This window comes from Colobus angolensis, unplaced genomic scaffold, assembly GCF_000951035.1.
Source record: "Colobus angolensis palliatus isolate OR3802 unplaced genomic scaffold, Cang.pa_1.0 Scaffold74, whole genome shotgun sequence".
In the NCBI taxonomy this organism is placed as follows: domain Eukaryota; kingdom Metazoa; phylum Chordata; class Mammalia; order Primates; family Cercopithecidae; genus Colobus; species Colobus angolensis.
Genome location: NW_012121154.1, coordinates 7,193,645 through 7,262,472, shown reverse-complemented (window position 1 = coordinate 7,262,472; position 68,828 = coordinate 7,193,645). Strand labels below are relative to the sequence as shown.

Sequence of the window (68,828 nt, the reverse complement as noted above, 5' to 3'; positions counted from 1 at the left end):
CACCTCGCCCAGCTAGCTTTTTGTATTTTTTAGTAGAGATGGGGTTTCACCGTGTTAGCCAGGATGGCCTCGAACTCCTGACCTCATGATCCGCCGGTCTCGGCCTCCCAAAGTGCTGGGATTAGAGGCTTGAGCCACCGCGCCCGGCCATTGAGCCACCGCGCCCGGCCAATGATGTGTATTCTCTCTCTTGAAGTTTCTGCCTAGAAACTGTTGCCCAGCTTACCATTGGTGAGGCTAAGAACCTATGTGTAAGCTATTATGTGAATTTTATTTCAACCCTCCAAACTAAGCTACTCATCAAAGATTTCTACTTGATCTTTCTTTCCAGATCTACTTGAGATATGTGACTTTTTTTAGAGACATAGCACAATGTATCCCAACAGTAAATACAGAAAGGCTTTAGTTCATCAAACTACCAAATTATGCTGTATAACAGTTCAGATATTCTTGCCATTGGGACATGCCATCTTTAGTATTGATTTTATTTTAAAACTGACTTCAAAGGACCATTTCAACACTAGTGCTTCTTTATAGATTTAACATTCTGTTTTATGATCTTCAATACAAATGTTGGGATAAGACATTGATGGAAAATATTGCTTAAATTTGAATATAACCTATGGGTTTCATTTCCTTACAGGAGAAAAAAAATCAAAAAATATATCATTTCAGGCCACAGTTTAGTAACAAAATGTTTATCTTACATATTTTTAAACAGAAAGGAAATGTAAGTTGATAAAATTTAAGCAGCCCATATGTAAGCTGCTTGGTAGATTTTCCATATCTCAGGACAAGTTACAACAACAACTTTACTTCTTTCTAAATAAACAGGTTTGAGAAGTCAAAGCTTTTCAAGAAATTATTTAAAATGAAAAACAGACTCAGTGTCCCATATGCCAAATACATATTTGGTGAGCCTAGGTAAAAATCTTCCATGAATATGCACTCCAATAAAACCTCAGGTCAACATACCAAAATAAAAAAGATAACAATTATGCCCGAAGGTCCTTTGTATAAATGTATCTTGTAATATATAAAAGTTAACAGCATCTACTTCACAGGGAACTTTTTGGTGTTGTCTGTAAATTGATTTGATTTAAATTTCCAGGGCCACAGATCACTAAAAACTAAACTGAATGCATGTGCTTTTCCTGAAGCAAACTCCTCTGTGGAAGTGATGGAAAATATAGTTGGATGTTAAATCTAAATGTGCTATCAGGGACTATGACACAAATTATGACCCTATTCGAGACGAAACCCATTATCTTATATCATGACAGTTGCAAATACAGTAAACAATGAATTCATTATCATTACTGGATTTTAAGCCAGAGTAAATCTCTAACGTTCTATAGGAAAACCAAGCAAAAGTAATCAGCCATGCTAGCTCTGGTAATACCTCTTTGATGAAATACCTGAAATTGCATACCAATCATACTATAAACCACACTTAAAAGGTTGGTGATTATGGCTCCTCTGGGGACAACAGTGAAGTATTACCACGATTTTCCATTTCAAAAGGAAACATAAATTGAAGGTCATGAACCAAATTTCCTTCCATTTTTTAGCAAAATGGGTATGGAGTTTAATATATGACAAAAGTACAGTAATTGTTTCATTTTCACTCTAAAGTGGGACACTTTCTCCTCTGTATTCCATGTTCTAGCAAATATAAACTCCTGGAGGTAAAAGGTTAGTAATCTTGGAGCTCAGCCTGGCTGCTCTCAAGCAGTGAATATGTACACAATCTGTACTGGTTATGTGTCTATTCTCTCCTTCGTGGTCTTTAAGTAAGAGAATTCTGGAGGTTAAGGGTCAACTCTTAAACTTCTCTAGCCATCTATTGCTGTGTAACAAAGTACCTCAAAATTTATTAGCTTATGTGAAGCCATTCCAGATTAAAAGTCATTGAAGAACGATTACAACTGAAAAAAAAAAAAATAGCAGCTTAAAACAACAATCATTTTACTTATTTGCTCACAATTCTTCAACTTGAGCAGGGCTTATTGGGGACAGTTCGTTTCTCCTTCATCAGCTAGCATAAGCTGACCTGACTTGACCAAAGCCAGTCTCAACTCTTAGATGGCCTTGCTTGCATGGTGGCCAAGTGGATACTAATCGGTGGGTGAAAGCACAGCTAGAAGTGCTGAATAAGCCCTCAATTCTCTTTCATGAGACCTCTCCATGTGGCTAGGCTGGGTTTCTTACAGCATCCTATTCTCAGAGTAGTTGAACTTGCATGATGGCACACTACCCTCAAAGTGTAAAAACAGATGTTGCCAACCTTTGGCCTAGGCCAAAACCCAAAACCCCCACAACTAGTAAAGTGTAACTTCTACCGCTTTTTCTAATTAACCCTGCTTAGTTAACAGGTTCAGATTTAAGAAGAGGTAAACACAGGTAAATTATACAAGGATGTAAATACAGTCATGCTCTGCATTACAATGTTTCAGTCAATGATAGACCGCATATACAACAGTGGTCACTTAAGATTATAATACTGCATTTTTACTTTGCATTTTTTATGTTTAGATACACAAGTATTTACCATTGTGTTACAATTGCCTACGGTATTCAGCACAGTAACATCCTGTACAGATTCGTAGCCCTAGGAGCAATGGGCTGTACAATATAGTCTAGGTGTGTAGTAGTCTGTATCATCTATGTTTGTGTAACTACACACTATAATGTGCTCACAATGACAAAATCACTTAATGACACATTTTTCAGAATGTATCCCTATTGATGAGCAATGCATAACTGTAAAGCAACATAACAGATTACCATGTACCTCAGCACTATACACACAGATGGTACCATCGGAATAGTTCTTGTATGAATGAACTATAGAGCATTTAAGTCATCTAATTTCAATGTTTTATTACCTTGATTTTTAAGTTTTTCCTGGTGGTTAACTAAAATTTTCCCTTATTCAATTTGAGCTTATTTTTCTAAATTGAAATTGCTATAGCTTATAGCTAATAAATGGCCAACATCATCTTAATAAGGCATGCTTTTGCTTAAAGACAAGTGTTAAATTAGAGAATCATTTTCTTCGTGTCTGAAAAACAAACTCATTTTACTGCCATGTGGAAAATAAGAAAGACAGTTAAATACTTGGCAGAGAGATATAATAGCTTGTCCCTAGAAAGTAGGAGAATGTTGTGTTGATTTTTTTGAAATCAAACACAGGATGCTGAGAATGTTTTCAGGATGCTGCTTAAGAAAGAGCCATGCACAGGAACAATTTCATTTCCTGATATGATGGAAATGATGAAATAGTTCTGGTCTGCCCTAGGTATTCAAGATTTATTTCTCCAGAAAGGGGAAAAAAGGTACTTATATCTTATAAATGTGCTTTCTTACAGATTGACTGTTATCACTGTTGTTGTCATTAAAATTGTTCATAATAGGTGAATAGAGTTTTTAAGGTAGAAAACAAATGTATAGAATTATAAATGCATATTATGGTTTTGCAAAATCAGAATATCCTCTGATTCCCTCCTTTCTGTGTTCATCTCATCATAGATCTGGTAAAAGATTCCCAAGCTTTATGTTTTAACTGACAATTAGTCTTGGATGAAACAAAAAGCAAGATGGTAAATGAGCAAAATTCTTAACAGATTGTCCAGTGCTGTGCTGGAGTTAGCTTGCTCCACTCTGTGAAAGCTGTTTGTGTCCATCTCTTCCCAATCTGCCATAAAAAGTCATGTCGATAAGCACAATTAACCATCATGAGAATATTTACAACATGGCTTTTTTCTCTTGTATTTATTTATTTGAAGAACCAGTTGTTAAATATTTACATCTACATCACTGATTCTAAGTCATCTACACTAAAAGAACAAAAAGCAGGAAGTCATGAACAGGCATTGGACAATGATTGACAGTCAGAGCCAGCATTTCAGCTGAGACCTGAATGACAATTTGGAGAAGGTCATATACTCTAGTAGAAGAGTATTTCTGACAGCAGGTTAAATGTGGAAAATCCATAAGCCAGGAACAGTTCTGGTATATTTGAAGAACAGAAGCAGATAGGAGGAATGGAATATGTTTATCAAGAGGACTGCACTACAAGAAGAGATTGGAAATGTAGACTGAAGCAAAATTATGTATAGATTTACAAGAGAGTAAGGATTGGATTTTAAGAATATGTGCAATGGAGAGGACTTGGTATACTTTAAGCTAAGGACTGATATGAATATATTTATAAAGAACAACCTGGCTTCTCTGTGTCAAATGAGTTGAGGCTAGGCATGGGAAGAATATAGTGAAAGAAAGTACACCAGTTATGAAAATATTATATTACCTTAGGTGAGAAATAATAGTTTAGGCCAGTTGGTGGTATGGATATGGAGAAAACTAAGATTTGGTTGTAGTCTGGAGGTTGTTTCTCTAGAATTTGATGATGGATTTGGTATGAGGAATAAAGAAAAACTCCCAAGCATGCAGCCTAAGTTTTTCATTGAATTGTGATACCGTTTACACAAGTGTAAAGTAGTGTTTTTATAATGGCAAACACTAAGAGAAAAAAATATTAAAGATGTAGAAAAATGTCCTATTTTGAATATTCTATACTTGAGTTAAATATTGCATACATAGAGATGTCAAGTATTAGTTGAATATGTGAGTACTGTGTCTCAAGGGAGAGTTCAAGGCTATTGACATAATTTGGGAACTTATCAGCACATACATATTTAAAATCCCACGACTATTGGAATTACATCATGTTAAGGGAAGAAAAAGAAGAGCATCCAGAACAGATGCTTAGAACACTCCAATATCTATAAGTGAGGTACAGAAGCCCATAAGGGAAAGTGGGATGTGGAACTGGAGATAAAAGAAAAAAATAGGAGTATTCATTGTCACTGAAGCCAAGCAGAGAAAAGATTTATACACACACAAAAAAACTTCAATATCACTTGATGCTACTGAGAATTCATAGATATGAGACCTGAGAAGTGGAGTGTGGCCTGCAGACAGGTGGCTGACTGGCAAAGGGAATTAGGGAATTGGACACAGGCTGAGAAGTCAACTCATTGTAGATATTTTTCTATGAAGAAGAGCAGAGAAATGGAACATATGGAATCAAGGGAAGAATTATCTTCAAAATAAGAGCTGCTGGCTCAAACTTATATATTAATGGGAATGAAATGACAGAGGGAGATTCTCTTGATGATAAAAGGGAATACTTTGTTTTAGTATTCCCTGTGAGTTCAGCCTCAACTACATTTCTGTTCAGTATATACTCTTCATGCATTATTCAATTTCATTCATTACAAAGTAGCCTCAGCCTACGGGTTTTACTAGCCCAGTTTTATAAATGCAAAAATTAAATCTGAGAATTATTGAAGAATTCATTTAATACACACATAGTCATTCTTAAAATATTACTGAATTTATGTTATATCCTAAGTAAGATGTTTAGTAATTAGTGATCTAAGAATGAATATTGTACAAAAAGAAATGAAATCTAGCAATTTAACACTAGGTCCATCTGTTGCCAAATTTTATGATTTTTTTTCTTGATACCATACTCTAAAGTATTCATCCCAGTTTGGCTGAGACAATTTGAATTATAGCCTACTGGTCCAACATAATTATTAATAGCACTTAATTTTACCATTAAGTGTTTTGGATTAGCCATGAATCTTATAGTCATTATATTAAAAAATCTAAATTGAGTGTACCCATTGACCGTCTCTTGTTCACATATTACTGTATCTCACTGATGTTATTTCTAACACATTAACATTAGAAATTCATTTATTAAAAACATGTTATTTTCCAAATTTGTAATATTCACCAGTAGCAAAACATTTATTAAATAGATTCTATAATATAATCACTGAACTATTTTTCACAGAATTCCAAAAACAATCCTAAAATTTGTGTGGAAAAACAAAAGACCCTGAATAGACAAAACAATCTTGAGCAAAAATAACAAAGCTGGGTAGGTATCACATTACCTGACTTCAAAATATACTCTAAAACTACAATAGTCAAAACAGCATGATATTGCCATTTAAAAACAAAACATATAGACCAATGAAACAGAATAGAGAACTCAGAAATAAATTCATGAATTTACAGCTGATTTATTTTTGATAAAGGTGCCAAGAACACATAATGAGGAAAAAAGAGTCTCTTCAATATTGAGTATATACCCAAAGGATTATAAATCATGCTGCTATAAAGACACATGCACACATATATTTATTGCGGCACTATTCACAATAGCAAAGACTTGGAACCAACCCAAATGTCCATCAATGACAGACTCGATTAAGAAAATGTGGCACATATACACCATGGAATATTATGCAGCCGTAAAAAAGGATGAGTTCATGTCCTTTGTAGGGACATGGATGCAGCTGGAAACCATCATTATCAGCAAACTACCACAAGAACAGAAAACCAAACACTGCATGTTCTCACTCATAGGTGGGAACTGAACAATGAGAACACTTGGACACACGATGGGGAACATCATACACTGGGGCCTGTCGTGGGGTGGGGGGAGTGGGGAGGGATAGCATAAGGAGATATACCTAATGTAAATGACGAGTTAATGGGTGCAGCACATCAATATGGCACATACATACATATGTAACAAAGCTGCAAGTTGTGCACATGTACCCTAGAACATAAAGTATAATTTAAAAAAAAAGCTCTGATGAAGATGCATAAGGAAATTAATGTTATGCTCATGCCTGCTAAAGCATTCATTCAGCAGCCCATGGATTAAAGAGTAATTTGAATTTTAAGGCCTTATTATGTAAGAAATACATTTTGTAAGGCTATAGCTTCCAAAGATAGAGATTCCTCTTATAGATCTGAGCAAAGTAAATTGCAAACCTACTGGAGGCCGGGCGCAGTGGCTCATGCCTGTAATCCCAGCACTTTGGGAGGCCGAGGCGGGTGGTTCATGAGGTCAGGAGATTAAGGCCATCCTGGCTAACATGGTGAAACCCCATCTCTACTAAAAATACAAAAATATTAGCCAGGCGTGGTGGCGGGCGCCTGAGTCCCAGCTACTCAGGAGGCTGAGGCAGGAGAATGGCGAATCCAGGAGGCAGAGCTGATCGCATCACTGCACTCCAGCCTGGGCGACAGAGCGAGACTCCGTCTCAAAAAAAAAAAAAAACACCTTCTGGAAAGGCTTTTATATTCTAGATACCATTAAGGACATTTGCGATTCATGGGAGAAAGTCAAAATATGAAAAAAACGGACTTTGGAAGAAGTTAATTGCAATCCTCATGGATGACTTGGAGGGTCTCAAGACTTCAGTGGTGGAAGTCACTGCAGATGTGGGAGAAATAGCAAGAGAACTAGAATTATGATTTGAACCTGAAGTTATGGCTGAATTGGTGCAATCTCATGAAAAAACTTTAACAAATGAGTAATTGTTTCTTACTGTTGAGCAAAGAAAGTGGTTCCTAGAGGTGGAATCTACCCCTGGTGAGGACACAGTAAATGTTATTGACATGACAACCAATGATTTAGAATATTACATAAACATAGTTGATAGAGCAGCAGCAAGGTTTGAGAGAATGGACTCCAACTGTAAAGGAAGTTGTACTGTGGATAAAAATGCCATCAAACAGCATCTCATGCTACAGAGAAATCTTAAGCAAAAGGAAGAATCAATCAATGCAGCAGACTTTCTTGTCTTAAGACATTATGACAGCCACCCCAACTTTCAGCACACACCACCCTCATTAGTTAGCCATCAACATCAAAGCAAGACCCTCCACCCCCTCCACCAGCAAAAAAGATTATAACTTGCTGAAGACATAGATGATTGCTAGCTCTTTTTAGCAATAATGTATTTTTAAATGAAGGTGTGTGTATTGTGTCTTTAGAAATAATGTTATTGCACACTTTATATACTACAGTATAATGTACACATAGCTTTTATGTGCACTGGGAAAAAATATTTGCTTAACTCACTTTATTGCAATATTTACTTTATTGCAATTGTTTGGAACAAGCCCACAATATCTCTGTACCTAATGCCTGTACAGCCATTATGAAAAACAGTGTGTTCGTTCCTCAAAATATTAAAAATGGAACCACTATATGATCCAGCAATCCCACTACTGGGTCTGTATCCAACAGAAATGCAATTGGTAACCCAAAGAGATATCTGTACTGCTACGTTCATTGCAGCATTATTCACAAAAGTCAACATATGGAAGTGTCCATTAAAAAGCCAATGGACAAAATAATGTGATACATGTACACAGTGGAACACCATACAGCCTTTAAAAGGATGGAAATTCTGTCATTTGTGACAACAAGGACAAACTTACGGGATATTGTATTAAATGAAATAAGCTAGACATGGAAAAACAAATACAATATGAGCTCACTTATAAGTGTAATCTAAAACCATTGAACTCCTAGAGGTGAAGAACAGAACTGTGGCACTTAGGGATGGGAGGAGTGGTGGGAACAGGGAGATGGGTAGATGGCCAAAAGATACAAAATTTTCATTAAATAGGAGGAATAAGTTCAAGAAATATATTATAGAACATGGTGACTACAGTTAATAACAATGTACTGTATTTTTGAAAATTGCTGAGAGTAGATTTTAATTGTTCTCCCCATAAAATTAAGTATTTTAGGTAATGCATATGTTTATTAGCTCGATTTAGCCATTCCACAATGTACAGGAACTTCAAAAAATGTTGTACATGAAAAATATATAGTTTTATTTGTCACTCAAAACATATACAAATAATTTTCTTAAAATGTCATTGAATTGTTACCAGGAACCTTATTAGCTAGATTAGTCATCTAATGTCATTAGCCATTAGAATTTAATCTTGTATGACTGATTATTAGTATTGAACAGTTTGCATTATTGGCTATTAGTTGTCTGTTGATTTCATTTGCCATTTTCTACTGGGCTGTTGTTTTTTACTTGTTATAGGCACTCATGATATATTATGAAAATTAATTTTATATTTGTTATATATGTTATATGTATTACACATATGCTAAAATATTTTATCTCAGTCCTTTTATGTCAAAAATATTTTTGTTTTATTCTTATGAAGATATTTAATAGTTATATCTGTCAAAGCTCTCTTGGTAACATATTTGGAAAACATTCTTCTACATTTTCTTGGAAGGCCTGTAGATAAATAATCTATCTAGAATTTATTATATGGAATGAAGTAGGAATGTAGCATAATATTTTCCTCATATATAATTGATTGCTTAATAATTTTTATTTAAATACTCCCATTTGTAGCATTTGTTTCTGGATATTTTGTTTCATTTTGTTTGTTCATTTCTCTATGAGCTCTAAATTATTCAAAATACTGTTGTTTTGTGATATATTTTGGTTCCTCTCAGGTCAAGGTATTATAATTCTGTCTTTCAAAGTGTTCATTTTTTATATCATGTAAACTATAAAACATCTATTCAAATTATATTTAAATATTATCTTGGTATATTGATAAGAATTACATAAAATGTATAGATTAGTTTGAGTCCTTAGTCCAGAAACATGGGACATGTCTGCATTTATCCAGATACTATTTTATTTTTCACTAAATTGTGATTTTTAGCATAGTCCCATCAGTGTTTGAATGATTTCTTATTTTCTAGAACACGATCTTCCAACTCACTTTCCCGTTTTCCTGCCTCAGATCTACAATCAGACATTTCACTAAGGATCTTAATCTTTTTTTAAGGGGTAATGCCATTTAGAAACCAATATCTGAGCACTAGTGGCTCTCAGTGAATGTACTGTGGCTCTCCTGGTAGAGGGGAGAAAAGCTACATGGTAGAGGCATATACTATCCAGACTATAGGTTCTTGATTAAGCCCACTTCTCTCTAAGATTAAACCAGTACTTATTAATTTAATCTTTTTAAAATGTATTTTTTCTATCATTTTAATTTTTTAATTAGCTCAATTTTGCATTTTTCAGTTTTTTTACACATTTCAGCCAGAACTTTTTCCAACATTTCTAGAAGACTCCATTTTTGTCATATATTTGGGATAATTACATACTAGACATATATTTATATCAATGCTAGTTAATATTTGCTGAATGCTAACAATTTGAAAGTGGAATATCAATTTTTTAAGCAAAGATTTTATTTCCTTTTAGATCTAAGAACATTTATCAATAAGAGCACTCAGTTATCCTTTACCTTTGATGTACTCGCACATCACAGATTTTAGGGTTTCTTTTGATGTCCTTAAATTCTTGTTTTGTCTAATTTCAAATATGTAACTGACTTGCCACACTTTTAAGGTTTCTTGGACATTCACTCCTCATAACCTTCCATATAATATGGTTGCTTTGATGTAATATTTTCACCTGATTATTTTAAGATTCACAAAATTTTAAAAGTGTTGTTACTAGTTCAAGGATGTAATAACTTCTGCTCTTTGAACTTAGTGTTTGGAAAACCCTGTAAAAGCATTTATGGAAGCCACATTTTGGGATTGTAACTAGATTAAAATACTCAACTTTTTGGCAAAAATGGTAGTGAAGGTTTTTTCAATATTCAGGTTTTATGACTAAACTAAAAAGCTTTAAAAAGGAGCAAAGGAAGGAAAGAGAAAAGGAAGGAAAACCAGAGAATGCATAAGTGTTCAGTGGTTTCATTACGTATACACTTAGAGTTGAACATCATTTTATGGTCCCATCCCCTGCTCCAAAATATAAACCAGTACTGAACTATAGATGTAAGAAAGGAAAATTCAAAGGAAAAAGCCTATGGATTAAAATATACTTTAGAAACATACCACCCAATTACAATTATGACCCCTGTTTGGATCCCATTTCAAACAACCAAACTGTAAACCAAAACAAACACAAATATATTAGACAATTGGGAAACTATATCACTGATTAAATGGTTGATGGTATTAAGGGATTGTTGGTAATTTTTGAAGTGTAATAATGGTATTATGAATAATTTTTTGAGTTTAAAATATTTATAAATATTTTCTGAAATATTTATGGGTGGAATTATTTAATGTCTGGGACTGACTTTAACATGATGGAAGATAGAGATAAACATTAGTCATTAATGATAACTGTTGAAACTGACAGATTGATGACTAGGGACTTCACTACACCATTCTCTATAATTTTGTATATGTTTGAAATGTGCTATAAGTTTGAAATTTAATTAGGGCCTGTATATTGAGGTGGTGGTGGGAATAGAAAGAAGTAAAAAACACTGAGTGGGATCTGAAGTTTTAATGGACAGGTCTCAGTGATCATTTGTGGTTAAATGTGTCAGGAGTGAGGGGAGACAACTTCTGCATGATCTAAATGTATCACTCACCTTGGATCTCAGCACCAGTTCCAAGAAAAATGCAATGAATGTATTCAGGGTATTGACTGCTTGGAAGTTGGCATAGGAAAAATAATGATAAATGACTTAAGGGAACTGTAAAGAAACTGGATGAAATGGTCAGGCACTGCGGCTCATGCCAGTAATGCTAGAACTTTGGGAGGCCCAGGCTGGTGGATCAATTGAGCTCAGGAATTCAAGACGAGCTTGGGCAACATGGCGAAACCCCGTCTCTACAAAAAATACAAAACAAATCAACCAAGTGTGGCCGGGTGCGGTGGCTCAAACCTGTAATCCTAGCACTTTGGGAGGCCGAGACGGGCAGATCACGAGGTCAGGAGATAGAGACCATCCTAGCTAACACAGTGAAACCCCGTCTCTACTAAAAAAATACAAAAAACTAGCCGGGCAAGGTGGCGGGCGCCTGTAGTCCCAGCTACCTGGGAGGCTGAGGCATGAGAATGGCGTAAACCCAGGAGGCGGAGCTTGCAGTGAGCTGAGATCCAGCCACTGGACTCCGGCCTGGGCGACAGAGCGAGACTCCGTCTCAACAAAAAAAAAATCAACCAAGTGTGGTGGTGCATGCTTGTAGTACCAGCTACTCCAAAGGCTGAGGTGGAAGGATTACTTGAGCCTCAGAGGTTGAGGCTGCAATGAGCAGTGATTGCACCCTGCACCCCAGACTCTATAAAAAATAAAAAAGGAAAACAAAAGAAAAAGGAAAGAAATTCAATGAAATGATGGATCATGACTGAAACAGAAGGAAGAGCCATGAGTGGGCTGAGACATAAGGCAGAAAAATAGAGTGCTCTAGGCTATTGTGTTGACATTAACAGGCTGTCTAAGATTGAGCATATTACTTTGTGTATACTTTATTTACTTTCCATAACCAAAAATTAAGAGTGGACTTAATATATGGTCATTTGTAGGTCAAAAATGATGTTTTCCTTCACCTGCATGTCTTCTTTTTTGCCAGTTAAAATTCCCTAAAGAAAATAAAAGCTGTTTGAAATCATATACAGATTTAAGTTATAGCAACACACTACATTCTCTTAACTATCCATTTCCTAATATAGCCTTGATTGTGAAAAAGCATGAGAAAAATCATGTTTGTTTTGCACTGTTTCGTTGTTGTTGTTGTTAAGGGGTTTTCTGTCAAAGTTAAAATTCCAGCTAATAACCTTTGAAGCTCTAGCATTAACCATAGTAAAATATACCATAGTAACCCTAATCTGGGGCTTTGTGCAAAGTTGTTTATAACCTGTCTTAAGTGATCCTTTATAAAAATAGAAAACAGTGCTATAATGCTGTTATCAAAAATTTTGCTTAATCAGATTTGTATTACTCTTCTTTGGCTGAAATGTAGAGGTCAAATATCAGAGTATTCATTATTTTATTGCCTTAATTCTCAATGATGCTTCAAACCCCAAACAACTGCATGTGACGGGCCTATGTGAAAATTTAATTATGTTCCTGACTGGAGGGGACATATTTATTCTTTGATTCTTTATCTTCCAGAGAGGGCTGAGGACATATGCTCCATTACCTATAAAGGAATAGAAGTATCCCCTGCTTGTATACTTTACCCCACTCACTAATTTTTCTTATGAGAAAAGAAACTAACCTGTTTTGTGAGATGATAACAGGCTGAGAGTCATCAGGTTATTTTTAAAGGTCATTCTTCATATATAGCCCAGGCATTATTAAGCCAAATTCAATCACAATACAAAGGTATTCTTTTTTTTTTTTTTGAGATGGAGTCTCACTCTGTCGCCCAGGCTCGAGTGCAGTGGCCAGATCTCAGCTCACTGCAAGCTCCGCCTCCCGGGTTTACGCCATTCTCCTGCCTCAGCCTCCCGAGTAGCTGGGACTACAGGCGCCCGCCACCTCGCCCAGCTAGTTTTTTGTATTTTTTAGTAGAGACGGGGTTTCCCCGTGTTAGCCAGGATGGTCTCGATCTCCTGACCTCATGATCCGCCCATCTCGGTTTATTCAATGAAAATTAACAATTTATTAGGGGACACGTTGATTTTCATTTCAGAGAGACAACGAATGACCATTGACCTCCCAATTTAGTTATTCATAGAGCATCTAATACATGCCAATCACTGTTCCAGGTGCTTGAGAAATGGCAGTGACAAAAATCCCTTACAATCTTGTGGTTTAGGAAGCCTTCAATGTGAACCCAAAAATTAGGGATCAAAACTACATCTGGGGACACCAAGCCTTCTGTGCAGCCACGTCAGACGGTTTCACCAGAAGTGAATGTCAAAAGACTAGTAGCCTCAAAGACAAATCTGAGCAGGCACAGTCTACCACATTTCCAGAATTAAGCAAGGCTTTGGTGGCATCCTCAGGTAAGATACTGAAATGCATTTGAAGTTCAAACAAAGATTAATTTTAATAATAAAGACCGACTTACACTTTCTGAGACTCCCAGTCTTTCATTGATCCTAAGGTTCGGAGGTACTCTCTAAGGTACTTTAGAAGAAATAATTTCATTTCTCAAGGTATTATAGTAAAAAGTTAAGACTCATGGCAAAGCAAGGAACAAGTCAACCAAATAAATAGCATTTCATTACAAGGCTCCTTCACTTGGTGAGTCAAAGGCACATTGCCCTCATTACTGTATTTCCTGGCCAGGACACAGGCTGGGGAATTAATGGAGTAATAGGATTTCTACACTGTCTTTCTTTCTTTTTTTTTTTTTTTCAGCCCAGTGGTCTTTTATTTATTTATTTTTTTAACACCTATTATGCCATGAATTCATAGGGAATAGGTTCCAGCAGCTCAGGCTCCTTCCCATTGGTTCTCACAAAGTGTGCTTCTCTGGGTGGAGCAGGCTGGCGCTTCAGTTGAACCCAGGTACCTTTCTCTTTGGCTTCTTTCTTTTTCTGATCAATTTCCTTCACGCGTTTCAGGAAGCTATCTCGGCTCTTAGAGTGCTTAATGTGCTCACTACGCACGTTAATTCTCTTGGCAAGAATCTTGCCCTTAACTTGTTTGTTTACAACAATGCCAACAGCATGCTGGATAACGCTGTAGACTCTCCCAGTTTTGCCATGGTAACACTTGTGGGGCATTCCTTTTTGAACAGTACCCATTCCCTTGATGTCTACAATATCACCTTTCCTATAGATTCGCATATACGTGGCCAAAGGAACAACTCCATATTTTCTAAAAGGCCTAGAGAACATATATCGGGTACCTCTCCTCTTTCCCTTTGTGTTCGTCATTTTGGCGAATTACTGGAAGATGGCGGTTCCGGCCGAAAGGCTGTCTTTCATTTTTATTTTTTATTTTTTATTTTTTTTTTTTTGAGACGGAGTCTCGCTCTGTCACCCAGGCTGGAGTGCAGTGGCCGGATCTCAGCTCACTGCAAGCTCCGCCTCCCGGGTTCACGCCATTCTCCTGCCTCAGCCTGCCAGGTAGCTGGGACTACAGGCGCCGCCACCTCGCCCGGCTAGTTTTTTGTAGTTTTTAGTAGAGACGGGGTTTCACCGTGTTAGCCAGGATGGTCTCGATCTCCTGACCTCGTGATCCGCCCGTCTCGGCCTCCCAAAGTGCTGGGATTACAGGCTTGAGCCACCGCGCCCGGCCTGTCTTTCATTTTTAAGAGCTCCATATGAGCATGTGGCACCAAACTTATTTCTCTTTATCTTGATTTAAACTGTATCCAAGTCCAAGGGGTGAATGTGACTTGCTTTACTTCTTAAATTATGAAATTTGTCCTAAAATTCCTATAGTTATTCCTCCACATTCCTCATTATCTCAAACTGACTTCACATAAATTTTGATCATTGTGAATTTCATACAGACTACAGGTTCAACCACAAGACAGATAAAATTTTAATCAGTGAACAGCTAAAGAGGCCTTTTGGTCCTCATTATATATTGGATAAGTAAACTTCTTGAGTTGAGGCACAGGAAAAAAAGCTATGGAATTATTATAATGCTAAGAAGAAAATTTTAAAAGCTTATACCTGTATTTTTTTTCTAAGATTTATAATTTCTTAAGGAAGAACAAGGTCAGCTTTTTAAAATCAGAGTATTTTGTTATAATTAATACCAAAGTAGTAAAAGAAATAAAGAAAATTATAATGAAAGACATGCGTAAGGATGAGAATTTACTTAGGATAAATACTGCTGTCTGGTGGGACAGCCTAGATGTATATAAAAGAGAAATGGAGATATGCAAAGCCCTATGTATTATTAAGGTTGGAGTTAGGGAAAAGATATGTTATTATGATGAGGTAACAGGCCACCATTTCAAGAAGATAAAAATAGGAAGACTTTAGCGTCCACACTTGGATGACATGAGAGGCAGTTTGAAAACAGGAAGCCAGTGAACCAGAGAGAAGCCAATGGGATAACTCCCTTGGAAAATTAGGATCAATAGCTAGATAGTTTCATAAAATCTGGACATATTTTAGAAATAAAGTCTTCATCAATAAACACGGAATATTTTCACTGAGTTTTAATTTGATAGAGCTGCTGCATGAAGATAGACAAATATGGCAATTATTCTGAAGGGAGAGGTCTGGAGAATTCACAACGTTAAGTTTCCAGAAGAAGGGTATGAGTAGTCATTATAGAAGTCATGGAGGTCACTACTGCACTGAGAACAGGTTTGGATTAGATGCTGATCTGATGGGAGGTAACATCTGTATGGAATACCATTTAGCAAGGTGAGAGTGTCATCATTTGTTTAATTAATGGATGCTTTTGGCCAGAACAGAATTTGTTGAATTCTTATGTCATTCCAGGGGGAAAACCCAATATACAATCTAGAAGAAAATTTTAGGAAAATTAATTTCAGACACTGAAAGTACCTGAAAAAAAGAATGAGAACCAAATGATACAGCTGAGCGCTGACACCACTTGGACAGTGATCAAAAGGAAACAGTTAGGGAAGCAGTTTACATTTTGAATTTTTCTGAACCAGCTTGAAAAGATCCGAGGAAAGCAGAAGAAAAAAACAACATATAACACTCCTAAAAGGAAAAATAAAGCAGAAAAGAATATTTCTCATGCCTTTGAGGTCAAATTAGCCCTGACAGTTAAAGGCCAAGGTCGGTAGTTCCAAGTTACCTTAGGATCATGAAGTTTCTATGGATCACATTCTTTCCACACCTTCTCCAAAATACCATAAAGATTTAAAGAACAGTTAACTTAAAACATCAATAACTTACATTTGCCACGTAGAGAACAGAAGATATAAATTGCAATTTATGGGTAAAAGAAGGGCTAAGCAACTAAGACTACCAGAGCCCACACTTGCATGTGAGTCTGGAGGGAGCTGTATGATGTGTGAGTAGTGGGCAGCAGTGGTGAAATCCAGGAAACACTATCGAGAGTTCACCTCCAGAAATAGAGAGCCACATCTGGAGTAGAAACTATTGACAGCCTTGTTGGGCTTAGAAGACTACATAGCACAGTCAACGGGAAGACAAAGAAGAGGCTTGGAAAGGTAGTCTTGGCAAAGTATCTTTAAAGAGAGTTACAGATTGGGATGACTTGCTGCTGGTTTGGGTAGTTTTAAGCTTGTCTCTGAGGAAGCCTGGAAGTCAAATATTGACCTTTGAACAAGAAGGAAATTAAATAAACTAGCTATCTATGTATAATGTGCAGCATGAAGTCTGAAATTCCCCCGGAGACATGCTGTACTAGCTTGTTATCTATACTGCTTAGTGAAAATGTACAGATTGACAGTTATACATGGTTTAACAAGTCATAAAGCCTAGGTTTTACCTAAGGGATTACTGTGGTGTAAAAGACTCCTCAACAAATTTGTACCTTGGCATGAGTGAAGCTCATGAACTCACAGATGAAATCAGATATCTTTTTTGAAAAAAAAGATGCATAACAGTTGTGCATATTTTGGGGGTACTGTGATATTTTGAAACCTGAAAAATATGGAATGCTTCATAAATTTTCATGTCACTCTTGTGTGGAAGCCATGCTAATCTTCTCTGTATAATTCCAGTTCTAGTATATGTGCTGTCGAAGCAAGTACAAAACCAAAATATCTTGTATTTACCTTGGTGGCTCATAAACCAAAGACGAACCACATCCTATGTGACTGAGATAGGACCCTACAGGGCTGCACTGGTAAGTCATGTTCCTCTACAAATGTCTGCACTTTCTCTCTGTGGCTGTAACATATCTTTTACCTTTATTAATCTTTACAAAAATGTGTCCTGTGGGGCCCCATGAGGACTGTCAATTATCTGATAGTGTGTCACTTCTGTAGCAGCAGTTGCATTTGGAGTCAGCAGCTGGTTTTAAATAGAGGAAAAGAAGCAGTTGATGACAAACAGCCTACTGGAACGGAATATAATATAAAAATAAAAGCAAACTGCACCTCCACTAAATAATGATTTCATACATTTAAAAACCACCATTTCCTATTGCTACAGAAGCAGAATCCTTGATATGAGAACTCAGAAAAGCCACCTGCTACCCACAAGCCACATAAAAGAAATATCTTCCTAGTCATTATTCTAGGAGAATGAAATATGGATAAGAAAAATAAAATCGTGGCATTCATGAAAAACTGAAGATGAGGATCAAAACAGGTTCACAAATGAAAGCACATTAAGTGACACAGACAAAACCTGCTAAGAAGTAAGATTCTTGCCAGAATTTAAAATATAACAAAATAAGATATTGTAGATATGAAAGAACATTTAAAAATGGAAATTACAAACTTTAAGAGGAGATAGGTAACAAGAGACAGGTAATAGATGTCAAATGGGAAAGGACAAAGCTTGGGAAAGAAAACAATTCAAAATTAACTTGTAAATTAAGATTAAACATAACATACCCAAAATATAATAGAAACTACTTAAAATGTAATAAATGATATCAACAGGATAGAAATGAGACCAAATGGACAAACGATACAGTTAGAGAGGAATAATAGAAGGTAGAAAGACAAAGAAGATGGAATGTACATAACCGGCAAAGAAAATCCAATTTCCACAGAATAAGAGTACCAAAAGAAGCAATAAAGAACAAAACATAACAAACAACCAAGCAAGGAAACAGAGCAAATATTTTTTAATTAGAATACAAAAAGCTCTCATTTTTTAAAATACCTGGATCTGCACATAAAAAAGATGCACAGTGTGCCTGAGAAAATTGGCCTAGGATGTTAACCAGTAACAACATGTTCCTAACATTATAAGATTTTAAAGATAACAGATACAAATTATAGGCCTCCAACCAAAAACAACAATGCACTGACAAAGTAAAGAAAATTATATTGACATCAGACTTCTTGGGAGGAACGTTAATGCAAGAAGATAATGGCACAGTATTTACCAGACACACATAGGAAGAAAATGTAAGGTAATAATGTTTTATCCAGCCAAGCTTTCTTTCAAGTATGACAATTTAAGGAAAACAATTTTAAACATTCAAGAATTTAAGTTTATGAATCTTTCCTAAGCAATCTCCTAGAAAATACACTTAGACAACCAGGAGCTGATTGAAGAGATTCTGTATAAAATTTTGGTATTAAGCATTGAATAAGTAAAACTCTATATATAGAGAGGAAAAGATAGAGGAAGAGGGATGGAGAAAGACAGGGAGAGAGGAAGGGGGTCACTGAGACTCAAGAACAAATATATGCTTTACGAAATAGAAAGAGAAAACCAGGTACAGAAGAGAGAGAGAGAAATGGGGAAATAAAATGTTATAGAAGGTTCCATAATAAGTAGTGGTTAGGAATCAAATGATAACATTTGAATGCAAGAAACATGCATACATGTAAGAGTAAGAATATAGCAGTAAGAAAAATAATATGATTGATCAAAGTTAAATGGTGAAGAAGAGGGAAAGAAGAGGAACTAAATGAATATTTTGTTTGTTTCTTGTAGAAATCCATAGATACTCCTAAGGAAAATGAGGAATGACATACTCACACAATGGTAAATATTACAACCAAAATACAAACTTTTCTATTACTTAAAAAAAAATTAGAAAACAAAAAAGTAATTACTTAGTGAATAATTAATTATTATGTGTTTGTAGGCTTAACTCATTAAAAGTAAAAAATTTCAGGTAGAATGACACCAAAATACAACTTTGTGTTGTATACAAGAGAACCAATTTTAAAAGTTTGAGAGGCTACAAATCAAAGAATGGATGAAAAAAATAACAAGCAAAACAAAAAATGAAAGCAGAGATAACTTCATATCAAACATAATTAAGGCTAAAAAGTATTAAATGAGAATAAGAGTTATTATGTTATAATGTTATACCCTCACAGCAAAATTGAAACAGATCTGAATCCCTAAATGTTATATAATATAAAAACCATTTTTATAAAAGAGGATCTACAGATTGTGCATTAGAAACACACTAAGATAAGAGAATTCATTACAATAAAACCATCTTAGGTCAAGAGTAAAAGGATTATGTGAGAATCTAGATAGAATCTATTTATATCTACATAATTTAATGAGATATTCACCCCAATATTAAAAATATAGCTTCTAACCAATGACACATGAAAATATCTTGAAAAATAAAAATTATAGACCATAAAGAATATCTTGACAGATTACACAAAATTGAAAAGGAAACAATGTTCTATGATCAAAATACAACCTTTTACATAAAGATTCAATGACCCTGTATAAAATAAGATCTCATGGGACGTAGTTAAAACAGTATTTGAAAGAAAACTCATAGCCAAAAATATTCATTTTATTTAAAAATGAAAGAACAAAAACAGTAAATTAAACATCCCACTCCAAATGTCAGGGGCAAGAAAATGCAAACCAAAAGAAAGAGAAGAAAGGAATTCATAAAGATAAAAGAAGGGAAAAATTAACTGAGAAAAATTAACTAGAAAAAAAGTGATGAATAATTCTTTTTTTAAAAAACAGGCTCAATTCCGTTCCAAGATGGCCGAATAGGAAAGGCTCCGGTCTGCAACTTCCAGCCTGATCGACACAGAAGATGGGTGATGTCTGCATTTCCAACCGAGGTACCTTGTTCATCTCACTGGGACTGGTTGGACAGTGGGTGCAGCCCACAGAGGGCAAGCCGAAGCAGGGCAGGGCATCACCTCACCTAGAAAGCGCAAGGGGTCAGGGGATTTCCCTTTCCTAACAAAGGGAAGCCGTGACTGATGGTACCTGGACAAACGGGACACTCCCACCCAAATACTGCGCTTTTCCAGTAGTCTTAGGAAACTGCACACCAGGAGATTATACCCCATGCCTGCAGCAAATCCCACACCCATGGAGCCTTGCTTACTGCTAGCGCAGCAGTCTGAGATCGACCTGCAAAGCAGCAGCCTGGCAGGGGGAGGGGCGTCTGCCATTGCTGAGGCTTGGGTAGGTAAACAAAGTGGCTAGGGAAGGTTGAACTGGGTGGAGCCCAGTAAGGCTGGCTCAGTAAGGCTGGCTGCTTCTGTAGTCTCCACCTCTGCGGGCAGGACATAGATGAACAAAAGGCAGCAGAAACTTCTGCAGAGTTAAATGTCCCTGTCTGACAGCTCTGAAGAGACCAGTGGTTCTCCCAGCATGGTGTCTGAGCTCCAAGAATGGACAGACTGCCTCCTCAAGTAGGTCCCTGATCCCTGTGTAGCCTAACTGGGAGACACCTCCCAGTAGGGGCTGACGTCAGTCAGCCTGACGTCACTTGTATGACACCTCATACAAGTGGGTGCCACTCTAGAACGAAGCTTTCAGAGGAAGGATCGGGCAGTAATATTTGCTGTTCTTCAATATTTGCTGTTCTGCAGCCTCTACTGGTGATACCCAGGTAAACAAGGTCTGGAGTGGACCTCCAGCAAACTCCAACAGACCTGCAGCTGAAAGACCTGACTGTTAGAAGGAAAACTAGCAAACAGAAAGGAATAGCATCAACATCAACAAAAAGGACATCCATACCAAAATCCCATCCGTAGGTCACCATCATCAAAGACCAAAGGCAGATAAAACCACAAAGATGGGGAGAAACCAGAGCATAAAAGCTGAAAATTCTAAAAACCAGAGCACCTCTTCTCCAAAGCATTGCAGCTCCTCACCAGCAATGGAACAAAGCTGGACAGAGAATGATTTTGACAAGCTGACAGAAGTAGACTTCAGAAGGTCGATAATAACAAACTTCTCCAAGCTAAAGGAGGATGTTTGAACACATCACAAGGAAGCTAAAAACCTTGAAAAAAGATTAGACGAATGGCTAACTAGAACAAACAGTCTAGAGAAGACCTTAAATGACCTGATGGAGCTGAAAACCATGCACAAGAACTACGTGATGCATGCACACGCTTCAATAGCTGATTTGATCAACTGGAAGAAAGAGTATCAGTGACTGAAGATCAAATTAATGAAATAACACGAGAAGAGAAGTTTAGAGAAAAAAGAGGAAAAAGAAGCGAACAAAGCCTCCAAGAAATATGGGACTATGTGGAAATGACAAATCTACATTTGATTGGTGTATCTGAAAGTGACAGGGAGAATGGAACCAAGTTGGGAAACACTCTTCAGGATAATATCCAGGGGAACATCCCCAACCTAGCAAGGCAGGCCAACATTCAAATTCAGGAAATACAGAGACCACCACAAAGATACTCCTCCAAGACACATAATGGTCAGATTCACCAAGGTTGAAATGAAGGAAAAAAATGTTAAGAGCAGCCACAGAGAAAGATCGGGTTACCCACAAAGGGAAGGCCATCAGACTAACAGTGGATCTCTCGGCAGACACTCTGCAAGCCAGAAGAGAGTGGGGGCCAATATGCAACATTCTTAAAGAAAAGAATTTTCAACCCAGAATCTCATATCCAGCAAAACTAACCTTCATAAGTGAAGGAGAAATAAAATCCTTTACAGACAAGCAAATGCTGAGAGATTCTGTCATCACTGCCTTACAAGAGCTCCTGAAGGAAGCACTAAACATGGAAAGGAACAACTGGTACCAGTCACAGAATAAACATGTCAAATTGTAAAGACCATTGATGCTAGGAATTAACTGCATCAACTAACAAGCAAAATAACCAGCTAACATCAAAATGACAGGATCAAATTCACAGATAACAATATTAACCTTAAATGGAAATGGGCCAAATGCCCCAATTAAAAGACACAGACTGGTAAATTGGATAAAGAGTCAAGACCCATCAGTGTGCTGTATTTAAGAGACCAATCCCACGTGCAGAGACACACATAGGCTCAAAATAAAGGGATGGAGAAAGACCTACCAAGCAAAAAGAAAGAAAGAAAGAAAAAAAAAGCAGGGGTTGCAATCCTAGTCTCTGATAAAACAGACTTTTAACCAACAAAGATCAAAAGAGACAAAGAAGGCCACTACATAATGGTAAAGGGATAAATTCAACAAGAAGAGCGAACTATCCTAAATATATATGCACCCAATACAGGAGCACCCAGATTCATAAAACAAGTCCTTAGAGACCTACAAAGAGGCTTAGCTTAGACTTTCACACAATACTAATGGGAGACCTAAACTCTCCACTGCAAATATTAGACAGATCAACAAGACAGAAGGTTAATAAAGATATCCAGGACTTGAACTCAGCTCTGCACCAAGCAGACCTAATAGATATCTACAGAACTCTCCACCTCAAATAAACAGAATATGCATTCTTCTGAGCACCACATCACACTTATTCCAAAATTGACCACATAGTTGGAAGTAAAGTACTCCTCAGCAAATGTAACAGAACAAAACTCACAACAAACTGCCTCTCAGATCACAGTGCAATCAAATTAGAACTCAAGATTAAGAAACTCACTCACAACCACACAACTACATGGAAACTGAACAACCTGTTCTTGAATGACCACTGGGTAAATAATGAAATTAAGGCAGAAATAAAGATCTTCTTTGAAACCAGTGAGAACAAAGACACAATGCACCAGAATCTCTGGGACACATTTTAAGCAGTGCGTAGAGGGAAATTTATAGCACTAAATGCCCACAAGAGAAAGCAGGAAATCAACACCCTAACATCACAATTAAAATAACTAGAGAAGTAAGAGCAAACAAATTCAAAAGCTAGCAGAATGCAAGAAATAACTAAGATCAGAGCAGAACTGAAAGAGACAGAGACACAAAAACCTTTCAAAAAATCAATGAATCCAGGAGCTGGTTTTTTGAAAAGATCAACAAAATTGATAGACCACTAGCAAGACTAATAAAAAAGAAAACAGAAAAGAATCAAATAGACGCAATAAAAAATGATAAAGAGGATATCACCACCGATCCCACAGAAATACAAACCACCATCAGAGAATACTATAAACACCTCTATGCAAATAAACTAGAAAATCAAGAAGAAATGGATAAATTCCTGGACACATACACTCTCCCATGACTAAACCAGGAAGAAGTTGAATCTCTGAATAGATAATAACAGGCTCTGAAACTGAGGCAATAATTAATAGTCTACCAACAAAAAAAGGTCCAGGACCAGACAGATTCACAGCCAAATGCTACTAGAGATACAAAGAGGAGCTGATACCATTCCTTCTGAAACTATTCCAATCAACAGAAAAAGAGGAAATCCTCCCTAACTCATTTTATGAGGCCAGCATCATCCTGATCCCAAAGGCTGGCAGAGACACAACAAACAAAGAGAATTTTAGACCAATATCCCTCAATGGGACGCAAAAATCCTAAATAAAATACTGGCGAATCAAATCCAGCAGCACATCAAAAAGTTTATCCACTATGATCAAGTCGGCTTCATCCCTGGGATGCAAGGCTGGTTCAACATAAGCAAATCAATAAACATAATCCATCACATAAACAGAACCACCAACAAAAACAACACGATTATCTCAATAGATGCAGAAAAGGCCTTTGACAAAATTCAACAGCCCTTTATGCTAAAAACTCTCAATAAATTCGGTATTGATGGGATGTATCTCAAAATAATAAGAGCTATTTATGACAAACCCACAGCCAATATCATACTGAATGGGCAAAAACTGGAAGCATTCCCCTTAAAAACTGGCACAAGACAGGGATGCCCTCTCTCACCACTCCTATTCAACGCAGTGTTGGAAGTTCTGGCTAAGACAATCAAGCAAGAGAAAGAAATAAAGAGTATTCAATCAGGAAAAGAAGAAGTCAAATTGTCCCTATTTGCAGGTGACATGATTGCATATTTAGAAAACCCCATTGTCTCAGCCCAAAATCTCCTTAAGCTGATAAGCAACTTCAGCAAAGTCTCAGGATACAAAATAAATGTGTAAAAATCACAAGCATTCCTATATACCGATAACAGACGGCCAAATCATGAGTGAGCTCCCATTCACAATTGCTACAAAGAGAATAAAATACTTAGGAATCCAACTTACAAGGGATGTGAAGGATCTTTCAAGGAGAACTACAAAACACTGCTCAACAAAATGAAAAAGGACACAAACAAATGGAAGAACATTCCATGCTCATGGATAGGAAGAATCAATATTGTGAAAATGGCCATACTGCCAAAGGTAATTTATAGATTCAATGCCACCCCCATCAAGCTACCAATGACTTTCTTCACAGAATTGGAAAAAACTACTTTAAAGTTCATATGGAACCAAAAAAGAGCCCAGGTGTGGTGTCTCATGCCTGTAATCCCAGGACTTTGGGAGGCTGGGGCGGGTGGATCATCTGAGGTCGGGAGTTCAAGACCAGCCTGGCTAACATGGTGAAACCCCCTCTACTAAAAAAACAAAAATTAGCCAGGTGTAGTGGTGCATGTCTGTAATTCCAGCTACTCAGGAGGCTGAGGCAGGAGAATCACTTCAACCCACGAGGCGGAGGTTGCGGTGAGCCAAGATCACACCACTGTACTCCAGCCTGGGCAATGGAGCGAGATTTCATCTCAAAAGCAAATAAACAAATAAATAAATACCAAAGCAGATGCAATGGTGCATTCTGTGCCTATATTTCCAGCTGATACTCAGGAGCCTAAGGCAGGAGAATGACTAGAGCCCAGAAGTTTAAGGCCAGTCTGGACAACATAGTAAGATGCTGTCCCTAAAACAAACAAACAAAAATAGCCCAATAGACATTTCATCACACATCACACAACCATGTTAGAAAAAACAGGAAATTAATGACAAGGCTACAAAAACCACCAAATCAATTTTTTTATCTTGAGACAATAAATAAATTTTTAAAATCCATTACATGAAATAAATTATTTTTTACAAAAAAAACTTTACTAATACTGAGCTCACACATGTAGAAGAAACTAATTTTTATTTCACAAAAAGACAAAAAATGAGTAATACCTCCAAAACCTGATAAATATTGTACACAAAAGAAAACTGGCAATCAGTTACACCTGTAAGCACTTATGCATAAAAGTTCTAAATAAATATTCAAAACATAAAAACATTAACATTAAAATAAGATACCTCATAATCAAGAGAATTTTATTCCAGGGGTGTAAGCACCCTTCAATATTGTATTATCCATTAATATAATTATGTATATTTATATATCTAAGGATAAATATCTCAATAGTGTCTCAGAGATGCTAAAAATGCATTTGACAAATAAATACTACTTTTATTATCAATGAAACCATCAACAAATAGGAATTGACGCACATATCATGAAAATTACAAAAATGTATATTTCTCAGTTCAAAGGTGAGCATCTGACATGGCGGTGAAGCACTGGCGATAATCAAAATCAGAAATGAGACAAGATTGGCCGCTGGGTGTGATGGCTCACACCTGTTTGAACATCGTATTAATGGCATTAGCCAATGCAATGATATAAGAGAAAGCAAATAGAGGCTTAAGAATATAAAAGGAAGAACTAAAACTCTATTTGTAGATGATATATTATGCATCAAGAAAACCAAAGCAATAAATTCACCATGCTGACAGTATATAAAATTGACATACAAAAATAATTACCTGCTTCTCTGTGAATGATGACCTGTTATACTATGTATGGGTAAGAATAACCTATTTACAACAGATTTTTAAGTACTTATGATAAAATATACAAAATATAAAAATACAAATGGTGATAACTTGAACCATTTCTGAAAAACACAAAAGTAAAACTTGAGCAAGTTGAAAGACATACCACAATCTTGGAGAAGAAAATCCGACATCATGAAGATATTGAGAGGTGACAACATACTAGCAGCTCTCACTCTCAGCGCTGCCTCAGTGTCCACTCTGGCGGCACTTGAGGAGCCCTTCAGCCCGCCACTGCACAGTGGGAGCCTGTCTCTGGGCTGGTGGAGGCTGGAGCCGGCTCCCTCTGCTTGCAGGGAGGTGTGGAGGGAGAGGCACCGGCGGGAGCCTGGGCTGTGGGCCATACTCATAGGCCGCGCAAGTTCTGGCGGGCACGGGCTCAGCGGGCCCACACTCAGAGCAGCGGGCGGCACCGCCAACAGAGCAGTGAAGGACTTAACACCGGGACCAGCAGCTGCAGAGGGTGTGCTGGGTCCCCTAGCAGTGCTGGCCCACCGGCACTGCACTCGAGTTCTCCCCGGGTCTCAGCTGCCTCCCTGTGGGGCAGGGCTAGGGATCTGCAGCCCGCCATGCCTGAACCCCCTTCCCCCACACTCCTCCCCCCTCCCGACTCCCTCTCCCCTACTCCCTCTCCCCCCACCACCTCCCATCCATCACCTCCCTCCCACACCTCCACACTCCCTCCCCGCTATCCCCCAGCAGTGGGCTCCCACCTAGCCTGAGCCTCCGTGACAAGCGCCGCCCCCTGCTCCAGGGTGCCCAGTCCCATCAACTGCTCAAGGGCTGAGGGGTGCCAGCGCTGCTGAGCTGCAGCCCCAGTGGGGGATCCACTAGATGAAGCCAACTGGGCTCCTGAGTCTATTGGGTACTTGGAGAACTTTTATGTCTAGCTAAGGGATTGTAAATACACCAATCAGCACCCTGTGTCTAACTTAAGGTTTGTAAATACACCAATCCCTACTCTGTACCTAGCTAACCTACCGGGGACTTGGAAAACCTTTATATGTCTAGCCAAGGGATCCTAAACGCACCAACCAGCACTCTGTGTCTAGCTCAGGGTTTGTAAATACACCAATCAGTACTCTGTATCTAGCTAATCTAGTGGGGACTTGGAGAACTTTTCTGTCTGGCTAGAGGATTGTAAATGCACCAATCAGCACTCTGTGTCTAGCTCAGGGATTGTAAATGCACCAACCAGCACCCTGTTGAAATGGTTCAATTAGCTCTCTGTAAAAGGAAGTAATCAGTTCTCTGTAAAACAGACCAATCAGCTCTTTGTAAAATAGACCAATCAGCTCTCTGTAAAATGGACCAATCAGCAGAATGTGGGTGGGGCCAGATAAGGGAATAAAAGCAGGCTGCCTGCGCCAGCCTGCTGCAACCGGCTTGGGTCTTCTTCCACCGTTTGGAAGCTTTGTTCTTTCACTCTTTACAATAAATCTTGCTGCTGCTCATTCTTTGAGTTCACGCCAGCTTTATGAGCTGTAACACTTACCCGGAAGGTCTGCAGTTTCACTCCTGCGGCCAGCTTCACTCCTGTAGCTAGCGAGACCACGAACCCACCAGGAAGAAGGAACAACTCCAGACACGCCGCCTTTAAGAGCTGTAACACTGCGAAGATCTGCAGCTTCACTCCTGTCAGTGAGACCACAAAACCACCAGAAAGAAGAGGCTCCAGACACATTCTAGGGTCTGAAGGAACAGACTCTGGGCACACCATCTTTAAGAACTGTAACACTCACCACGAGGGTCTGCATCTTCATTCTTGAAGTCGGTGCGACCAAGAACCCCCCAATTTCGGACACGGTATCAATTTCTTTTTATTCAACATGAACGTTTAACACAAACTCAATAAAAATACCGCCAGCATTGTTTCTTTTTCTGAAATTAGACAGCTTAAATACAGCAAATGTAATTGTTGCCTACACCTCTTATACCCAAACTTCATTCCTCCCTTTTTCTTCTACTCCAATCAATTGGAAAACCCTGTTTTCAATTTCAAAATACATCTAAAATGCATCATTGCATTCCTTCTCTAATGCCAGTATCTAAATTGTCATCTCCTGTGGGGATTTTAGTGGTAGTGATAGCAGTGGTAGCCCATCAGGAGTGGCCACTGCCATGACACCAGCTGAAGTGGGGAGGCACAGGCAGGACTGCCCAATCTATGGAGTTGGTGGGAGCTAGAACCAGGTGGAAGCCCTATCCTTCCAAGTTGGAAAGGCACTATCTCGGCCTACTTGGGTGCAGCTGCCCAGCCATCACTGCAGACCCAGGAATCTGCACTTTCTGAGGCCCAGGAAGCTTACCTGCCCCCACAAGCTTGGAAGTGCCTGCTCCCACTACCTGGCCTTTCCCCACTCTGGGCGCCCACTTTGATTTCAGAGCGAAGTTGTGGCTGAGCCCACACACTGTAACAATCCGGCCAGGTGTGCACTACGTGGGGCAGTACTGATACACCAGCCCCCTGCCACCTCAGCCCCCTACAGACTTTGGGCACCGAAAAGCAGGGGAGGGAGCATGGGGGGATGCTAAAGGCAGTTCGGCATGGACTTGCAGGCACACCTCAGCATGAACAACCTGGGCACTGTGGGCACCTTTGGTGGCAGGCTAATGGTGACAGAAGGCAGAGGTTAATGATAACAGAAGGCAGATAGGTTCCTGGGCTGAAAGGGGCAGGTCTCTGGTGAAACCTCCCCTCAGGCCAGGGTGCCAGTTCTGCGGACCAGAGTGAGAACTTATGATGCTTTTTCTGGCCCACGCAAGGCCTCCTATGGACCAATCAGCATGCACTTCCTCCCCTCTGAAGCCCATAGAAACTTTGGACTCAGGCAGACAATAGGAGGACCTGCCCATGGAGATTAACTACCCATTGTGGGTCTCCTTTCTGCTGAGAACTGAGCAGACAACAGGATTATCTGCCTGCAGAGAGGAGCTACCCACTGCAGGTCTTTTCTGAGCTGTTCTGTCACTCAGTAAAACACCTCTTCACCTTGCTTACCGTCCACTTGTCCACATACCTTAGTCTTCCTTGACTTGGGACGAGAGCTCAGGACCCACCAAACAGGAGGACCAAAAGAGCTATAACACAAACAGAGCTGAAACATGCCGCTTACTCTCCACATTGTGGGTGACGAAAAGGAGAGAAGAGAGAAGGAGAGAAGAGCTGCAGCCACAACACGGGTGACGAGAAGGAGAGAAGAGTTGTAGCCACATCGCAGGTGACGAGAGGGAGAGAAGAGAGAAGAGTTGAGGCCCAGACCTAGGAGCTCCCCAAGACAGGGCTGTAACACCCTCTTTGCAGCTCTATGATTCCTGGTATCTCCAAACTTCCGGGCACCACCCTGTTTCCCAGTGCCAGCTGTAGAAGCTGCTTGTTGTACACCTGGTCCAGCCTCAGCCTCACAGGAAGTAGGCACCCATGCTGGTGCCTGGAGATGCCCACCCTGCCACAGCCAGCATATCTAGCTGTGTGGAGTAGCCAGATCCTATGCTTGCTAGATCACACACCCCTCACCACTCCATGCCTGGCTCACCATTGGCAGATGTAGGATCCAAGCCAATAACATAAGCCAAGCATAGCCTGCCAGGCCAAGTGGAGTTCAGGGGGCTCAAGCAAAACTCAGGCATTGGTGCCACTGACCACAGAGATTTCTGGCTGGAAAAGTGACACCCCAAGGATCCCATAACTTTAGCCTTTTAAGTGGCTCTCCTGAGTCTTTTCTTACTTCTCCAAATCATTCTCCATAAAGCAGCAGCCACAATATTTTTAATATAAACTATATATTGCTCTTTCATCTAATACCTTCAATGGCTTATCATTGTGGTTAAAATATATGGCTCTTCTTTAATGCTCACAGTTCATATCATACAATCTTTTTTAAAGTGTATAGTGTTCATTGACTATTCCAAGCTCTTAACCATCATGGTTCATCTTACTTCCTTGTCTCTACTGAAACCCCTTCTTCCATGGATACTCACATTGCTGCTCTCTTCTTCTTGAAGAAGGCTTTCTCACTAACGCATGTCAATCTTTCCCTTTCCACAGGCATATCCCAGAGGAATATGTCTATCCCATTACCTTATTTATTTTCCTCATAGCACTTATCAAAATCAAAATTTGTTGGAATTATTTCCTGATTCATTATTTATTTCCATATATATACACATGGCTAGCATGGAGAAACATTTCTTCCTTGATCATCTGCTTCCAGTTTTAAGATAATATCTAGCCCATACTAGACACTCACTAAAATGTCTATTGAAATAAAATATTTCTAAATATTATTTCTACTACTGCTGAGGCCTATGGGAAACACACATGTGCTGAACAGGTATTGAACCCATGTTTTCTGAGGCTTTTAGGTGCAAGTAATGAGTATGTGATATTAAAGAGGAAAATCCCCAATTAGTTCAAGATGATGTGTTCATATTGTTCCCTAGGTCATGATTCCTACATAAATGAATATCATTAGTCATAAGTTAAAAAAAGAAAAACTCATATGTTTCAATATAAGTACTACTGCCACATAGCTAAACAAATCAAATTTTTATTTGCCCAATGACATCAATACCCAAATATACAGTATTATGTCAAAACATCTTGAAAAGAGAGATTGTATGAGAAAAATGTAAAGGTATTAGCTAAAGTGAGAATTATTTCTGAATTTTAACTAGAAACAGCAATTTCCACACCACTCTGAAAATTTTTAATATAAGAGGAACCCAATATAAGTAGCAAATAAAATGAAACAGCCTTACACTCAAAGGAAATGCCTGTTCTCTAAAGCAACAGGAATATCTGATTCAAAATGTCATGATCAATGTGGAACTCTCTTCACTCACATACACGTATGTACAGACCTTAGCCATGGCTTCATCACTGATTCTGTGTGGCCAGGCTCATTCTCACATTGTTGAGTTCCCAGTGCCAAGTATGTAGAGCATACGCACAGTGCAAAGAAGGATATTACCTCTTCTGGTGTTCTCTCTTAAAAGAACAAAAATACTTCCTCAGAAGTCTCTCTCAAGCATTTTTCATATATCCTTTTGACCCAAATTGTGTCACATGTCATCATGGAGTGCCAGGTACTGTTTCATTTAGCCTTGTTTCCTTGGCCAGTCACTGGTCACGGGTGTGAGGATATACTTACCCTTAAACTAATCAAGCCCATTCTGAGAGTCCAGGTACAATTTCACCTGATACAAAGCAGCCAAACGGATGAAGAATGAGAGACAAATACTCTTTAAGAAGACAAGTGAATGGTGACGTGGGAACCAACATTTTTCAGTAAAGTCTGCAATAATAAATTCCAACTTCTGATCTCCCACATCATAACCTGTTTTCACCCATCCCCACCACTGACCCACTTAAGTTCGTATCTGTCTGATATTTAATAATGATCTCAACAATTCTAGAGAGCCTTTCTGGTAATACATTCTCATGCATTCTGTGATAATCATGCAAGACTAACTCCTAACAAAGTCACAGAAATGAAAGCTTTGAAACTCAGTAACCTATTGTATTTTTACAGGGATGAATGATCAGAAACTATTTGAGGACTAAGCATTCAGTCACAATGGCTGAAAGAATAAAGATTATAAAGTAAGGATGGCAATTGTCCAGCAATTATCTGGTCTCAATTGTTTCCTGAGAATTTTGCCATTTCTGTTTGCAAAGTAGTAATTGACATTAGTTAGAGGAGACAAAACATTTTGCATTCCTCTTGGCAGCTTTAAAATGACAAAACAAATTTCCTACAAGACCTTGTTTTTTCTCCAAATTTATTTCTTGCTGAAATTAAATATCTATGTTTTTCAGTCATTATGAGTCATAAAACTATGCCCAAATACTGACTGCTAAAATATTATCTACAAAAACAAACTGAGTTCTTCTAAAGGCCTGAGGTCATTCAATGACATTTACCTCCAGGTGATAGTAATATCTTCGGTTTTCTAGATGGCATGTATCTTTTAAAGTCATGATGCTGATTGCTGCTGTCTAAATAATTGACCTACCTGGAAACTAGGCAACTGAATTATAACAAGGTTTTGTGGTATTGTTTAAGCTTTAAAAGATCAATTCTATTCAAACTGAAAGGCAAAACTGTGGTTTAAGAGTAGTATTGAACATTTATTGAACATCTATTACCAGTTAGGCAAAGTATTGAGAATTTACAGACTGTAAGTATTGGATAGAAAATTATTAGCCTGCATCTATATATCACAAAATACTGAATAAAATGTCTTAAGTGCCTCAGTGCAAAGACTCACTAATGTGTTTTTTGGCCTTTGTTTTCAAAAAAGTGATTTTCCAATGAAGTAGTTTCTATATATGGAACTTGTCCTATAAAGCATAACATTAGTAAGGAAACAACTCCAGACCAAGTGCAGTGGCTCACATCTATAATCCCAGCACTTTAAGAGCCTAAAGCGGGCAGATCACCAGAGGTCAGGAATTTCAGACCAGCCTGGCCAACATGGTGAAACCCCGTCTCTACTAAAAATACAAAAAATTAGCCGGGCGCGGTTGCGGGCGCCTGTAGTCCCAGCTACTCGGGAGGCTGAGGCAGGAGAATGGCGGGAACCCAGGAGGCGGAGCTTGCAGTGAGCCGAGATCGCACCACTGCCCTCCAGCCAGGGGAACAGAGCGAGACTCTGTCTCAAAAAAAAAAAAAAGCAAAAATTAGCCGGGCATGGTGGCAGGTGCCTGTAATTCCAGCTACTCGGGAGGCTGAGGCGGGAGAATCGCTTGAACCCACGAGATGAGGTGGTAGTGAGCTGAGATTGTGCCGCTGCACTCCAGCCTGGGTGACAGAGCAAGACTGTATTTCAAACAAAACAAAACAAAAATACAAAAAAACCTCCAAATGATATTTGTGAATGGTGTTTGATTTTTTTTGAAATGAGATCTATGTTGTTGTTGTTGTTATTACTATTATTATTATTATTATTACTATTATTATTGAGATGGAATCTTGCTCTGTCACCCAGGCTGGAGTGCAATGGCATGATCTCGGCTCACTGCAACCTCCGCCTCCTGAGTTCAAGCGATTCTCCTGCCTGAGCCTCCTGAGTAGCTAGGATTACAGAACCCTGCCACCATGCCTGCTTAATTTTTGCATTTTTAGTAGAGACAGGGTTTTATCATGTTGGCCAGGCTGGTCTCGAACTCCTGGCCTCTTGATCCACCCACCTCTGCCTCCCAAAGTGCTGGGATTACAGGCGTAAGCCACTACACCTGGTCATTACTTTTGTAACTAAAATAAATAAAATAGATATGTGAAAAATGCCATGTATTTATAATAAATGAGGTAAGATTAATAAATGTTTATATGACAAGAAAAAATAACTACTAATATCTTTGGTTGCTAAGTATAAAAGAATATTTGAGCTGGGTTTTTGGGGTGAATAGGACTTTACCAAGCATTATAAATTAAATGGTGTGGAGGGAAGGAATTACATGTATGTATGTCGGTTATTAATATAACTAGAAATCTATTGTATTGAAAGACAAAACTTATCAGGGTAAGGTAATAGAATAACTGATTCTATTAGAATGTAGAAAAACTTATAGTGACAAATATAATGTGTTGAGTCAATGAATTCAAGGAAACGTATCTCTGAGACATTATAGAAGAGCAGATAAGAACAGATAGCTAACACAGTTGCAGTTTGATGCAAGGGAGAAGAAAGTATGAATGATGTCAGCAAACTTCATTCAGAGGAGCTCTGGAGAGGCATTTGGAAGGAGAGAAAGCAGTAGGTATCAGAGTAGACAATTACGGGGATGAATCTCGCGTTGGGAGGAAGAGGCTGTACTATGCCTCAGTGTCTAGGAACACTTAGGGTTCTGCAAACTCATTGTTATGAAAGAAAACACGAGGTTCCAAGGTGATCATTTAGAGAGATGATAAAAAATAAGAAAATAAGCATAGTTGGCTATAACCCATGAAATAATGCTATACAAATGTTCAGTCAGAGTCTAGGTTCGATTTCCCTTTGAAAATAAAACTCTGAAGTACAAAAGAGTTTCTATTTTAAAAAATAAATTCTATGCCCATAAAATTCAACCTCAGCAAGTATTACTATCAGTCTAACACTAGACTTGAGTGTTCATTTATACATCAATAGAATTTAGTAGGTCTTTTTAAAAATTAATATAAATTCTTATTTCATTTGTGAGAAGAGCAACTGTTATAAAATACCACAAAACACTACAAAAGAGTGATTATAATCTTTTGAAGTTTATAAAGGTTGTAATAGGTTTATGGCACATAATCTGTTTCTATTCATATTCTTTAAAAGTAATGTGCCTGAATATATGCACACACTCACAGTCTTTTCTCATAAAATTACAGATTAAGTATTACTTTAAAAATCTAGGAAGCTGTGAATGGATAGCTTATTGACATAATACAATTAAAAGTGTACATCCTTGCTTGTATAATCATTATTTAGCATTCATAGATAAAACACTTTTGTGTTTTCAGTAGAAATTCCCTGAAAAAGATTCAGTTAATTGCTGAAATATTTCTGGGTAAATAGTAAAATACAGTTTATACAAATTACAGAACAAATGTGCCGCCTGGAGTCTTCGCTAGCATTTATTATTTTGTATTTACCAAAATTCTTGGTATTGTATTAAATTCAGTGTTTTCCAATAACCACCTAGAAATGAACCATTCTCTAGCCATTTGAGACATTTTAACCCAAATAATCTCATCGATTTATAAAATAATATTCAATAATACACCTGTCTTTAATTTATGCCTCTCTGGAAAAAAATATCTGAGATCAGGTGGATGAAGCTACTAAAGACAAAAGCAAAACACAATGATATGGTAGTAATCTTTTTTGTAAACTGTTTACACTCCTTCAAATGTATATAAATAGGCTTAAATGCCTGAATAATATTGCAGAATAGAACTTTTCTTAACATTTAAAAACATTTCCAACTTTTAAGTTCAGGGGTACCTGTGCTGAATGTGCAGGTGTTTTACATAGGTAAATGTGTGCCAGGGTGGCTGCACAGATCATCCCATCACCCAGGTATTAAGCCCAGCATTCATTAGCTATTCTTCCTGATCCTCTCCCTTCTCCCACCCCGCTGCCCTTCCATAGGCCCCACTGTGTGTTGTTCCCCACCATGTATTCATGATTCAGCCTGGCTACACTTCTGCAGGGCTGCAGAAGTTTTCTGGAGGTCTGCTCTAGATCCTAGTCACCTCACTTTTTCTAGTACCTGGAGGTATCACCAGTGAAGTCTGCAAAACAACAAAGATGGCAATCTGCTCCTTCCTCTGTCCTGAGGGGTATTGACCTGTTGCCTGCTAGAACATGCCTGCAGGAAGTGGCTGGAGACCCCAATTGTGAGGTCTCACTCAGTCAGGAGAAACGGAATCAGGGACTCTCTTAAAGAAATAGTCTGGCTGCACTTCTCAAAAGAAGACATTTATGCAGCCAACAGATACGTGAAAAAATGCTCAGCATCAATGGCCATCAGAGAAATGCAAATCAAAACCACAATGAGATACCATCTAACACCAGCTAGAATGGCGATCATTAAAAAGTCAGGCAACAACAGGTGCTGGAGAGGATGTGGAGACATAGGAACACTTTTACACTGTTGGTGGGACTGTAAACTAGTTCAAACATTCTGGAAGACAGTATGGTAATTCCTCAAGGATCTAGAACTAGAAATACCATTTGACCCAGCCATCCCATCACTGGGCATATACCCAAAGGAGTATAAATCATGCTGCTACAAAGACACATGCACACGTATGTTTATTATGGCACTATTCACAATAGCAAAGACTTGGAACTAACCCCAATGTTCATCAATGATAGACTGGATTAAGAAAATGTGGTACATATACACCATGGAATACTATACAGCCATAAAAACGGATAAGTTCATGTCCTTTGTAGGGACATGGATGAAGCTAGAAACCATCATTCTGAGCAAACTATTGCAAGGACAGAAAACCAAACACCGCATGTTCCCACTCATAGGTGGGAATTGAACAATGAGAACACTTGGACACAAGGTGGAGAATATCACACACCGGGATCTGTTGTGGGGTAAGGGGAGTGGGGAGGGATTGCATTAGGAAATACACCTAATGTAAATGACAAGTTAACGGGTGCAGCACACCAACATGGCACATGTATACATATGTAACAAACCTGCATGTTGTGCGCATGTACCCTAGAACTTAAAGTACAATTTAAGGAAAGAAAGAGAGAGAAGAGAGAGACAGTCAGCCTGGCTGCATTTTGGTAGAGTGACTGTGCTGTGTTGGGGATCCCTCAGCCCCCAATCAGTTTGGCTATACTAGCTGAGATGCCCAAACAGCAAAGGTTACAGCCTGCCCCACCCCCGGAGCACTCCTTCCGAGGGAGAAATTAGAACACTGTTGACAGTAGAACACAGACAAGGGTGGCTGGAGGCCTCAGCTGGAAGGACCCAGTGAAGAGGAATGGATCCGGTTTCCATTAAAAGCTGGGCTGGGCATGGTGGCTCACATCTGTAATCCCAGCACTTTGAGGGACTAAGGCAGGCGGATCACTTGAGTTCAGGAGTTTGACACCAGCCTGGTCAACATGGGGAAACCCTGTCGTGTTGGCGGGCACCTGTAATCCCAGCTACTCAGGAGGCTCAGGCAGGAGAATCACTTAAACCCAAGAGAAAGAGGTTGCAGTGAGCTGAGATCACACCACTGCACTCCAGCCTGGGCAACAGAGGGACTCTGTCTAAAAAAAAAAAAACAAAACCCTGGAAAATACACAACAGATACATATTACTTTGTTTTTTAAGGAGGCTGAAAATTTTTTAAAATGAAATCCCACTTAGGAAGTTCGAAAAAGAATAGCAGAATAAATCAAAAGGAAGTTGAAAAAAGGAAATAAAAAAATAGTTAATTCTGAAAGAAAGACAAAATAAAAATAAGCCAAGAAGCTAATAAGTGATGTCTTAAAATGATTAATACATTTGATAAATAGTTGCAAAATGGATTATGAAAAGATAAGTATGTTACATGATATATTAATAATGAATAAATAGAATGATGTATTAGTAACAAATCAAGTAACAGCAAAAATTGATAGTTCAATAACATAAAAATTTATGCAAATTAGAAAAGCTAAAAAAATGTGTAATTCCTAGAAAAGCATAAATTCCCAAAATTATTCAAGAAGAAATAGGAACTTTGAATAATCCTATTAATCTTAGAGAAATGTAATGCATACTTTATGTCTTCCCAGGAAGAAAACACCAGATTAGTAATTTATTACTGGTGAGGTACACCAAATATTCAAGAAACAGTTCATTGTGATCTTACACAAACCCTTTCAGAGACTAGAAGAATCGTCTCTTAATGGTTTCACTAAATGTGATACACTGAACTCTAAGATGCCTTCCCAAAAATCCCATGGTGTAATTTCCAAAAACTGTTCAATGTAATTAAGTTTACCAGTTAATTGAACTTAAAATAGCAAAACTATTCTGAATTATTTAGATAGGTCCACGTAGTCAAGTGAGCCTTTTAAAAGCAACAGAAGAGACCTGGTGCAGTGGCTCACGCCTCTAATCCCAGCACTTTGGGGGGCCAAGGTGGGATCACCTGAGGTCGGGAGTTCAAGACCAGCCTGACCTACATGGAGAAACCCCGTCTCTACTAAAACTACAAAATTATCCAGGTGTGGTGGCGCAAGCCTGTAATATGCCAGTTACTCGGGAGGCTGAGGAGGGAGAATTGCTTGAACCCTGGAGGCGAAGGTTGCGGTGAGCCGAGATCAGGCCATTGCACTCCAGCCTGGGCCATCTAAAAAAAATATAGCAGCAGAAGAAGGTAGAGAGATGCAGCAGAAGAGGACTTCAGATTTGAAGTGCTGAAAAGACTCAATGAGCTGTTGCTGGCTTTGAAGAAGGAGTGGACCATGAGTCATGTACAGGCTAGCAGGCAGCCTCTAGAAATAGAATGATCCCTGGCCAACAGCCGGTAAGAAAACAGGGATATTTGTCCTATAATCACAATAGAAGGAAGTAAATTCTGCAACTACCTGAATTAACCTAGAAGTGGATTCTACACCAGCACCACCAGAAAAGAGCCCAGGATGGCTGACACCTTGATTTTAGCCCAGCGAAACCCAGGGAAGAGAATCTAGCTGTACCGTTCCTGGATTTCGTATCTATACGAAATTGTGAGACAGTGAATATGTGTTGTTTTTAGCTCGATACCTAGTTCCACCCTCATGGAAAGCTATTTCAGAAGAGGAAAACAAATGAGGAACTCACTCCCACAAAAGTGGCTTCTCCAAGTTTGGAATCTCTATAATCTGCCAAATTTTGTTTACTTTTCAGAGTTTCTAGGTAGTTGCATTTTGTATTTTATCTAGAATTTTTCATGATAATCACTGGAAAAAAAAAAAAAGTTGTAGTAGGTTCAGTCCATCCTGGTCAGGACTGTAAACATTCTGTCTATTCTTATTTGATAGATGCCTATCAGACTTTCTCATTTAATTATTTATGTTTCTTAATTTCTCTTTGATATTCTCCATATCCTTGTTTCTCCAGTTTTTAAATTTTGGTTTATATATTCAAATATATCTTCAGGTCTTCAATTCTCTCTTTGGTGGAATTAAATATGCTTTTTAACCCATTCTTTAAAATTACAGTATCACCAGTTGCATTTTACATTTCTAGAGACTCCGTTGGTTTTTAGTTTTTTAACTACCTGATCACACCTGCCTTTCTCCTCACCTTTGAAATTCTGTCTTTGACTTATATAAACATTTCTTACTTATGTGTTCTACATTCTACAGCTCTGAATTCCAATATACTTAGTAGTATGTGAGTGCCTAAATCTGTTATTTATTGTCTTCTGACTCTCACTTGTGGTCATCTGGCTCTTCATGTCATTGGTCCTTTTTGATTATCAATTTATTGGTTGCTTTTCTTGGTCTTAAATTGGCAAGGTTTTCTTTTGTCAAGAACCAGGAATGCCACCAGCCTGGGACAACCCTACAACTACCAAAAGGACTCACCTCACTATGGGAGGAAAATGTCTAGCTCAACCATTTCACCATTGCTCTAGGCCCATCATCTACCTCTCACTGCTGCTATCAGCTTTCATGAAATATTTGCTTTTTCAATCTACTCACTGCTCCCAGCTTCAGTCCCAGATCATTGATTTGTTGGCTATGTTTGTCTGTTTGTATGTTTTCCCAGAAGAGGAGGATGGTTCTCTTTGGAGAAATTCAGCAATCTATCAAAAAAGGCTATATCAAATCAAGGATCTAATTGTTTCCATTACAAAAGGGGTGCCTCTGAGCAACTCATCTGTCATATTGCCAAAAGTTCAATTTTATCCAATTGAACCCCATGGGTTCATACCCCTCTATGTGCCAATATTTTTCATCTATTGTCATTCTTTCTCACATTTTGTCCTTTAAATTTACACCTTGTACTTTCTTTACTTTCATTTTAAAATTGTTATGGTGGTGCAGTAATAAATTAAAAAATCATTCTGATGTTTTGAATTAGAAGGTTTATTTTTTAATATAATTCTTTTTTAGAAATTTTACCAATAGACACATTAGACATACATGCACACACACACAAATAATTGTATATGCCTCACTTTAAAATTAATTGTAGAGTATCATATGTCCTGTTGTTGTATATTTAAAATTTTCCCCCACTAAGTATTATTTACTATAATAAATACTATTAATATCCTTGAACATTAATTTTTCACTTATCTCTGCTCAATTTTTATTACAGAATTTCTGTTTTAAAAATGACAGAAAAAATCTATGCCTACCAACAGAATTTGATAATAGTATCTATGACATACTTTCTAGCATTTTTTAATTTAAAAAATTACCAATCTGATGTTTTATACACACACGTAAATATACATATGTGTAGTAAGAAATACACATGTTTATGTGTGTATTTATTGTTTTATATTTCTTTGTCCTTGTTTTTATATACTTTGAGACTTCAGTAATTTTTTATGTAAATTATTTATTCTCATGCTTAGAGAGTTTCTTAGTTTCATTTTCTCACCCAATATATAAATACATTTCAATTAAAAATGTATATATTATTGCACACTGGTGAAAAAATAAACAATATAAATGAGTTTTTAAAAAGAAAACATTTTATGGACATATTATTCATCCATTATTATATATAAAAACTTCCTTTGGCTTCTGCTTTGTAGGGCAGAAACCACAATTAAAAGGAATTCTTCCTGACAATTTTTCTGGTAATACAGAGTTATTCTTCCTTATGATATCTCTCATAATAATTTAGGCCCCCAAAATTAGTTTATCGAATAAATAGGGAGGTTTTTTGGTTTTCTTAAGCATTATTTTAACTTCAGCATTTCTGCTTTATTTTAATCAGCCTCTTGCATATATCATATGATTATTTTTGTTAAAAATCTAGTGTACAACTTTTTATTATTAACTGATGAGTTTAGTTCATTTGTAGTAGTAATAATTACATGTAGAAATAGATTCATGTCTGCAATATTGAGTTTTATGAAATAAATGAAGGATTAAATATAGTAATATATTATATACTGTATAGTGAAAGCATTAGGGAACACTGAGAAATAAGTGCCTAACTCAGACCTGAAGTTTAAGGAAAGCTTTAAGCAAAACAAGACATTTATTCTAAGTTTTTGGGATAAGTTTCAGGTCAAGTGAATATTAGAAAAATTAATTTGGGAGCACCACTTATGTTGAGAAACAAACATAAAGCTAGCTGCAAACGATTTTACCTTCTGTTCATCTCTGTTCACCAAGCCATACAATAAAAAATGAGAATAAAATTTTAAGTCAGAATAATGTACTTAATGTTTTTAACTGAATGAGTTACCTATTGTTGCTCAGAATCTGTTCATTTCTGTGAGCAAATATAAAAATCAATTCCATTTCAGCCACATGCAAGATAAAAGAAACACTTGCCCACAAACAAACAAACAAACAAAAAAACAAAAAAAAAGCTAAGATCCCAATCATTGAATATCAAAATGTTGAGAACTTGACAAAATAGATTTTCAGAGATAACTAAGCTATTAGTGGGTTTATGTTTACTCACACATCTAAGTGTGTATAAATGCACTGCACATATGTTTTACAATAAATCTGTTCTGATAACCAATTTGTGTTTCTGAGCATCCACTTTCTCTAGGAGAACAATTTTCAAGTGTTGTGCTGACTGAGGAGACTTGAAGTTGCCTGTTTCCTTCTGGAGAGACTACAATTTGAGTCTCTTTATTGTTTATATTCTCAACCAGTGCCACAAAACAACAGTGAATAACTATGGCTGTGAATGTGCAACCCAAGTGATCTCAAATATGTAGTTAAGACTCTTTTAGTGGAAAGCAGAAGCCAGATTCCGTCTATTCCTTGCCCACTTACATTCAGTCAGTGTAATTTTGTAATATTTACTCAGTGAAACTTAGACACAATTTTCAAAGAGCACTAAGGACAGAAAGCACTTTAGAAAAAGGCATCTCTTGACTTACAGTAACGTCTCATTAAACCAATCAAAGAACTAGCAAGAACATTCTGAATGCAGGTTTGTATCCTTTTAATGTGAGTCCATTTAGGTCACACATATATATGCAACATTCACCCACACAGAGCTAGATGTATATTTCTCACAAAAGCATTCATTCAGCCAATACCTGTTTTTGAGCATCTCCAATGCATTGAACCTCATGGTAGGTATGTGGGAGAGACACTATTGAATGAGGCAGATACTATCCCAAACCTCGTGGCAATTCAGTCTTGTAAAGAAGATAGACAACAAACAAACATGACATACAGAAAAAAATAATTATAAATCATGATGCATGATGATATTTAAAAAATGAAAAGTTTTCTATAATAGAAAATGTAGGGAGAACTAGCTTAGATATAACTAATAAAGACAGCAACTTATACTGATATATGAATTCTAATGATGCTTTGTTTAAGAGGTGAGTGAGGAAAAGTGACCTGCCTAAGAACATGTGCAAAGGTCTAGCGGTGCTTTTAGGAACGAAATGGAGAGAGTGGCTGACACATGGTTATCAGAGAAATGGGGAAAATGGAAATGAGATTGGAGAAATAAACTTTTATTCTGTTGGAGGTGAGGGAAAGGGTGTACTTGGTAGGTCTCAATGACTGTGTAGTTTATTCTAAATACAATGGAGAACCATAGAAAATTTTAATGCAAAAAATAAAATGATCAAATTTATGTTTTAAAAATATCAATGTGATCCCTTATACAGAAACGGATTGAATTGTTTAGTAAGTGGCAAAAGTGAAAATGGGTCAGAAATGATGGTTTACAATAGAATGCAGGCACATAAATGGACAGGAATCTACCAATTTGAAATACATTTTGAAGATATAAATTAAGAAGAATTGTGGATTAAATTGGAGGACAAGCATGAGTATGGTGTGGAATAATTGAGGGTGAATCTCAAGTTTCTAGCTTAGGGAATTACAAAAACAGTCTTGTCATTCTTGGAAATTAATAGGCTGAGGAGGAAAACGTCTAGATATAGAAATAAAATGTTTGATTCTGAGTATGTTATATTTAAAACACCTAAGTAGAACTGTTTGATTAATCAGAGGACATATGGATATAAAGTCCAAATGAGAGTATGGGATTACAAATATAAAATGGCATTTGAAGCTATGGATCAAAAACATCATGCAGTATACCATAAATACATACAATTTTTAACTGCCAGTTAATAATTAATAAATGAAGCCATGAAAATGAATGTGATCACAAATATAAATAGAACATAAATTAGAGAACTAGGTCTTTGAATGGAAACTTTCCTGTCAAAAGCCATTGATAAGATTCCATTGAATTTGGTACAAGGAAAATCACAGATGATCTTGGCAACAGCAGTTATTATGGACAAATGATGGCAGAAGCTGGTTGTAAATGGGTTGAATTGTGAATGGGAAGTCAATGATGCTTTCTTCTGGATAGATTCCCATAACTGGGCTGACACGCTTCCAATTCCATTTAAAAGTTTTTGTCCTCAGCTCTCCTTTGATCTGCAAGTTGAGCCCCATCTTGCTTGCCTGAATGCGCCATACTCATTGATATGCTATCTGTGAAAAAGTATTTCCAGGTAATAAGGCTTTGGAGATGATCCCTTACCACCAATGCCCATGATGAATACAATCACTGTGACCTGCTGCCAGGGCCTGTGTTTACCACTGAAGATATCGTGCTTCCAAAGGCATCCCTCACGCTCTTGCAATCACCTTAACATCAACTGGCAGCTGAAAGTCACCAGACATTAATTCTCACCAAAGCCTGTCAATTTCACTTGGAAAATATACTGCTTTTCTGTCTGACTACTTTCGTGCCCAATTTTACTACCCTAGCCCAAGACTTTATCTCTTATATGAAACAACCACTTTATATGCCCTTCATCTTCATGACAATTTTAGGAAGTCAATACTGATCTTCTCTTTTATTTTATCGATGAGGAAATTAAATAACAGAGAGATTACATAGCTTGCCCAAAGTCATTTTCAGCACATGATAATGCTGGGATTCAAACCTAGGCAGGCTGCCTCTAGAGGCTGAGTCTTAACCACTGTCCTACATTACATTTTATAAGAGACAGACTAGTTTAAAAAATGTAAAGGAAACTATGATGTATCATTTAACATGTTTGTAGAATTCACTCTCCAAATGCCAACAAATCTCCAAATATATTAAAGGAAAAAAAATGAAACAAAACCGAACAAGCCTACTAGTGGCTACAGATTACCTTTTTATGTTTGCTAAACAAAGTTTAGGGATAGTCTCTCAATGTCATTCTTGTAAACAATAATCTGTTTAATATTTTTTATTTTTAAACATTATTTTACATATATTCATGCAGCTCATTAGAAAATTAATATAATCTTTCCAATTATATTTCATATATTCCAGATGAGCATTAGCAAGCAGGAAACAATGAGTCGCGAATGAATAAAACCTTTATTTAACTTTGTTAAGGACATTCAGAAGATTTGAATAGACCAAAAAACAAATGTACTGTTATTTACCAGCTTTTTCAGTATTCAAACTGTATTTGTTTAAATAGATCTGCTTTTTGTTTTTAGCTTCCGGTCAGACTTTACAACTGCTTGTTAAAAGCCTGTGACCTTTGGACAAGAGTGAAACACCAAGCACTAAGGGAGGCTAGAGTCATTCTTCAATCAGGAACAAATGCATTCCAGACAAGGTGATTGGCAAAAATCTTCATTTTATTTTCCTTCTACTGACCTCCTAGAAATGAAAAGCCCTCCTGAAAACAGGTGGTCCAGAAAATCTACAGATAATTAAAGAAAATGAGGCTTGTTGACAGCTTGGCATGAAATGTGAATATTTAATTACATTTTAATGACACCTCTTATTATTTTACATAAGTATGTTAGGTGATATAACATGAGATTAGAGACTGCCAATACAAATTTTAAATAGTTTTTCTCAACATTTACAAAAAATCGAGTAATAAAAAGCATATTTAAACATAAAATGGCTTGTAGAGGTCCCTTTTTAAACATAGTGCCTATTTTCATTTTTATTATCTCTCACAGCACTTCTGTAATTATTTAAAATGTCATTGTCTTGTTTCAAGGATAACTAAATAGGAAAAGTTGTTCTGGCTAAAATTATGTCCCAAATCAGTTTGATCAGGATCATCATTAACATTAGGCAGGCATTATTTTTTAGCAAAAGACAAATTAAAAAGACTTATACAAGTCTTCTTAAAAACTTCATTTGGCTTAATTGGTTAAGGAGTTTCAATTCTGTGGTAACTTCAACAAAGATTATAATTCTTGTTTGTGCTTTAATATAAATGTAATGCTTTAAATTACTGGTAAACTTAATTCCTTCAAATTCTATCTGAATTATCGTAAGCAACTTAAATAGCAAATAGATGAACTTGAATCCAAGCTTTTCCCAATGGAATTTTGACCATCTGTGAAAATATTGTACCATATAATATCCCTCATTTATCCTAATTAAATCTTATGTAATAAATCATCTCCTTGTCCTATAAAAGTGCTATGATTTTTTTTCAAACAAGGGTCATAAATTCTAAGGTATAGAAATGAAAGTAATTTAATAGGTTGTATTTTAACATTTATAATAATTTCAAACATGAAGAAGTAAAACGTATGTTCTTTTTAGTGTAAATTGCAATTAAAGTATTTTACTTCAAGGGAAAGGTAAAGCAGCTTAAAGTTAGGAAACACAGGTCTATTTGGTGCGTAGCAAAATAGATTGCATTTGTTTTTCTTTCTAGTTCTAACAACATACAAATTGCCACAAATCAGCTAATTATTATTCCAAAAGAGAGAACATCCAACTGGCATATGTTCCAAATGGAACTCAGGCATATTCCTCTAGACCTGGTGGCTCTCCATTTCCATCAGTGCTCTCCATCTCTGTAAGTCATATTACCATCTTGCATTTGTTCACGCTGAAATCTGACCAATCCATCTCCCTCCCCTCAGATCCTATCTAATACCTAATCCCATTTATTCTATCCTGTAAATATATCTTAATTATATCAACTCTCCTCTATATCCACTAGCTCCTATTAAGTCTAAACATTATAATTTGTCTTCCCCGATACACTTTTGTTTATTCCCAAGCCATTATCCATCCTGTAGGCAGCATGGTTTTTTAAACTGTTATGCTGATGAACCAGTTTCTAAAACATTCTGGCTTTTAAAAAAATTAAGCTAAGCAAATATCTCCATGATGGAGAAATTCCAATTCTAGATATTTACCTGAGAAAAATAAAAATATGTGCTTCTTTTTCACTAAAAGCTTTGTATAAGAATGTTAATGATAGCTTATTCATAATCACCAAAACTGAAAACAGCTCAGGTTTCAATCAACAGGAGAATGGATAGACAAACTATGATCTATTTATACAACAAAATAGTACTCAGCAATTTAAAAAGAACTAATGATATACTCAACCCGGTCGCCTTTCAGAAATATAATATTAACCTAAACAAGACTTACACAAAAGAACATATGCACTTTGACTTGATTTATCTGAAATTCTAGAATAGGCAAAACCAATCTATGGTTATATAAGAAAAATCATAACCCTGGTTGTTAATGTAATGTGAAGGGGAAAGTGGGACCAGAAATTAACTGCAAAGGAGCAGAAGGAGATTTTGGGGGCATAATGAAAACGTTCTATATATTTGTAGAGATTCAGCATTGCACAGGTCAGGTTTAAGCATTTATCAGTGCTCACAGAAAGATTATGAATGATGTATTTCATTCTATGTACAATTCACTTCAAAAATTATAAGTAACTATAAACAAATGTTTAGCTCTAATGAATCATACGCATGTTGAAAGGCTTAGATATGAAATGCACTGATATCTAAAGAAAACTCTGAAATGCATTAGACATATATGATTAAACTTTTATGTACCCTGATTGTGGTGATATTGACATGACTATGTGCTTTGTCAGAGCATAGAACTGTATACCAGAAAGGGCAAATTTTATTGTATATAAGTTACATCTCATCTTAAAACCCTCTTAAAATAAGATAGATTAATAGATGGCTAATTGAATGGATAAATGAATGGGCTATATCAATGGCAGATTGGATAAGGAAAATGTGGTACATGTGCACCAAGAAATACAATGCAGCCATAGAAAAGAATGAGGTCATGTCCTTTGCATGAGCATGGATGCAGCTGGAGGTCATTATCCTTGGCAAACTAATGCAAGAATGGAAAACCAAATACCACATGTTTTCACTTATAAGTGGGAGCTAAATGATGAGGACTCATGGACACAAATGGGGAAAATAAGACACTGGGGCCTACTTTCAGGTGGAGGGTAGGAGGAGGGTGAGGATAGAAAAACTACCTATTAGTTACTGTGCTTATTACCTGTGTGACAAGACAATGACTGGGTACTAGGCTTAGTACTTGGGTGATGAAATAATCTGCACAACAAATTCCTGTGACATGAGTTTACATATGTGACAAACCTGCACATGTACCCCTGAACCTAAAATAAAAGTTGGAAAGAAAATGAATGGGGCTAAAACAAATATAGCAAAATATGTACAACTATAACATCAAGTTGGTGGGTATGTGGAAGTTTACTTTACAACAATTTCAAGTAGAAGTTTGAAAACATTTTCATAACAAAATGTGGGGGAAAATATGTAAATCTGATCAGGTTGCATTATTCTCACACTTAAATTTTTATAATGACATCGCATTATGTGGGAGGTTTACTCTAGAATTACTAACATAGTATAAATGTTTTAATTGCCTGCCTTTCCCTGAGCCTTAAATCTCACAGAAGGTCATTTCCTCATTACACACCATAATCTAATCATGCTCTTCTTTGTCAATTTTAAAATGATGCAGACCCTTCTTCCCAAGACCTTGTAATTAAATAATGGTGTAAATAATTGTGCAATTATCTGTCTTCTCCAGTAGTTTTTAAAAACCATTAGATCACGGTCCACTAATATATCCCTAGTCCATAACCCCAGACCTAGTACTTGGCCTAATGTAAGTACTCAATAAATACATTTCAAAATATGAAAACTGACTGAAGCAATAGTACTCTTGACTTCACATCAAAGTAAATGATGGATTACTTGTGTTTCTAACCATTATTTTATTTCGGATCTCCTTATCTCTTAGATGTATACTGATTTTGAGCAATGATAATGAAGTAATAGAAAATAAGTTCTTTAAAAGCTATCATTTTTGGCCGGGCACAGTGGCTCACACCTGTAATCCCAACACTTTGGGAGGCAGAGGCAGGAGGATCACTTGAGGTCTGGAGTTCGAGACCGGCTTGGCCATCATGGTGAAATCCTGTCTCTGCTAAAAATACAAAAATCAGCTGGGCGTCGTGGCGCATGCTTGTAATCCCAACTACTCAGGTGGCAGAAGCAGGAAAATCTTTTGAATCTGGGGGGCAGAGGTTTCAGTGAGCCGAGATTGCACCATTGCCCTCCAGCCTGGGTGGCAGAAAGAGACTCCATCTGAAAAAAAAAAATACTGTCATATTTGGAAATTATCAATTGGCAAAGTATCCCAGGTATTTCATTTTTTTATAGCCAAATAAATAATTCTGAGAAACATTTCACCTGATTAAACATTTTTATTTTAATATTTTTAAAGAATATATATATAAATGTGTCTACTCAATTAAACATTATTTTTCATTTTATGTAAATTTAATTGATTATAATATATCATAAGAAAGCTACACATTTGCATTTTGACATGAAATAAAAAATGTTATCCTTCCAGAGAACAGCAGGGGGAACTCAAGAGGATATCTACTTACTGGTAAAACTACAAAGCGTTTCTAACTATAGTATAGTCTTGGAGCAACTTGCAGGATAATGGTTAATTTAAATAGATGTATAGTCATATCCCAGGGCTTCTGGTACTGATTATTGCTGTAGTAGTATCAGAAATTCAGCTAAGAAAATGAAGAAGAGTAAATTCTCCATTGTCCAATTTTCAGATGTATGCTTAAGAAATTAAGTCAGCAGGTATTTCTCTTTTTAACATAATAATATCAAGAAAGCAAAACAAAAGATACTGAGAAAAGATAGACTAAGAATAAAGAATTATGGAGTAGTCCTCCAACTAAAATGTGTGAGAGGATAAAGACAGTTTTGAACACTGCTAAAAGAAATCAGAGATGATGCAAACAAATGGAAAAACGCTCCATGCTCATGGATTAGAAGAATCAATATTATTAAAATGTTCACATTGCCCAAAGCAATTTACAGATTCAATGCTATTCCCATCAAATTATCAACATCACTTTTCACAGAATTAGAAAAAAAAATTTTTTTTGATTCATATGGAATCAAAACAGAGCCCAAATAGCCAAAGTAATCCTAGGCAAAAAATAAAAAATAAAAAATAAAAGACCATTCCGGCCAACATGGTGAAGCCTCGACTCTACTAAAAATACAAAAATTAGCTAGGCATGGTGGCACGCAGCTGTAGTTCCAGCTACTCGGGAGGCTGAGGCAGGAAAATCACCTGAACCCAGGAGGCAGAGGATGCAACGAGCCGAGATCGCACTCCAGCCTGGCAACAGAGTGAGACTCCATCTCAAAAAAATTAAAAAAAAAAAAATTAAAAAAAAAAAAAAACCCGCAAGTATCACATCATTGCACTTCAAACTATGCTACGAAGATACAGTAACCAAAATAACATGGTATTGGTATAAAATTAGACCAATACACCAATGGTATAGAATTGGGAACCCAGAAATAAAGCTGCATACCTACAACAAACTGACCTTCGACAAAGTCCACAACAATAAGCTATGGGAAAGGACTCCCTATTCTATAAATGGTGCGGGAAAATTGGCTAACTATATGCAGAAGAATGAACTAGACCTTTACCCACTACCATATACTAAATTTAACTCAAAAAAATTAAAGACTTAAATGTAAGACCTCAAACTATAAAAATCCTTGAAGAAAACCTAGGAAATACTCTTCTGGACATCAGCTTGGCAAAGAATTTATGATTAAGTTCTCAAAAGCAATTGCAACAAAAACAAAAATTGACAAGTGGAACCTAGTTAAACTAAACTAACGAGCTTCTGCACAGCAAAAGAAACTTATCACTAGAGTAAACAGAGAAACTACAGAATGGGACAGGGTATTTGCAAAGTAAGCATCCAACAAAAGACTAATATCCAGAATTCATAAGGAATGTAAAAAAATTACGAAGATAAAACCAACCCCATTAAAAAGTGGGCAATGGACATGAACAGACACTTCTCAAAAGAAGACATACAAGCAGCCAACAAACATACGAAATGCTAAATATCACGAATCATCAGAGAAACGCAAATCAAAACCACAATGAGATATCATGTCACACCAGTCAGAATAGCTGTTATTTTTTAAAAAATCAAAAAATAAAAGATGTTGGTGAGGCTGCAGACAAAAGGGAGCACTTATACACTGTTGGTGGGAATGAAAATTAGTTCAGTCTCTGTGGAAAGCAGTTTGGAGATGTCTCAAAGAACTAAAAGTAGAACTATATCATTCAACCCAGCAATACCATTACTGGGCAGATACCCAGAGGAATATAAATCATTCTGCCGTAAAGACACATGCACATATATGTTCATCACAGCACTATTCACAATAGCAAAGACATGGAATCAACCTAGGTACCCATCAGCAGTGGATTGGGTAAAGAAAAGGTGATACATATACACCATGGGAATGCTATGCTGCCAAAAATATGAACAAAATTGTATCTTTTGCAGCAACATGCATACAGCTGGAGGTCATTATCCTAAGCAAATTAACACAAACAGAAAAGCAAATATCACATGTTCTCACTTTTAAGTGGGAGCTAAATCTTGAGTGCACATGAATGTAAGGGCAGGAGCAACAGACACTAGGGACTCCAAAAGGAGGGAGGGGCTGAAAAACTTCCTATTGGGTACTATGTTCACTATTTAGGTGACATGATCAGTAGAAACCCAAATTTAGTATCATGCAATTTATTCTTATAACAAACCTGCACATGTACCACTGAATCTAAAATAAAATTTTTTAAAAAAAGAGTTTGAGATTCTGTACTACATGTGAGGAGATTTTTCTAACCTGTAAAATATGTAGGGTTAATGTTTTTGTAACATGGATAAAAATGTTCAAAGTTTTATAAAATCTCAAAGTTGGATTAGAGGTAAATGTCAGAAAAAAAGCTTATTATATCACTTAGGAAGTCCCCACAAAGAACTCACAGTTGAAAGTATTAAAAATTATGCACAGTTTAATTCACATTACAATTGCCTGTAATAACTACATATTTTTTCACTGGGTGAAAATTAGGTGCAAGAAGAACTTTTAAATTGAACATTTAGCTATGCAGGTTAAGTCCCAACAAATTTCAGCTGGAATTGCATGACTGAGATGTGTTTAACCTCATGATTTGAAATGAAAGAAACTGGGAATTATATTTGCAAGATTTAAGAATAGCATATAAGATATTTGCCCAGTGTAATTTTCTTTTATTCATCTATTTTGCAGGGTTATGAGAAAAAGCAATAAAGGAAGACATCGATTCTCAAGTGAATAATTTCTTCTATAGAGCCTGCTAAACAACATCGACAGCAATTGATGAGGACTAAATTTTCTTCTTTCTTCTCAAAAAAACAAAAATATCTTCACTAGAAACAAGGCTCACGTTTTCATACAAATCTTTATATTCAATGTACTGTATTTTCAGGAGAAACAAATAGAAAAATAAGGGTTTACCTGGAAAGTATTTTGTAATGGTCTATAAAAGCCTCACAGGGTAGTATCATAATGGTGATTTTGTTGCAGTCTGTATTTTTTTGGAAAGGTCTTTGCTCAGAAAATCAATTGTGTAGTTCCTCAGGTGTGATCATACTCAGGGATACTAACTTACTCTAAATTAAATCAATGAGAGACTAGAATGTAAAACAGAATACCAATTTATTCATTTACAATGAACCTTAAGACTGCTTTCTACCTTCTAAATGTAAGTGGGACTGCTCAGTGTTGGTGAGGGTTTTTTTTTTTTTGAAATGCTTTCTCTCAGTCATGACTAGAATCAGAACTTCATAGACATCAAGATAGATAGAATGATAGATTAATAGACAGACATCTTACTTGAACTCCAGAGACCACCCTTTGGGACTAAATAAATTTAAGCTCTCAAGTGTTTAATTTTTAGACAATAATAAAAATATGAAATTCTCCTTGGCTCTGCATAATTATCATCTTTCAAATTTGCCTTAGACTGAGTACCAGAAGCCTCAGAGAGCGGTCACTAGTTGTGTTCTGTGTCAGCCTATGAACAATTTATAGTTGATTTCTGGGTGGTTGTTTTTTGTTTTTTTAATTATGCAAGCTGTTCTAATAGTAGAAATAGTTTACGGTAACTCAGGGGTTAACAAACGGTCTATAGCTTGTCACAGGCACTGTATTAGCAATGTATCTTTTGATCTTTTTGATAACATGGCATAGTGTTTGTTAATATCCCCATTTTTCAAACAAGGAATCTTTTCAGACGTTATTTTTTGGTTGATAAGAGGGGTTAAATTCAAATGTGTCTAAGTCTAAAGTTATTTTTCAGCACACATCATTTCTAAACCAGACTTATCATCCCTTCACTCTATCCACCCTTGCTTTCCCTCACCCTTTCCTGTTAATTTGAAGAATTTGGTGCTTAGGAACACAGACTCTGGAATCGGACTGACCCCAGGCTTGAGTCCTGGCTCCAACATTTACCACAGTTGGGACTACAAGAAAATTAACTCATTTTCTCTAGGGTTCAGTGTTCTCATCTTCAAGATGGGTAGAACTAGTAATTATGCCCATCTTGTTGTGTTGTAAGGAGTAAATTCTGAAGGATTTGACACAGTCCCTAGAACACGGTTATTTAATAAATGTCAGCTAGTATTACTATTCTTGATCTCCATATTTTCATTACCAACTGGATTGTTCTTTTTGTCATAAACCCTAAAGTCATTCATTCTCAACTTTTTCCTTTTTCTTACCCACTACATCTAGTTACTTACAAGGTCTTATTTCTGAAATGATTCTAGCACATATTTTACCCCTTACGGTTTCTCAATCACTGACAGAAATCTGGTTCTCATACCTCTTTCCTAGTTATTTCCCAAATCATGCCATTGATTTTCCTAGCTCCTGTGTGGAGATTTCCAAAGTGAAATTCATACATTCTGAGGACTGCTCATTATAAGCCAGTGGAGAATGAGAGACAAATATTAAAACTTCTACACACAAAAGTAGACATTAAAATAGATGAGATAAAACACTTAATTTTCAGTTTTGCATGTGTTTTAAAATGTGCCAAATGTTATTACAGTAGTTATGGGGGTTCTGGAGATGTTGGTCAAAGGATACAAAATTTCAGTTAGATAAGAGAAATATGTTCCAGAGATCTATTGTACAACATGGTGACCATCGTTAACAATTTTTTTATTCTTAAAAATTGCTAAGAGAGTAGATTTTAAGTGTTCTCACAAAAAAGGTTAAGTATGTATGGTAATTCTTATGTTAATTAGCTCACTTTAGCCATTCCACATGTATACATATTTCAAAACATCACATTGTATGAATGTATACAAATTTATTTGTCAATTATAAAATAAATAAATGTTATTACAGTAGTATATGTATATGCTTGATGAATAAATATGCATATATTAGAAATGTCTCAATAACTACTGTTTTAGAATGGATGACCAAAAAGACCCTCTTGATGTTAATACAATCACTGTACAGTAGTACACTTAATTATGCAAATTTTGTGTTACAATGCCATACAAAAAGATTTTAAAATCTTGTCTACCATTGCTTTCAAAGTGCTGCATATTCTGGATGCAGTTTAATTTCTATTTTTATATTTGACTCATTTCAATATATCCTATTATGAATTTGCATAACATACTTTAGTATGTTATGCAAACTCCTATTTCTATACCTATTCCCAGCAATTACTAGTTAATATTCTTTCTTCTTTTTTCTTCTTCCCTTTATGTTTTTCTTCTTATATTCTTTCTAAATAGATTTTTATTACTAAAAATGAACCAGGCACTGTGCTAGATTTTGGAACCCAAACATGAAAGCAGAAACCTTATTTTAATAATATAATATCCTAGTAAAAGACTTCACACATAGTCATGTAATACTTTCTTGTCCCATAAGTTTCTGTCAAAATTCTTCCTATTTCTCTGTATTCCATTCATACACTCTGGAATCCCAAGGACCTCCAAGGATTTTGTTTATATCTGTAATTTAGAATCAATATTCTGCCTGTTCCACAGTTACATGTCTTTTTATTTTCCCTTTACTATATCCCATCTTCGTTCATCCATTCATTTATTTATTCAGTAGATAATCATTGAGCTCTTTCTCTGTACTGTGTATAATAATGAATTACTCAATAATCAGATCAGACTCAAGTTTGGAATGTCTGCAAACCCAGGGCAGGAAAAGAGAAAAAATTTCTTATTTGCAAAAAGTTGACATTTGATTTTTTCAAAAAAGCAGAAATCAGAATGTAAAAAGTCAGAACCTAACTGAATTTTCTTACATCCATTTTACAGCTTGGAAATATTTTTATTTTGAATCACATCAGAGAAGAGCACTATAACTCTTTCATTACTTTGAGTCTCCAATATCTTGATATGTCCTTGACCTTCATTACTTGAGACCAGTGATTGAGTCACTGCACATAGTAGATGCTTGACAAGGATCATTGTTATGCAACATTCAGTAGACAGACATGTGCAAGTTACTGTCCCAAAAAAGTTGACTTGGAATAAGGTTGCCATACTAGAAAATAAAAATATAGAATGTCTACTTGAATTTGAATTTTAAATAACAAATATTGCACAGTGTATACTTATACCAAAAATGTATTTGCAGTTACTTGGACGGCTGAGTTTGGATGATCCATTGAGGCTGGGAGTTTGAGGCTGTGTGACCTATGGTCATGCACATCAGCCTGGATGACTGAGCGAGATCCAGCCTCAGAAAAAAATACATACATGTATTTGTTGTTTATCTGAAATTTGAATTTAACTGAGTGTCCTATATTTTATCTAGCAATCCCATCTGCATAGAATCTTGATTAAATACCATCAACATTAAATAAAACTTTTTTTAAAGATCAAATTTACCATCTAGTTAATAGAAATGGTTCTTTTCTGAATTTCAGGCTTTGTGTTCTCCTCAACAGCCATGTAGATATGTACTCAAAGCATTCTGAAGTGGAGAAGTGATCCCATGGAACTGCTAGGCAGCTATGTTAGGAAACCTAGGCCACATGTGCAATGGGTGAGTCAATTACATTTTTTTTCAAAAAGAAAAGTTAAATACTATTGATTATCCGAGATAAAAGTAACCATTTTACTATAGATGCCTTACAATTACATAGTTCCTGAATTCTCCTTTCTTGGTAGCTCAAATTCTTTCACAAGTTCCACATTTTTTTGTCCTTGTTTTTTGTCGTGTGCCCCATTTCACTTTCTAATCTCTACTTGATGCTACTCCTCAGCCTATCTATGAATCCCATTGTTTCTACCACCTATTAAATATTATAACAATGTCTCATATTTTAATAGTGCTTTATGGTAACAATACTTTTTTATGTACTGTATTATTTGAGTTATATAAAAATTAGTTACTAAAGTTACAGACTAGGAAATAATGATAATAATTAATAATTGTAGAGTTTAGTCCCTGATACTTTGCACTTACATATTCATGCAATCTTCCCAACACCCTGGAAGTCAGCTACTACTTGCTAACCTCTTTTCACATACAAGGTCATTAAGACAAGAAAAGACTAGGGCTGGGATTTGAACCTAAGCTATTTGGCTTCAGCCTAATTCTGCAACACTGTGCTAATGCTTAGCAACATATGCTTAAAGAGGATGGGGGCTTAAGCTAATCTAAAATCTGAGCAGAGCAGAGTCCTGGACTGTTACTCAAATCTTCGGATTCAGAATCAACACTAAACTATTTGATTTTTCTGTTTGCTTTAGCTGTTTTGTTCTTTGTATCCCACATAATGTATTCCAAAGAAGAAAGAAAAAGTATTCTTACTAGAATATTCCACATTTGAGAACTAAAATTACGTAGAATAGAAACTAGTATAGTTGTACACTCCTTTGTTTATCCCAGTTTTTTTCTTAGACCCACATCTCTTCCAGAAATAGCATTTGCAGCATTCGTGAATGAACAATGAGAATGCTATTGTATAATCAAGAATCACAAAAGAAAAACAGGTCAAGCTCCCAATCTAGAAAGTTATTTCAAGTCTAAATACCACTGAAAGAACCAATCCTATATCTCAAAGAGTCACGTGTGTTACCGAACAGTAACGTGAGTCTAGGAGGTTTGCTCATTCCATTCTACACAAGAATTCCTAAAAAGCTATCATGGGTCATGAGCAGCATAATGAGTCTTAGTATTTTTTTATGTTTCCAAATTAAAGTGCAATATTTAATGACACTAATATCTTTCTTGGCCCATGACCCTGAGGTGTGCTGAGGTAGGAAATAGTAGATGATAATACTACTGTATTATCTGCATGTACTCTCTTACAAAAAAGGCAGAAAAAGGAAACTGATATTCTAAATTTTGAATATCAATTATTCTTATTTTTAAAATTCATAACATTTTAAACATAAATTGTCTTCTCAAAAATTTCATTAGGGAAGAAACCAAGTTAGCTTAAATGTTTAAGCTTCCATGGCTCATAAAGGTACAGAATATTTGTCTTTTCCTTTTTTACGATAAACATTATATAAGTTTTACCAAACCATGATGAGTATAAGAGCAGGGAGTATAATGCTAAAGTATCCAGAGCCTACAACTGCTTTCAAATTCATCCAAGGCTCTTATTTCAACTGTACTTTGATGTTGAGCCAAGGAAGGGTTCGACTGAGCAATTTGGTTATGAGGGCCAGTAATTTGAACCACAAATTACTGAATATGAAATAGACTACATGTGTAAAATGTCACAAGTCCTCCATTAAGTAAGACTTTGAAATCAATAACAACCTAAAGGAAGAGTTTTAATGAAACTGGGCCCTGAAATACCAGAATATAACATACCCAAAACAGTAAAATGCATTTTACACTCTTTGTGCTTCCTTCCCTGACCCTGTAATATCACAATGTGATTTTTGTGATGATTGTTCACTACCAAAATGTGGTGATTGTTAATATTTTCTCTTTTATTTTGGAAACGTTGATTTATTTGAGTACGTAAAAGTGCTGCTGAGTGATTCTAGAAGGAGTTAATTATATTTTCTTCTTTCTGTGATTGAGTACATTTATCAGGTGAAATTAGAAAGTTTAAAATCTAAAAGGAAGAGGTTTTAATTGAAACCTGTCACTTCTAAGCTTCTACATAGTGCGGGTTAACAATGATCTTAATGCACTTTCATCTGTAAACTCCTTGGTATGTGAAGTGAGTTGATGTTCTCAATTACATTCCTAATGAAAAAGTATCTTCTCTAAAAAATACCTCCATTGTGTAAATGAATCTAAGAAGATTAAAATTACAAACTGTATTTGCCTTTACATTTTCAGGTTTTACTGTATTGCTATAAAGTGTGAACAAAAAGGTAGTTGTGTACACTCAATGCCATGTGCTTTTGGCTATTATTTGTAAGTGCTGAATTAACTAAATCTTATTTCCAAAGACTGGACAATTATTTCAAAAATTATTTCAAACACAATCAATTTAGCCTTGTGGTATCTGGGCTCCAAGCTAACCTGCAATAATCTCTGCTTCCTGGAGTGCACACCCTTGTGTATTCGATGTCACCACCAGCATACATCAGAATTGCCAACATGCTATTTCAGAGGCTTCCTCCTTGCTCTTAGTCACTCATTTCAAGGAAAGCCAGCTTCTACATCACAGGATGCTCAGGCAGTGCAGAAGAGAGGCCCACAAGACAAAAGCCAAGGCATTCTGTCAAGAGCCATGGAAGTGCACCATTTTGGAAGTATATCTTCACGCCACTCAGTTCTTCAAATGCCTGCAGCCCCAGCCAGTACTTTACTGTAGCACATGAGAGACTCTGAGCCAGAACACAGCTGAGAAGCAGCCAGATTCCTGGCTTTGAGAAAGAGTGAGAGATAATCTATGTTTCTTTAAACTGCTAAAGTTCAGAGTAATTTGCTTCACAGCAATGCATAACTAATACAGTCCTATTCTCATGTGAGGCACATAGAGAATCTGAATAAGAATTTTCCTTTGGCCTTTAAAAGGCTTAACACATAGCATTCCAGAAACTCCTTCAGCCAGTGGGTGAACTAAAAGCAATAGAAAGAAAATTGCATCATCACACATTCATCTACTAGTATGTCCTTTTAGTTGTTTTCTGCAACTAGAAAATTTAAATATGTTAAGAACACATAAAATAGAAGAGTAAATACTATTTATTATTATTTCTGCTATTGTTATTTATCAGAAAAGTAACTTGACTATGGGTTTTACAGACAACAGAACTTACAAATTTTTTTAAGTCAAGCTCCATGAATAACATAATTTTACCTGCAAAATTTCAAAATGACTCTTGTTTTCCTCACTGAATTGACAGCCTCTTTATAATTGATTAATTTTACAACTGACATGGTCAGGCTTTGTGTCCCCATCCAGATCTCATCGTGAACTGTAATCCCCATAAACTCCATAATCCCCATGTGTCAAGGGAGAGACCTTGTTGAGGCAACGGAATCATCAGGATGGTTTCCCCGCTGCTGTTCTCGTGATAGTCAGTGAGTTCTCATGAGATCTGATTAGTGTCTGGCAGTTCTCCTGCTTGGACTCATTCTCTCTCCTGCCACCTTGTGAAGCAGGTGCCTGTTTCTGCTTCAACCATGACTGTAAGTTTTCTGAGCCATGTGGAACCGTGAGTCAATTAAATCTCTTTTCTTTGTAAATTACCCAGTCTCAGGTATTTCTTTACATTAGCATGAGAACAGACTAATACAACAATCTTGAGTAATCTAAAGTATCATCAAGAATTTAATCTTCCGTTAGTTTTTTTTTTTTTACTTTTTTTGCTTAGTCCATTTATAGATGATTCTGCAAGTCTCTGGAGTATAAGGCAGTCAAATCACATGTTTCTCTTTCATTAGAAAACTGGTGCTAATTTGAGATAATACTTTATCAACTGTTTTCTTCAATATCGAATTTTTTTTTTTTTTCTTGCAGACAGGGTCTGGCTCTCTTGCCCAGGAGTGTGGTGGCACACAATCTTGGCTCACCGGAACCTCCACCTCCTGGACTCAAGTGATCCTCCCACCTCAGCCTCTTGAGTAGCTGGGATTACAGGCATGAGCCACCACACCCAGCCCTAACAGTGAATCTTCACCTTGAAAACTTAATGACAAATCTCCAAAGAGGAAATACCTTCTTTAATAATTTTCATCTCAGAAATGCACACAATCCAATATCTTGGAAAATGATAAAAAGAACATGAATTTCTGTTCTTATTGTATTTAGTTCAAAATTAGAGTTGTTTTTTATAATTATTATCTCCTCTTTTTCATTTCTCTCTGTAGTTTTTTTCTCTGCATTTGTCTGGTATTCTTGCATTGCAATTAGAATCATGTTTTATTTATTGTCTTAGTAGATGAATAAAATGAATTTAATGCTAAATTTGGAAGAGGACACACAGTTTCAGAAATAGTGTGGGACTAAATTTAAAGTTAAATCTAGGAGTCATTTATTTTCTTCATGTAAATAGCAAAATAGTTGCCACAGGACAAGAAGAAATCAAATGACAAATTTATTTTGATTAATTATCTAGAAAATAGAGAATATGATATTACTTTGACTTTCTGACACAAGACCTAACCCATGAGCTTGAACGTAGGATTGCCCTGGGACTTCTACTGCATGCTATTTGGTGCCACATTTGCTTCTCTCTCTCTTGTTGACACACCCTCCTGTCACTTTGCTCTCCTATCAATATGTCATTTTTTAGAAGGGGCAACAGAAGATAGGAAGGACATAGATCTCAACCTGAGGTAAGCTCTATCGTGTCTAAATATTAAGAGTTATTGTCTATTGTACATCAACAAGTATATTGGACCACCCTCAAGATTTTGCCATACCCATATTTCTTCTCTGTTACTGTTACTTAATATTTTTCTCCAAATTCATTCACTTGAATAGTTACATTTCTGAAAACACATTAAAATTAAAACATAACTAATGATAGGAAAATTAGTTTGCATTTCACCTAAAATCAATTTAATGTTCCTAGTGATATAGGTTTCAGCACGGGAAATACTGCTCTAAACTCTCCTGTTTATCAATGAATAGGCATACTACATGATGTTTCTCTTACCCATTGAGAAGTTAAAATATTTTTCACACTTCCTGATTTGCACCTTTTCTTGCCACCAGAAATCACAAATTTCCTATAAGTCTAGATTATGATAGCAACCATAATAGCCATCATTTTTAAGACCTGAAAGCATGAAGCAGGATTCATGTTCCTCATATGTAGTCAATTAAATATTTGGTTCTCACCTGCAAATTTTATGTGGATCCTCAACCTACTTCACTTGCCTTATCTCCCTTATACGTATTTCCTTATCAATGTTTCACTCCTTTCCCTTTTTTTTTTTTTGCATCACTCATTTTTTCATACCTTTACTTTTGCTACTTTCTCTGTTTAGAATAAACTTTCCCTTTCTCCACTGGATAATGCTGTGCTCATGTTTCAGATGAGTGAAGGCATCTACAACTCTCCCTGGCAGATTTAGCCATGTGCTCTCCTGTGTCTCTCGCATATTCGTATTTCATAGTTCATATTTTTATTGTATTCCTTACCACTTTCATAATGGAGTCTTTTCTCATAGCCTGAGTTCCTTGAAGGCAGGGATCTCTAGTGTCTAGTACATTTCTAGGATACAGTAAGTGCTTAATGCAATTTTAATACAATTTGAGTTGGTTTAAAGTGAATTCAATTGAAATTAAGCAAAATCTAATTGAAAATTCAGAGCAGACCTCTTCCAACTGTTGCGTACTACATGTTCTCAAGAACACTAAAATGAAGTTTAAAGAGAAACCAGAGGCGGGCAAAATAATTAATTTTACTGCTATAATAGCGACAGAGACAAAATTTTTTTCTTACTGAAGCCCTGAGTACACAGACTGCATTTCTCAGCTTCCTTGAAGCCAAGTAAAGCCATGGGATGAAGTTCTGGTCAGTAAAATCTGAGCAAAATTGGTGATCAGCATAGGTATCTAAAAATACTTCTATGGGACCCTCCATGCTTGCAGTTTCTTTTCTCTGGAATTCTGTTAAGGTGTGGAGGATCCAACGGAGTATTAAAAGGTCCTAGGGTAAAAGAACCTTGAGTTCTTTGATAAATAAGTGAGCAGAGCTTCTTGACCCACCAACATTTGACCCTTGATCTGAACAAAAATAAATGTCTTATGTGCTTTAAGGCATCCGAGAGTTTTAGTTTTGTTGTTTGTATGTGTATTTGTTTGTTTGCCATAGTTATTCTACCCAAATACACATATGGAAGTTATTTTCTTAAACCTTAGGTTTTAATTGTTTTGCTTTACCTTTCCAGTGTATGTGTCATGAGCAGTGATGGAGGAACAGCTTTTAAGGGTGGTAGGAAAGAAAATAATTAAATACTTCTTTTAGGTATATGTGTCTTTAACATAATGCAGTGCTTATAAGATACTAGAAATAGTAAGAAGTAGATATCCAATGTTTTGTCATTATTATTCCAAATTTAGTATTAAACATCTTTTCTTGAAAATTCTAATCATTCACTTGGAATTATCCATATAGAAGATTTATTGCCATTGTACATATCTGAGACCTGCTTCCAACGTATTACATTTAATTTGAAATTTAAATGCATATTATAACCTAAATTCTACTTTCTAGTTAAATCTAAGAGTCTATGGCCTCAGGAATACATTAGTATATAATTAAGTTGTAAAACCTCTGAATAAAATTCTTTTAATGTATACTTTGAGCCAAGATAATCAAGTAAATGTTTGTGAATTATATTATCAATTAGTTTTAAAAAGGTCTGATCTATTAGTTCTTTAAACATTTACATTAATTGCAATCCACTCTAATAATTTTACCATGAATAGCAAAAGGTTCGTCTTCAGAATTAAATAATTCAGAAACTAACCCAGTCTCAGTTTTTTTCACTACACTTTCTTTGTTTTCTTAGCTTATCTCCAGTAACATCAATCATTCTGCTGGACTTGACAGACTTGACAGAGGATGTCATGAGGGTCAGCATATAGCTGAGTACCGGCCTCGAAGGCAAATATCGAACACTCATATGCTCGCAGGTTTCCTTCCACAAGCCCTAAAAAGGGAAGCTATCTCAATAATTCAAATAAGAATCATTCCCGCCCAATGCTTCTTCCTCTTACAAGAATTAGCTACAGATAATCTTCTAGCAAAAGATCAGAAGGGGAATGCTGAATATACATCTTTGAATTGGTTTTAGAAACTACAAAGTTCTGGTACTTTACTCTCTGTCACTCTTCTGTCATGTTGGCCTCAGGGGCATTTAAATAAAGCAAGCCTAGGGTATTCCAAAAGTTAGAATGGACAGTAATAGGTTTTTCTCAAGTATCTAAGAAGTTGCAGCCGGCAGCAATGAAACAGGGTCACACACCTTAGAAGAAATCACCAGTTTCATTTCGTTAACGGAGATGCTGAGAAAATGTTAAGTTATAAAAGCATTGCGGTATTATAGTTCTGCTTTAACTAAACTTGGGACTAATTTTTTAAATGAATAGACTTTATTTTTTAGAGTAGTTTTAGGTTTACAGAAAAATTTAGCAGAAACTGCAGTTTCCATTTACCCCATCCCCTTCAAACACAAGTACATACACAGTTTTCTCTATTATTAACCTCTTGCATTAGTGTGATATATTTATCAACAATCGAGGATCCAATATTTATCCACTTATAAAAACTGAAGTCCTTAGTTTACATAATGGTTCACTTTTTTGTGTTGTAAATTCTATAGGTTTAAGAAATACATAATGATAAATATTCTGCATTGCAATACCATACAGAATAGTTACACTACTCTAAAAATTCTATGTTCCACTTATTCATCCCTGTATGCCCTCCTCCAAGCCTTAGCAACTACTGATCTTTTTACTATCTTCATAATTTTGCCTTTTCTAAAATATCATATAGTCAGAATCATACAGTAAATACCTTTTTCAGACTGACCTTTCTCATGTATCAACGTGCATTAAAGATTTCTCCATGTCTTTTTGTCTCTTGATAGCTTATTTCCTTTTATTGCCAAATAATATTCCATTGTCTGGATATACCACAGTTTATTTATTCGCCTACTGAGGAACATTTTGCTTGCTTTCAAGTTTTGGCAGTTATGAATAAAGCTGCTATAAACATCTGTGCTCAGGCCTTGGTGTGGGCATGTTTTCGGCTCCTTTAGGTAAATACCACAGAATGTGATTGCTGGATCATATGTTAAGTGCATATCTAGTTTTGTAAGAGACTGCCAAACTGTCTTCCAACATGGCAGTAGCATTTTTCATTCCCACAAGCAAAGAATGACAGTTCCTGTTGTTCCACATCCTCGTCAGCATTTGGCATTGTCAGTGTTCTGGATTTGGGCCATTCTAATAGGTGTTTAGCAGTACCTCATGGTTTTAATTTGCATTTTCTGATGACATATGATGTTAACCATGGGTTTCCATATGTTTACATGCCATCTGTATATCCTATTTGATGAGATATGTTTTGATCTTTTGGTTATATTTTTATTGGGTGGTTTATTTTCTTATTATTGAGCTTTAAGTGTTCTTTGTATACTTTGGATGCCAGTTCTTCATCAGATAATGAATTTTGCAAAGATTTTCTCCTAGTGTTTGGTTTACAGGAAATGTTAATTTTTAGACAGTTTTTAAACATTTTTATGCTGTAATTTAAAATACATATATATAATATATATTTTAAAATAATTAATATTTTTAATTATTGAGTTTATAAAATTAATGACTCATCAAATTTATCTGATAAATTAGTTAATTATTTAAAACACAGGGTCTGGCATATAGCAAGTATTACATAAAAGTCAAGTACTTTTTCATTGATTCCATGCAACTATTGTTATGTTTAGATTGTGTCAAAATATTTTTCATAATATAATTTTCATTATACTTAACACAAATAATAAAATTCGATAAACTCCTGTGACATAAAATATGTTTGTTTTGATGAGATTATTCTGAAAAAGCACCAAGAAAATGTCTATATATGACATTTTTGTTCAAACTTTACAAAGAAGCTCATCTTGTAATGCTAATATACCAAACATAATGTTTCACTTCAGTTTAATTGTGATCATACTGTATCGGCAAGGAAAAGTATTTATGAACATCAAATCAATATATGGCTTAGAAAAAGCCACTTTCACATATTCAATCCATAAATTGTCCATGAAGGATTCTATTTACCTTATTATAAAAGCACTTTTACTTTAGAAAATAAAAGACTCAATAATTTGTCATCTAAATGTTTATCTTATAGTTCCCAACGACTTCAATTTATTTCCAACTGTTATTATTATTTTACAGATGTTGAACAGAAAATATCAAGAAATAAAATTATTTTCACTGGAGAAAATTATAGTAGCACAGTTTAGGAAAAAGAGCAGTCTCTCCCAAATACTATCAGTACTCTCTGCAAAAAACCTGACATCTCCTCTTTGCTTGAAATACTGCAATAATAGATTTCCCCAATTTACAATGTAGTCCTTTCCAACTTTAAATACATCCAATTCTTTAATAGTCTTTCAATTTTTTTTTTTTTTTTTTTGAGACGAAGTCTCCCGCTTGTCCTCCAGGCTGGAGTGCAATGGCGCGATCTCGGCGCATTGCAGCCTCCGTCTCCTGGGTTCAAGTGATTCTCCTGCCTCAGCCTCTCAAGTAGCTGGGATTACAGGTGTCTGCCACCACGCCCAGCTAATTTTTTGTATTTTTAGTAGAGATGAGGTTTCACCATGTTGGCCAGGATGGTCTTGAACTCCTGACCTCAGGTGATCCCCTCACCTCAGCCTCCTAAAGTGCTGGGATTACAGGTGTGAGCCACCGCGCCCGGCCTATTTAATAGTCTTTCTACATATTTTGAGACAATTATTCTTTCCTCTCATTTTCTCTAAAGTTTATAGAGTTGACACAATTGTTCAAGCCATTTAACACATTATGTACCAGGCACTGTTGTAGGGGCTGAAAATATTACAGTGAGTACAACAGGAAAAAAGTCCCATCATAGAGCTGCTTAAGTGATATTCAAAAAATTTTTTTAATATGTAAAAATATAAGTTACATTGTTATAAGTACAGACATGAATAATAGGCATGGTAAAGAGGATAAGAAATGGGAGGTGGGGAAGAGGAGATGCAATTTTAAACAGGTAGGTCAAGAATTCCTCAGATAGGGTTGACCTTTGAATAAAGATCTGAAGGTTGTTGTGAACTATTTGGATGAGAAAAGAGCTACCGCAAAGGATCAAAACCAGAGCTGTAACCGCCCAGTGGGTTCTCTTTGCAGCCTAATCAGAGCTGATTTATTAAGACAGGGGAATTGCAATACAGAGTTTAATTCACACAGAGTCGGCTGTACCGGACACTAGAGTTTTCTTATTACTCAAATCAGTCTCCCTGATAATTTGGTGGTTAGGGAGTTTGAAAGTAGGGAGTGACAATTGGTCTGGTGGGAGATGAAATCCTAAGGAGTCGAAGTTGTCCTCTTATGCTGAGTCGGTTCCTAGGTGGGGCCACACGACCAGCTAAGCCAGTTTATTCAGCTGAGCAGTGCTAGCTGAATAGCACTGCTGAAGTGCAGGGTCTGCAAAATATCTCAAAATATCTCAAGTGTTAATATTAAGTTTTATAATAGTGATGTTATCCCCAGGAGCAATTTGGGGAGATTCAAAATCTTGCAGCCTCCAGCTGCATGGCTCCTAAACCATGATTTCTAATCTTGTGGCTAATTTGTTAGTCCTGCAAAGTCCAGGCAGGAAGAGGGTTTGTTTTAGGAAAGGGCTGTTAGTGTCTTAGTTTCAAAGTTAAACTATCAACTTAAGCTATCAACTAAGTTCCTCTCAAAGTTAGTTCAGCCTATACCCAGGAATGAACAAGGACAGCTTGGAGGTTAGAAGCAAGATGGAGTCGTTTAGGTCAGATCTCTTTCACTGTCATAATTTTCCCAGTTATAGTTTTTGCAAAGGCAGTTTCAGAACAAGCTTGATATGCTTGAGGAATTGAATGAAGTCAGGTTTAACCAGAGTATGGAAGTGAGGGAAAAGTCAGAACAGGATGAGTTGACTTAGGCAATGCAAATCAACTTATGTCAGGCCCCAGAGAAAATAAGGTGTATTCATTTCCTGTTGATGCTGTAACAAATTATCACCGACTTAGCGGTTTAAACAATTTTAATATTTTATAGTTCTGGAGATCAGAAATCTAAAAATGTAACTACTGAGGCTAAAATCAAGATATTAATAGGGCTGAAGAAGGAAAAACCAAAAATATTTGCTGATGCTTTTCCTAAAACAAGTTTCTTGCTTTTTGTCATATTTCTCGTCTTCAGGTCTTATACAGGAATTGCTTTGATTTGTATCATTAGTTTGATAATTTTAAATTGATCACCATGGTAGAATTCAGGTTAAAACACTAATCACAATTTTCTCTATAAAGGATTATTTCATTAAAATAAACTGAAATTTTCTTGGCAAATATGTGATAATATAAAAGATAAATCTGACTAGAAGAAATTAAACCCAAGAGATAGTGATATTTTTATTTGGAAAGGCTAGTTTTTCAAACTTACTTTTCCCTCTATATTGTGGAATACATAACCTATCCCACTCTGAAACACATGATTTATAGAATTGTTATGAAAAATAAATGAAAACAGTAATAAAATGATGATAAAAGTTATTTTCTTATCTGTGAGGCGGGAACAGTTAGATTCTTTTAGGTGTGTTTTATAGATTTGGTTACACCCAATTAATTCATCTAAATAAACATAGATTGGCATTTGAATATTAAACCTTGCCAAAAAAAGAAGGAACAACAATCTAGTTAGTTAACCTTGTGGCTGAGGAATAGGCAAAAAAATTTTGGTGCTCTTCTTTGTTAAAATGAAAGCTTTTTTGAACCTTGTTTTTCATTTCTGTTACATTTCGTGGTCCCCTATGCTACTTCGTTGTAAGTGTTCTCTCCCTCCTTTAATATAGGGGTTTTTTATAGCTTTTTTTTTTTCTGTAAAGGAGAAAAAAGTAAATATTTTAATCATTGCAAACCATATGATCTCTTTTGCAACCACTTAACCCTGCTTTGTAGCAGGAAACAGCCTTAGATGATATATAAACAAATGGGTATGGCTGTGTTCCAACACAGCTTTATTTACAAAATCAGGGAGGGAGATGTGCCATTTGCCTCATGTGTCACAGTGTACTGACTCTTTCCTTAGAATATCACTTTTAGCTCCAGTACTTATCTTATTAATATATTTTTAAGATGAAACATTAGTCATGTAATTTTAGAAACTTCAGGTTAATCTCAGGGTTAAATAATTTTCTAAAAGTATGACTTTACCGAACCTTCAATGAGCTTCTATGTGTATTATGTGAATCTTCCAAAAAGCAGACATGGTATGCAGGATTTCCAAATGTATTGGTGTATGAAAATATTCTTAAGAGCATCAAGAGACTATTATATCACAGAAAACATTTTGGAAAATTTAGAAATACCAAGGAAATGTCCATTTTGTGAAATTTATAAAAAATTCAGGCATTGGCTATAAAATGATTACAAATATAGTAGACCAGTTTTGGAAAACAGTATTCATAGAAGGTGGAACCCGCTTGATGAGACTGAAGAGTATAGTGAAAAAGACTAAAAACTAAACAAAGAAGATGCTATGAGAAAGAAAAACAGGGAAGTATAAGTGTAGACTGGGAAATAAGAAGGCCTTTTGATAGAGAAAGAAACAGACACATTAAGAATCCAGGAGGGATGTGTGTACTTTTTGTGAGACAGAGTTGTAAAATGCTGGAATTATATGCCAAAGGTAGTTGTGAAAAGACTTATGCCATACTAAGAAGTTTGGACATTATCTTGAATGAAAGTAAGAACCAGTAAATGTTTTTCTGTTGTTATTGATCAGAAAAGCAACATCTGCAGTTCTTTGTCTTAAAAATATATCTTGGACATCAATTTAAAGAATGTGCTAGAAAGTGTCCAGAATAAATACTGAGATGCCAATTAAAAGATTCCAGTAATCTAGCCAAGGGCATTGAGGTCTTTATCTACCAAAGTGCTGGCAGTGCAACTTAGAGGAGATGAAAGGTCAGAGGGTTATGAAATATGTGGAATGAGGTAAATTTGGCAACTACTTGATTCTGAGGGAGTGAAGAGAGAGGAAATGAAATTGACGATAACTCTGAGTTTTCCAATACAAACTCCTGAATGACCAATGATGCCATTAGCAAACATTAACAATAAAACTAACACAAACAATATAGGAAGTAGAGGTTTGAAGGTAACACATTGTAAATCCTAAAAAAAGTTGGAATGTATTTGGGATAAAAACTACTAATTATTTTCTCTTTTCATATTGTAAAGTTTGTGGAAAATGACTATTTAGAATGTTGGAAATGTTCTGTTTTGTAGAATAGGAAGTGTTGAATTAAGGTGAGCCTAATGAAAATATTTATCAACAGACACATGTATAAAATAAAGTGTGGCCGACCAAGGGTCCGCTTTGTTAAAGATATTTCTGATAATTGTTCATGATCAAGTATTATTCTTAAATCTAAGAATTTAGGCCGGGCGCGGTGGCTCAAGCCTGTAATCCCAGCA

At 36.3% G+C, this 68,828-nt stretch overlaps 1 protein-coding gene across 1 annotated transcript; it reads right to left on the bottom strand.

Annotated features, from left to right (window-relative positions):
• Nucleotides 1–14,072: 14,072 nt before the first annotated feature.
• LOC105501682 (60S ribosomal protein L21-like) lies at nucleotides 14,073–14,605 on the bottom strand. Its single transcript, XM_011927706.1, has one exon. It carries the CDS (start codon nucleotides 14,568–14,570, stop codon nucleotides 14,088–14,090), a length of 483 nt encoding a protein of 160 aa, XP_011783096.1. The 5' UTR covers nucleotides 14,571–14,605; the 3' UTR covers nucleotides 14,073–14,087.
• Between the last annotated feature and the right edge of the window lie 54,223 nt (nucleotides 14,606–68,828).

What these genes read in the sequence shown, in the direction of transcription:
- LOC105501682 (XM_011927706.1), bottom strand. Translation starts at nt 14,570, where the DNA reads ATGACGAACACAAAGGGAAAGAGGAGAGGTACCCGATATATGTTCTCT.